Source organism: Seriola aureovittata, chromosome 2, assembly GCF_021018895.1.
Source record: "Seriola aureovittata isolate HTS-2021-v1 ecotype China chromosome 2, ASM2101889v1, whole genome shotgun sequence".
NCBI classification, from domain to species: domain Eukaryota; kingdom Metazoa; phylum Chordata; class Actinopteri; order Carangiformes; family Carangidae; genus Seriola; species Seriola aureovittata.
This window is the reverse complement of record NC_079365.1, coordinates 9,251,354-9,323,442: the sequence shown is the minus strand read 5'-3', so window position 1 is coordinate 9,323,442 and position 72,089 is coordinate 9,251,354. Positions and strand designations below refer to the sequence as shown.

At 41.6% G+C, this 72,089-nt stretch overlaps 2 protein-coding genes across 2 annotated transcripts in view; both read right to left on the bottom strand.

Moving 5' to 3' along the window:
* Positions 1-21,144, bottom strand: part of prickle2b (prickle homolog 2b) — an 89,224-nt gene extending 68,080 nt beyond the window's left edge. Inside the window, exons 1-2 of the mRNA XM_056391071.1 lie at positions 20,949-21,144; positions 20,378-20,463 (exon numbers count right to left, since the gene is read on the bottom strand). Coding sequence (XP_056247046.1) covers positions 20,378-20,463; positions 20,949-20,990 — 128 coding nt within the window. The 5' untranslated portion in view covers positions 20,991-21,144. The remainder of the gene's footprint in view (positions 1-20,377; positions 20,464-20,948) is intronic.
* Positions 21,145-27,413: 6,269 nt separating this feature from the next.
* On the bottom strand, positions 27,414-71,548 carry LOC130178648 (A disintegrin and metalloproteinase with thrombospondin motifs 9-like). The gene is made up of 40 exons (XM_056391059.1): positions 71,239-71,548; positions 70,509-70,912; positions 68,628-68,790; positions 66,507-66,844; positions 65,737-65,820; positions 65,503-65,627; positions 65,211-65,251; positions 64,986-65,091; positions 64,106-64,252; positions 63,278-63,419; positions 62,427-62,531; positions 61,210-61,355; positions 60,665-60,846; positions 60,383-60,519; positions 59,331-59,448; positions 59,024-59,119; positions 57,768-57,934; positions 57,413-57,542; positions 56,222-56,348; positions 55,891-56,101; positions 55,605-55,769; positions 54,669-54,830; positions 53,594-53,713; positions 51,688-51,795; positions 51,439-51,606; positions 49,235-49,480; positions 47,529-47,690; positions 47,076-47,252; positions 41,767-41,937; positions 39,448-39,624; positions 36,401-36,571; positions 35,980-36,174; positions 35,282-35,411; positions 34,760-34,854; positions 34,058-34,152; positions 33,768-33,901; positions 33,242-33,333; positions 32,331-32,435; positions 30,965-31,073; positions 27,414-30,002 (listed from the first exon to the last, which is right to left on the bottom strand). The coding sequence occupies exons 1-39, from the start codon at positions 71,333-71,335 to the stop codon at positions 30,984-30,986; spliced, it is 5,829 nt and encodes a 1,942-aa protein (XP_056247034.1). The 5' UTR covers positions 71,336-71,548; the 3' UTR covers positions 27,414-30,002; positions 30,965-30,983.
* Positions 71,549-72,089: the final 541 nt, after the last annotated feature.

Sequence of the window (72,089 nt, the reverse complement as noted above, 5' to 3'; positions counted from 1 at the left end):
GACCTCAATCTTAAGCCCCTCTGATTGAACTTGGCAAAAGCTTTTTAGACGGATGGCTCTCATTATCCATGACTGGACCATATACCTGGACAATGAGACAGTGTAAAAATGTTACCAACTCTTCAAAAATAATACTGTGAATCATTTTTATTTGTACAAAGTGCAGTAGACAGAAAAAAACCTGCAGGTCAAACCAGTATTTGGTGTGACCACCCTTTGCCTATTGAACGGCACTAGTTCTTAAGAGAACTCTTAAGTATACTTGTGCACAGTTTTTCAAGGTACTTGGCAGGTAGGTTGTTCCAAGCATATTGTAGCTCTTCTGTGGATTTAAGCTGTCTCAGTGTCTTCTGTCTCTTCGTGCAATCCCAGACTGACTCCACGATATTGAGGTCAGGGCTATATGGGGGCCACACCATCTGTTGCAGGACTCCGAGTTCCTCTCGTATCTGAAGATAGTTCTTTACGACTCTGGCTTTATATCAGGTGTTGTTGCAGAATGAATTTTCGGGCTGATCAGGGGACTCTCTGATGGTATTGCATGATAGATAAGAATCTAAACATCTAAGGTGCATAAAACTTGTGCACAATGCTGAATATATACAGAAGAATGACAAATTTAATGAAAAACAAATAGAAAGAATTAAGCATAGTATTTGGGCTGCAATGCTCCCTGCACCATTCTTCCATTTTGTGTTTTGGTGACGATGTTAAAGACGACTGTCCGACATGTCGCTCCAAAATGTACCACAGTGTTCAACTCGATTGGGATCCACTGAAAGTCAAAGTTGTAGCATATGACTGACACCATTTTCCTTCTCAAACCATTTTGCACTCCACTCGCTCTCTCCCTCCATGCCCCACTTTTAACTCTCCTGTGCCCTGCTAGGGAGGCACACCTCATAGTTTGAAACTTCTGGCTTAGCTCTAAGTCTGGAAACAGGGGGAAACAACCTGCCAGGATCTGTCCAAAAGTAACAGAAAGATTTTTTTTGAGTCTCTGCTGATTGCAACCTCATACTGAGGATAAGACTCCAGGAAGTAACCGTGCCAGGCCATTAAATAGTCACGTAACCCCCGTCAAAACCATGACAAAGCTATTTTTACACTTTGGTTTTAGTACAGATTAAATAAGTCATAATGTGTTAATTTGTGTGTTTTAGAGGTGCTCGTAGGTTGACTTTATTACCTTCGAAGAGAGCCAGGCTAGCTGTTTGCCAGTTTTTAGTCTTTATACTATTCTAACTTTGTTGGTGGAAGCTTTATATTTACTGTCAAAAGATGAGAGTGGTATCAATCTTCTCGTCAAACTCCTGGTAAGAATAATAAGCATATTTCCAAAGATGTGAAAACCATACAGTTCTTCTTTAATTTGCATGTTATTGAGAATATATCCAGTACAATTACAGAGTCCCAACTGATGCCAGGCTGCCAGAACTGTTGACTCCTTCTGTTGGTCAAAACTGTTTATATTCCACAAATGCAGCAACATTCATTGAGCTTTAACTCTTCTACACAGACAGATGTGATCTTCTCCCATTCTCCTCTTGTTTGAATGGAAGTCAATGGAACACAAAAGTGTTTAGAAGCTCAGTCAACATATGACCAAACAGTAGGAATGGTTGTTTTTCTATTTAATAAACTTAGGTCAAACCCTGAGGAACAAGTTATTTTTCTTTGCCAATTGCTCGTTATTTCTCCACACTGGTTTTTCAGATCCACCATGTCCTGATTTTCAGTCAGCTTCCTGAATTGTAATGGCTTAGACACTAGTGCTGACTCAATGAATGAAAGCATTCTGAAATATGATCATGATGGATGCCCACTTAGCTAGTGGACCCGAAAACTACCGAACCCCCTCTGCCAGGCTAACCTCTGGACTAAAATAAGTCCCACATGTGCACCTTTGGCAGGAGCATGACCCTATTAACCCTAAACGAGGCCTATGCTGGGCCTTGCTAATGACAACCTCCACCCTCCCTCGTCTGGTCCATGATGGCTGACTGACAGTCATGGGCTGCACACACAAACAAATACACCACGTTATTGAGCATGGAAACACACACACACACACACACACACACACACACACACACACACACACACACACACACACACACACACACACACACACACACACACACACACACACACACACACACACACACACACACACACACACACACACACACACACGACCTGTGGAAGCTGGTTGTGCGCCAGTAAGGAGGAGGTCAAACAACAGATGGCAGCCAGAGGATTAATACAACTCTGTCACAGTCAACTTCTAGTCAAACATCAGAAAGAAAGTCATACACTGTTGTACAATTAACACTGTGTTATGGAAGTTGTCAGTGCTTTTACTGCACTTTCTAATATTGCTTAGTTTAATCTGCAACACCCATATTGAGATTCACTGACTTATATTGGTTTCACCTTCAGTAGCTTGGTAAGGTACTCAGTTCCTTCTAGTTCTACCTCAGTGGTTCACACACTGGGCGTCGGGGGCTCCAAAGGGTTGAGAGGATGAATTTGAGGGGTCACAAGATAAATATGAAAGACATTTTTTTTTATTCAATGTGACGTTTTCTCAATATTTTTTTTTTTTTTTTTTTTTTTTTTTTAAATTGTGAAATAATATTCATATGATACTATTAATACAGTTTGGGCCAAATCTCCATATGAAATAATCAGAGAAGAGATCTCTTATGCAACGAGAGGCCACGATTAGACATTGCTTTGACTGAAAGGACTGAAACTGCCAAAACCAAAAATAAACAAATGACTCAATAAATAGATTAATATGCAGTTAAATGCACCAACACTGCAACACTACTAAAAATAATACAGACATTAATTAAGTTACAAAATGTAACATATACTGATATTTAAACTATATTAAAAAGAAATTAAAATGCCACGATGAACTCAAAGTTACGGGCTAAATAATGGACATGAGCGGCACAGCACACCTGTCTGACTGATGTTTACACGTAGTCAGCACCAGCCCACACACAGATAAAAGAATCAGTTACATTTATCAGAGTCACAAAGCCATCTAAGAAAGGAATCTGATGTGGCAGATGTTCTAATAAACCCCACATCTCAGGTATTGTGCAACCATAAAGGGTGTTGACAAGAAAGCTGAGCACTATTAAAAATAAGCCAGTGGGGCAGTGCTGTGTCAGTGACAGTAAAAACACCAGGTTATGAAACGGACACTTCCAAGCAACAGCAGGGTGCGGAGCTTCTTACAACATAAGTGATGCTCGACATGAGCTCGTGTAGGCATTGATGTTTCTTCTTTGTTGTGCAACACGGACTATAAACATTTAAGGCCAAGCACGCTCACGCTCCCACAGACATGCCAAGTCCATCGAGCGCTCTGTGGATTCTTCGCAGCTGTCGGCCAGTATCATCACAGTCACTTCCACAGAGATTTGTGAAGCTCGATGCCGATCGACATCATGATTCTGTCCCTTCTGCAGAGAATTTCCAGTCCAGTCCTCAGACAGACCTCTCAGGATTAGATGTCTATTTGTGAAGCCATTTGCACGGGTAAGGCTCACTCCTCGTCTCTAGGTCTCTGTCAGGCAGTTGGCGGAGCACAGATCCACACACACACACACACACACACACACACACACACACATATATTTTATCACTTTCTTCTCATTATAACCTGCTGGAGCTCACAGGGGTCCCACATCATCAGGCAGGCAGCCACTGAGGCAACACCAAATTACTGGTGTGTGTTGGTGTGTGTGTGTGTGTGTGTGTGTGTGTGTGCGTTTCAGCAAAAGTCAAATGTAGGTCTACTGCGGCCTATTGTGTTTGGGAAACAGACCCATCCACTCTCCCTTCTGTTGTCCCACATCATTAATCAGACCAGACAGAGGATAGTCTCCATGCTAATAATATGCACCACTAGCTCCAAAGCTAACCCAATGAGGACAATGACTTTGCCCTACTCAGTCGACAGATAGAATAAGATTATGTTTAGATACACACACACACAAATAACAAACATGTAGACGCACAACTACTGAATCTAGGCACTACTGCATTTGGCATTTAGTATATCCTGCTTTCACGGTCAAGTTTCAGTAAGAGTTTTAGTAGTTGATGTAGTTTATAAAGATGAGACTGGATTTATTCTGCATTTTTCTGGTTGTCAACAAAAACACAAAAATCCACAATGTGTTCTTCCCTATCTTTGACTGTGGCACTCAGCCCCAACACTGTTCATTTAAATATTTTAAAAAAGGCTCACAAATCTTTAGTTTTATACTTTCAAAAAAGACAAAGTAATTTCCTCAAAAAGCTGGGCATTGTAGTTTTCAGCAAATGTTACTCAAACAGGAGTAAATAGAGCAATTGACACTGACTACTTTCTTCTGCAGAGTAATACATATTTGGTACAATGATAAATATTTACAGTAGAGTTCACTGTGTAGCAAACACAACAGCATACAAATCAAGGCAAGCACACACACACACACACACACACACACGCACACACACACACACACAGGCTCCGATCAACCATTCTCCTTGCGCTCGAGATTCATTATTCAGGGGCCTGGAGCACAGCTTGTCTGAGTTAGAGCATCTGCGATTCAGCCCTGAATCCCCTTCAGACTGTCTAACGTACCTTCACCTTAACACACTCACACGGAGACATGAGCAGCTTACCTACAGAGACAACGACAGTGAGGGGTGAAACCCAGAGAAGCAGCGTGCAATTTAACTGTAAGAAATTTGACAATATAGCAGAGTGAAGACTCTTTCGGTGGCCAGTCGGCATGTCCACACATCGACACACAAATACACAGAGGGAGGAGCCAGTGAGTGATGATGAAGATGATTTTTTTCCTCCTGTCTTGCTAATCAGGATGCAGAAAATAACAAGGTCAGTGTGTCATGTCAGGATACACAAAAGGGTATTAAAAGAGCAAACACAGACACTCGGAGTCCCACTGCTCCCCGTCACATCTCACATTGGAGATTGGAACATGAGATTTGGGCTGAACACCATCTGACAATGAAACATAAACTGAGGCACGCTTTCTGGCTCAAGTGTCAAGCTATTAAATATTACAGGATCTGCGGAGGCTATTCTTCATATGACGCCTGGCACGGGCAGGCACGCGTGGCAGCGTACACAAACACACACAGGTGCACATGGTCTTTGCGTGGGCTACACCTGCCTCGGGACATTCCTTAGTTAAACAAAGAGTCTCCAGCATTTAACACCTGCTGTCACACACACACATACAAACACATACCTGTCACCCCCCACATGTCATTCATACAGACTCCGCATCACACCTGTGTGGGGATGCTAATATCAATTTAGAAAGCAGAAGCAGGGGGAGAGTGAGGGACGCACACACACTATGTCAACAATCTCTATCCGGCTCCATTGTCTTTGCAAGATTTTTACTATCATGTGTCAATCCTGAACCTGACTGGCTGGAAACAGGATCAGGAAAGTAAAGGGGCGTCATTACACACGGCCGTGACAGATGCGGATCAAACGCCGGCTTATGAAGAGCTACGAAGATGAAAACGGCCTTAAAACACATTAGAAGATAAACAAACAAAGCCGAGAGTCTCATAAGCCAACCAGATGGGAGTTAAAATGTGCCATAAAAAAATATACAGGCCTGAACTCAGGCAGTGTGAGCTCTGTGTTCCCACATGACAGGAAACAGGACTTTCCATACACTGCGGGTTATCCAATCTGTCTTCCTCCTGTTTCATCACCAGAGCTGCAGGCAAACAATTTACATTTCACTTCGACTGTGCTCTCACAGCGTTCATTATATGTCAATTAGTTCCTGCTCCGCGAAGACATTAAAGCAGCTGTAATGAGGAAGAAGAGGTTTGGTTTTAACAGATAAATAAATAAACACATAGATAAATAAAAGGGCAGACGGGAATGGTCTCGTCAGAATCAAACGAGAAACAAATTACACCCCAAGACCACTTATAAATATTGGAGTCTTTGATCTCCACACCAAATGAGCGTTTCGGTCTGTGGGGGAAATGATGAGAGAGCGTGTGCGTGTGTGTGCGTGTGCACGTGTGTGCGTGTGTGTGTGAGGCTGGCTGTGTACGCCCCAGGCCACATTATTTCACAGAGGGGGTTGAATGAGGCAAAGCTACGCACACTGTTAAGGAATGCAGAGATACACAGCACAGATCACTAGCCTCCCTGACTAAGCAAGTCCAGTCAGCTTTACTGGCCTAAACTGCTGACTCTCTGTTAGAGCAAATGTGGACTGATGATCACCACCACTAGAGAGAAGTGGCTCCTAAAGCACAAAGTTGTTGCTGGGCCTGTATTCACCCCCCTTCACACAAACCACTAGATCTCTGTGCACCATGTGCGTGCACTGAACATCATAAATAAGTAACGTAATTAATAATAATGTCAAACTGATTTCTTCATTTATTTTTAATAGTTCTGAGGGGGCAAGTTGGAGCCAGAGTTATGCTATTGTTGGAAGTATGACAACTTGTGTATCTTGTCTGCAGCTTGTGTAGGATATTGGGAGAACATCACGCCTGTCTGTCTGCGCTCTGGTTAGTCCGACATGAGCCCTGTGGTGTGGGAAAACCCCAGGGCAGAGGATTAGACGGGAGAAAGGGGGATTTGCTGGTTAAAAGCTGACCTCTGACATGCATACAACGGCCTTTTGATTCAACAGATCAGCTCACTCTGCTTTCTACCTCTGGACTGTGCAGTCACGCTGTCATCGAAGGGAAGTCCCACTTACTGTCATGGCTGGACAGGATAACACGGGCTTACTTGTGGCTTTGTTACGTGACAGAATACCAAGGAGACAGTTGTCGTCCTGGGACGCTGCCGAAAGAACAGACAGTGTGATCGCACATTACTGGCATTACAGCAGCCCTTGAGAATAATGTGTGACATAGTCACACTGTTCATGCGAATCATTTTATGATGCACTGCTGAAAGTCAAAGGTGGGACTGCTGGCCCTGATTTTGATTACATTTCCAGGTACACATTTGACTTTTTTTAAAAACCTAACCTACTAGGCCATATATGTTCCCAGTGTCGGGTATCATTGTCATAGTCAAAGCTATATCGAGCTCTTTCAACATCAATTTCAAGAATTGTTGTGGTGTGTCCGCTAGCTCTGACTACAAGCATATCAGGTTGAGAAATAAATCACAGAGGGGGTTTACAAAGAAAGGCTACCTTGCTGGTGAGTTACTCTGTTCTCTGGTTTCACAAGATTTTCAAACTTTACAAATGGAGGGCATACCTCCACGGCTCAAGCACTCTTAAGAGCCATGCTACTCAGTGAAGAATAAATCAGGGACATTTCTTTACATATGTATCAAAGTGCTGCACTCCACCAAGGTCTGGTTTTGATTCTTTTGATGCTTGTGTCTGCTTTATGTTTCACAAGGGGAAGTTAATCAAATGTCACTGGCAAAAATGCAAACTATTTGGTATCTAGCAAACAACAAGATCCTGCTGATTAGAGTATGTATTTGACTAAAGACCAAAATAAATTAAACTGGAAACAAATGAGCACTTTGTTTGGAACTGATAACTTTAAATACGTTAGACATCTGTATCAAATCCAGGAGATGGTCTTAGTCTCATGTACAACACTGTGATTTATTTGTGCTAAAACAACTGAATGGTGATCTGATTTTGATACTCAGCCTAATTAAATTTGACACTTTTCATCAGGAAGAAAAAGTGCAGTGTTTCCCACAGAATTGTATTCTTAGTGAGGGTCAAAAAGCTTTTGAAACAACCCTCACATCATGGAAAACTAAAATATTTTAGTGAACCATGGCCAATAACAACCACAGAAACAATGCAATTTTAATTTTCTTTGGGTATCTGATCTATCATACGGCCCTTATCTTATCTGTAATACTGACCACAAGGAGAGAGAAAAACACTGTGCAAAGTCTGACGTCAAGTGAGCAACACCGACCTCTTTGTTTCTTTTTTTTCGTTTTTTCTCTTTCTCCCCTATGTGTTCATTCTGTCTATCCTCATTTGCTCTGCTGCTATTGTCATACTGATAGTGCAGTACTTGTCTGGCCTGTTGTCAAGGCAGCAGGCAAACTTACAGCACTCTCATTGCCTTGGCAACCGGTCAACCTGCACAAATAAACTTGGCCAGATGAGTGATAAAGAAAGATGGAGAAGACGGTGAGAGAGGGAAAACTGAATACAACATTCAAATATGCAGAGCTCTAAGTAGTTTAAGCTGCAGCAACAGAGACACGGTTTTGTAAAATAAGGGTGATGATGGCTTAAATCTGATCGCTGAGGTAACTGTCATTACTGGCTCCCATTTCCATCCATCTTAATCCAAATGACTCAATGTCTGTGCCTGTGAACCGTGCCCACGCTGTGTCTTCGCAACACACAGGCCATAGAAGTACTCGTCAAGGTACTTCACATCCTCGTGTCTCAACTGGCTACAGCATGCTCCAAGGATCTAAAATGTGTTGTGTTTAAATCCAACCTGGGATGTTAGTTACATGTTTATCTCTCTTTTTATTCTGAACTGTATAGTAGTGCAGAAAGAACATTTTTAAAAAGTTTTAAAATGTAGAGCATGTTAAAACTACAGCTAGACAGACACCGGCTAATATCGGCCGATATATCAGTATCTACATATATGTTGGCTGATAAGAAAATAGAAATTGCAGTAGATGAATGCCAAAGAGATAGGTTTGTTTAATATTTAGGCATTATGGCTCTATAAATAGCAATGTTGATCCAAGTGACTTTGGACATTCCTCAACTTTTCCACTTGGGCCAATTTTTTTTGGCAAATGTTTCAGCTGAAATCTGGTACAGATATTCACGGTCCCCGGGGGATGAATCCTACTGACCCTGGTGATCCCCTGTCTGATCCTACAGCTCTTCCACCAAGTTAAGTTTTCACTTAAAATCTACTTGATGAATTTTGATTTTCTTCAGAGATTCAGAAATCCTAGATGGCATATACCAATGATTTCAGTAATCCAGACTTTTCCTATAAAGATACCACAAGGATCCTCAGAAAGGCACCAGCACCACAAACACAGCCGGGAAGTCACGTTCAGTGACTCAAATTACCTGAGGTGACGCCTAGCAGACAGCTAGCGGATAGACACCAAGCAGCTAGCCAACTCAAAGTGGCCACCACCCTCAATTATGCATGACTTTAAGGCTCAATGAAATTTAAATGGGTAAGTTATATAAATGTTCACCCATTGTACAGCTGTAATGTAGGAGAAAATCAGCTATAGATATAGTTTAGCACAGGAGTCTATGAGGAATGACTCATTTTTGGAGCCATGTGGCCATTCAAGGAACTGCAGTTTTTGGCACTTCTGTGTTGGCTTCAGTCTTCAACCCTGGAGGTTACCACTTGCTGTAAACTCTTCAGTTTCATTCAACTCATCAAAATGTGGTTGTTATACACCCTCAACTTAAAATCTCAAATATCAACACTGATACTTTCCTATAAAAAAATCCAGAAATGGTCGGGCTATGACAGGAGCCATAAAGGAGCAGCTTGTTATCTTAGAAATGATTTGAACTGTTTCAGAACACCTGAACATCGCCGAGCACAGCCACAACCATTAAAATGAATAGTAATCCTCTTGTTTGGTTGTATGCATTTGTTCTGACCTAAAGACTCAGTGAAGCAATGTGTTACTTCAGGCCTCTGTCAGAGGAAGCTGGCCATGCTTCAGAGCTTTTTTTCATCTCCTGCTTCCTGTCCCCCTCCACTCTCGCTGCTGCACCCAGATCAGTTGAGAGATACCTGTACAGCCTGGCACTGAGAGTCAGCCATACTCTCTCATCCGTGAAATACAGCCTTCACTTAAGAGCCTCTCCGCTGTTGATACTTACACAAACACACACACACATACACACACACTTGTAGATTCAGGCTTGACTCATGCAGAACTGTGAGCAGAACCAAGACGACACCTCACCCACACCTCAGATGACGACAAGTCACACAGACAGACAGACAGACAGACAGGAGGAAGACAGAAAGAGATGGAGAGAGACAGGAGGAATATACAAGGGTCAAAGCTGTCATGATATGTTGCTATAGTCTTGATATTTTAAAATTCAATACACACATTTAGCATTTTGTTTTCCACCAAACACACTTTTCAAAATGAGGTATCACAACGTAACATCTATACAGCAAATAAGCCTTGTGTTTTCTCCTCACTGCTGTTTGATGGAGTGGCTGTCTGGACCCTTCCTTCAATATTAGACAGCAGCAGTCAATTCTCCCAGGTCAATGTGCTACTTAAGCCAACCAATAATCAGCAGGCTGGCTGAATCAATAAACCAATCAAATAATTTAACACTGCAGAGTCATCAACCTCTTCTTTTGCAGTTTGGACAAATGAGGCTTTGGGTTCCACTGGGATTTTGAGTCTGTAATGAAAATAGGGCACATCATTAAAGTAATGGGACAGTGAAATAGTGACTGTCAACATCTCCCTAACTTACATGTATGAGATTAACCTAATAACCAAAGTGATGATTTCTTTCCAGTGTCATACAGTACTGGAGGTCTGAGGATTTTCAGATCTAAAAACTGTTCATCAGTTGTGCGTGAGCCCATGATACAAGGATGACAAGCAAGATGACACGCTACTTTGCTGTTGTACGATGGTGACCTCTACTGGCAGCTCCTGACATAGAATACGGCACCCTTTTCCCCAAAATCACCACCACTGAGAAATTCTTCCAAACACATGAAAACCTTGATGTTGGTACAGCTCTGATCAAGGATTTTCTCCTACACACACACGCTCACACACACACACACACAGACACACACACAGGATGGGAACAGGTGGCTGGACAGAGAGAACAAGGGGGGATAAAATAAGAGGAGGAGAGAATCAAAGAGATCTTTGAAGTGGTGCACTGCTTAAACCTCACTGCGCTGGGCTCTTTAAAATGGTTAGATGAGGAGATGCATGGATGGATGGAGGCAGCGAGGAAGGAGGGGGGGCAGGGATGAAGGTTTAGTGAGCAGAGATGGACGCGGGGATACAGAGCGAATATTAGAATGAGAATGAATGAGTTCAGGTTTATGAGGGCGCGAAGCATAAAGGAAACTCAAGTGGCATTAAGAGTGAAAAAGTGCAACTGTTTTAAAAAAGCAAACAAGAAATATTTCCTGAACTTCATCCATTAATCACCCTTTAATTTTTCTATAGCTGAATTGATTTGTCAGTTAACTGACAGCCAGAGAATTCATCACTACCAATTCTGATAACTGATCAATCATCTTAGTCTTGTTTATCACTGTAATTGATATAAAAAACTGAATCTGTAGGAATTGAGGACCTCAGGTTTTCTGACATTTTATACACTAACCACTCTTAATCAATAATGAAAATAACCGTTAGTAGCAGCCCCACATCCATCTCCTTCAATTCGACACCTCCACCAACAGACAAGCATGCAACATCTCCAGAGCTAGGCCAAACCCCCTTGTTCATAAAGCCCCTGAGGAAATCAGAGTTTGATGTGAGAGAGGCTTTAATGATTCCAAGACAAATCTAATCCACTAAGTGTTTTCAAGCAACCCAGGATTTGGTCTGCAGCTGTTTGGCTGCTGAGAGCTTGTGCACCTAGTGGGCGACCGCGGAGCTCACACGACAGGACGTGAACGAGAGCTCTCTGAATGAGAATGAAGGTGAGCAGGTGTGTGTGCTCTAACAAAAAGATGAAAACTGCTTCGGCCAAGTGATAATGTGTTTTACACCTTCCTTAGTCACTGTGTGTATGTGGGTTGACAGAGATAGAAAAAGAGGAGGTAAAGGGGGGTTGTGTGTGTTACCACTGATTGCAACATATGCTTTAGGGAACATAAAGTAAATAAAAGCCTGAACTATAGAATTGATCAAAGACGTGCTTTTGTTCAAAGCACAAAGAGCAAAATTCATTTTGTAACTTTACAGGGCATGGAGTAACCTAACCGGAGAAACGGCCATGATGACATGAATTAACTCTCTAACCGGGGTGGGCGGGTTGGAATTGTAGGCCAGAGCACTGTAAATGTTAACTTGCTGGGCGTATGACAGCGGTGAGCCTGCCTCTCTTTATTTTCAGTGACAGTTCAAAGGCAGCTTAGCACGCTAAGCCTTCATTAAGGCATGGATCAGCAGCAGGGCAAAAAATCGGGGTGAATTAGCTTCGCTAGCGCACAAGTCACGGAGAATTACAGAGGTTTGCTAATGTGAGGACGGGTGAAATCTAGCTACAAGTGGTATAAAGCTACAAGCATGCTATGATAGTTCACAGCAAGAGCCAAGCACGCCACAGTTGTGCAAAACAGTTGGCGTGATTTAGATAATTTTTACACTTAATTTCAGTTATGTTGTATTGTGCTTTGATGCAGTTACATGTATGTCAGCAACGCTCTTTTTCCCTCTCTGCCTCTTCCACCATTACTAATACCTCTCATCCATGCTGAAAGTGGCCAACATGCACAGAAACAGTTAGTCAAGCATGAAAGAAAACACCACATTAAATGATGGTTTGACCAATGATTAACCTGAATACATACTTTTATGAGGTTTGAATGGTTTTAAATAAGTGAGACATAATGGACTGATTTCATACACAGACAGTATCCCCATGAATGACAATATGTTAAAACGCACGCATACCATCGTCTCTGAGGGACTAAAAGGACTTTTCTGATGCCTATCGCTCTTAATCCAAATGCATGAGCACCTGTTAGAGATGACCTTGATGGAAGAAGCTGAAAAAATACTGAAGATGGGGATCAGAGTAAAGCTACTGGCTTTATTACAGAGGCTGCCAGAAAACATTACACTGACTTGCACAGCTGCTCTATACAATAAATCTCTATTAAGTGTATGTGGGGTTTTGTTACAGCCTAAGTACAGTGATGCATTTTGTTCAGATAAATGAGAAAAGATTTTTCTTTTTTTGATTAGGGATCATAATGTGGATGGTTATTTTTATCAGTTGGCTTCATAGCTTAAGAGCAGGATGCTCAGTATGGTTTATCCGTTCCTACACTGGAAAATCTGTAAAATGTCTCTGGGCCGTTATGTGCGCTCATTTACTATGGCAGTGTAGCTTTTTATTTACTTACTTATTTAACATTTCTCCTTTCCTCTTTCAAAAACTGTACCCTATAGTGATGGTTGAGATGTTACCATCAAAAATCAAATGACATCAAATTAAATTTCTGGTCTCCTGAGGGGCAGCTGATCTGGGACCTGGGAATAACTGGGGAACCTTGTTGCTATTTGTGTCAAAGTTGGAAATGTTTGCCTCCTGCTGTCTTCAGCTCCCTTCAAACAGCTTGTATGGGTCATTTACTTTCTTAATTTGATAAATCAGAATTTAATTTGATTTATTAATTTAGAGTTATTTTTTGTAAACAAGATGCTGGGAGAGGAGATTATTCAAAATCTATGGGATCTGGGAGGGAAAAGCAGTTGGACTGGAGAATCAGAGTAGGCTTAACATAATAAAAAAAAACCTGCTTATAAGAAAGTTAATGTGATGATAACATTCCTGACGCTTCACTGGAAATGCCAAGTCTCCTCTCTTCAACACTGACTAAAAATCTGGTATCTATAGATGGGATAAGTCATAAGTACAAACTGGAGGTGATACTGGAGGCAAATACAAAAACACAACAGCTAAAAAACACAACTGTCAGAGTCCAAAAGACACCACTAATTATACTGCTGTGCCAACACAGTGACCGTTAAATAGCTCAGCATGAATAGCACTAAAAAATAGTCACAGTGGTAAGGGTGAACTCAACAACAGCCAACAGCAACCACATTACAATACTGTCTTCTATTTAGTTTCACCCGAGGGTTAAATGAATGATAAACCTAGTCAATAATCCTACATTATGCTGCTGTGTGGAGTCCATAGGCTGTCAAACATGTCATACAATACTAATGATACAGGAGCTACAGCAAGTTACAAAAGCAATTACAAGCATTGAGCACTAAAGCAACCCAACCCCTCAGCGGCTCTCCTGTTACACATCCAGAACCCACCTGGTGGATGAGATGACACCACCTGCTGCCGCACCTTATAGCTCACTTCTTACACATCCATCTTTCTTTAAAACATTAAGTTGACACCATTACTCTGTTGGCAAATGCACTACACACACACACACACACACACACACACACACACACACACACACACACATTTAAGCAAATATATCAGGATACACAAACAGAAACACAGTCACACACATGGACGCTCTCTTTGTCTCTGGCTCCAGCATCTGCATCATACAAGCATAATTACAAGCTGCATCTACACCAGATGAGACGGATCATTTCCTCTCTCCTGATAGAGTGTACAAACACACAGCCAGCCAATAAAACATTCGGAACAATGCAGCTCTATCGCATCAAATCAAACAGAAGAGGCAAAAAATATAATGCCTGAAAAAGCAATAAATTGGGTTGTTATCATTGTTTGAGCATGCATTCAGAATGTCTAATAAAATGATACCTAGGAATCACAGTGTATTCTCTTGCTAAAGGCGCTGGAAAAAATTTGTCAAAATTAGAACAGATGTGTGGATTGTGTGCTTGCTTTCCAAAAGTGTTTTTTTTTTTTTTTTTTTTTTTTTTTTTTTTTTTAAACCTGTGCTCATTATTAAAACCCCCACATGGAGAGAGGAAATGAAGAATACTACAGGAATTCAGCTGTGATCTTTTCTCTATCTGTGTACTCTGTGTACCTCTGTGTGTGTTTTTGTGTCACATCAGTCTCTCTCTCTGGAATTTTGATGCCGGGATTTCATTGGAATTCAGCAGCTGACCGACAGGTCCCTCAGGATCTCAGCCGGCCTCAGTGCGCACACCATCTTTGTTGCCGTGACCGCCATGCGTAATCCTCACAGAGTCCGAATCATTACAGTCAAATCAAATACCGTGTTTGGTGTATTTATCCCTGGGTAGTATGGGGTGATTCGGGTAGAATGAGATGAGGGAAAAACAAGGAGAAATAGCAGATGAGAAGATGAGGAAGAGACAAAGAGCTGGAGAAAAGGTGAGGGGAAAACAACAGTATGAAATGAGAGACATGGGAAGGGACAAGTTCAGCCCAACACTGTCTGAGAACCCAAAGGTCAAACTATGATTTATTTCAGGGGCTTCAGAGCTCCCTCGGTTAGCATTATCTGTGAACATCACTCATATATCACATGGCCCCGAGGCCCTGTCAAAATATAATCCTTTCAAAACAAATCTCCTCTAAATGATGAAGACAAACCACACCATTTACACAATAAAAAGCCCAACTTAAGAAGTCATTTGCCTACTGACCTATATGAGTGCTACCACAGCTGCTTTCTGCACCAAAATGAGCCCTGGGGAGGGAGAAGACAGCAGGACAGGGAGTGTTTTCATCCTTGGAAACTGTCGAGCAAGGAGGCTTTACCATCTCCATGCCAATACCCAGACACGGCTTTAGTGATAAATCTGCTAAAGTCTCTATTGTGTTACACTGACCACCAATGGTTTCTTCTTTCTTTCTCCCCCCTCACCTCAAGTCTCCTTTTTTTCTGCCGAAATAGCCAGCTCCCATTCATATGCCTGGTCGCCCTGACAGTTTTATTTGCCAGGCCGTCTTGTTAACACAGTGAATAGCGGGGCCTGCTTCTGTTATGCAGATCAGACTGGGTTACCGAGGGGACAGACGTCAGGAAGCCATTCAAGGCCGGGTTAAAACTCAACCTAAATCCCTCTTGTTCTACTGCAAGCAACCATCCTCCTTTTTTCCTCCTTTTCTACCCCCTCACCACTGCTGCTTTTCGCCAGCTAAAGTTTCAGCTAAGGCCCTGTTGCATACAAGTACCAGCTTTGTCCAGCTCTGGCAAAACCTGAACTAAACCTGCTGCCTTAAATGAAGTTTTATGTTGCGCTCTTGGCCAGAGGAAATGAAGAAATAGTAAATGCCAACACCTCATGGCATAAATCCTCTTTTCTAGTCTGATTCATGTCTGAACTGATCTAACCCCACACAACAGGTCAAGTGTAACCTTTAAAGCACAGCTCTAAAAACACACATGCATCATGAAGAGGAGGGTCACATGATCAGGATCAGATAGCACATTCACACTCAGGGCACATGTTAATAAGCGTGGTAATGAGTCTCATTAGCACAAAGAAAATCAATCAAGCCAAAGGCAAGTATTAATAATTCAGAAGGAGCATGTTGTGCAAGGAGAGTCTCTACTCCTATACCTAACCTGCCAACAGCAGTCAGCTCAGCTTACTGGGTTACACACAAGCAGCCAGGTAAGAGAGACTCTTCTTTCATCCATCGCTTTTCTACCCACATCAAGGTCACACAGGCAACAGGGTGAGGAGAGCGAGCAATTTCCACCTCAGATGAGCTGAGAGAAGAATGGTGTCCTACCAGCCTTTCAGCCAAGCCAGTCATGCTAGCCACATTTCTGAACCATGAACTGGTTTCTCTCAATTTAAAGAAGCAGCCACTCTATAGGAAATTTCTGTCACACAGGATGTGACGAAACACCATGTATAGACTAATTATTTCAGCTTCTGTAATCTGTAATCACGTTATATGGTCAGAAGCAGTGTTTTGCATGATTGCGCTAAATGTTTGTTAAACATTGAATGAGAATGTGAAGAGAGTTAACAGCGCTCGTGCACCAGAAGGTGGCAGTAACGCGCCAAAAAGCTGTTTGCTAACTGCCAAAAGACATCCGAAGAAGAACTGTGTTTTACGGCGGCACTCAAAGATTTACAGCACCTGGCATGGCCAACTTTTTTTTCCTTCTTCTTTCATAAAGCAGGACAACTCAAAAGTTATGCCAAGTCAGAAGTTACACCATTGGTTGGCCGGCCGAGTATTGGAGTTTCCCCATCGGTCGTTGTGCCTTCTAAATGATTTGGCACAAACAGTTTCTATTACGTCATCAGGAGAGCGTTTAAAAGGCAGTGCTGCCAGAGTAGAGCCTTTATCGCTAGATTTCCCAACTTTTCAGACACCTGTAATGACCTTTTTTGTCAGAAAAGCATTTAGTGACTTTTTAGACGAACCTTAGCTACTTTCCGTAGAAGACAGTCGCCAGCACTGCCCCGCGACCACAAGGTTGTGCTTTACTCCACGCAGGCACACCTCTCTATGCTGACTGCACTGCAGCTGACGTGAATAAGCTTCTACTTTTCTCTCTCAGAGCATATTTTGTAAGTAAATTTAGCTGAAATCTCAGCACAGCAATTGTCTTTAACTCATGTGCATGGTGATTTTATGAGACAACATCTCGATTATAAAAGATTTTAGGAATGCAGAGCAGCAGTTAGAAAATGGCTTGGAAGTGACTGCTGGTTAACATGTAGTCTTAAGGGGCCATGTTCCAGTCAATATTTCATACTTGTTGCAAACACTAGGCAGAATGCAAACAAAACGTGGCCCACCATATACTAGGTTTGGACCTAGTCTTGTATTTTAATATTTGCAGACACTGGGTTTATCGTTCGCATTTGAGTCAGACAAAATTCTTGAGGGTAATGTTTTGGTAGGCCTGGGTGATTTTAAATACCCAGCACTAGACTGGCTCCTCTGTTCACTCTGAATGGGAAATGCTTCAACACACTTAGTCAACTTACTATAAAAGATCAGCCTGAGACACCCCCTGAAGCTTAGCTTATTGGAAACATCTTATAGAGACGTAATATGGAAGAAGAGAGGAGAAAAAAAACAGTGCTATTCAGCTGCAGAATATTTAGAGAATCATCAATATTTCAGTGAATTCTGAGACAAGCACATGTAAAAAGTGTGGAGAATGGTACTGTGTGTAGTGTAGCCTAGGCCCATTCACTGTAACATATGCATTCTCACGAGAGCTCAACTCTCCTAGCTGTGACTCTGACAAACAACACGTCTACGTACTTGCATGAACTACATGAGAGAGAAAAAATATATATGGTGTTCTGAAATGAATACATTTAAAAAATAAAAAATAAAAAAAAAAAAATCACACAATGCAATCCAAAGTAAAAACAAATATGCTAACAGAGGAATTTCTTTACAAGAAAATTAATCACAGGGCCCCAAGATTATTAAAGTGGTAAGAGAAAACCTATTATAGGCTATTTCTGTTACACAAAATTATGTTGTTTTTTTTTTCCATAGAATTTTCTTTAATTTCTGCTTTTTCTTGTAAATGCTTGATAAGGTCTGTCCCTTCAAATAATACAATCCGGGAAAGGAAAATGAAGCTTCGGTTGAGCTCATGTCCACATTTAATCTGTGGTAAGGGGACAAACGTAGACTCTGATCGCTTTTAAGGGGTCACACAAGAAAAAGGCAGAGACTAAGAGTGTACAGTCACGCTAGCAGCTCTGTGAGGCTGAGCTACATGCTAACTCTAACAGTGTGACATACGCACGCAATGACAAGCCAGCAGGTATAATGTTTACCATGTTCACCATCTTTGTTTAGTATGTTGGGATGCTAACAGTTGCTAATTAGCATCACTTGGGAGTATTCCATGGCAACTCATCCAAATCTCAAATCTCCAAGGACAAAAGATCATTTGTGCCTGGTAGAGTGCAGATGAGTTTAAGAACACAGCAATCCACATGCACCATATAACAGTGTATATGTGTTTAAACCATGAAACCAAATATATTTGAAACTGTTGTTTTGCTTTGGCAACAGCAAACAAACAGCATCTGGTATGTGGAGACAGTACGTAGGGAGCACCTGCCCCTTCATCTCCCTATCGCTAACCTCAAGGTCACTTCAAGTCCACCACATTCCACAACACTCATTACTGGCATACCTTTTAAAATTAGCATGAAAACTCTTTTATTTTTGCCTGAGAAAGATGCAGGAAATTCTCTGTGAAATTGGCAAGTTTTCTCTTTAGCAACAAAGACTGGCTGGAGCAATAAAACAGGCTTTGGCCTCCACACACAAAGTCGGGCTCCTTTACTCGGTGTCCACTGACGATGTTTTATTCCAGTTTGTTGGACAGGAAAAAGTTGACTTTTTATTGTGAGACTGCAAAGACGGGTAATTAAAGGCTGCATTCCTGAGCAGGCGGTTGCCCCTGCACTAGTTTACTTTACAGCAAAGGAGGCTGGATGGTCTTTACGGTACAGACCCTCCCCTTCTATTGTGGATCCCTATCAGAAGAGAAAAGTGCATTGGCTGCCATGTTAACTTTGAATAAGCTGGCTCCAGCCTGGTGGACTCTTCTTTTGCCAAAATACTGGAGTTTTATGTGTTTTCTATTTATGAGAAGAAAAAGAAAAAAAAAAACACTTTTAGAAATAATTGTTGAGTACTGCAGAGTGAAGTCATGCCCTTACAGATGGTGCAGGTGTTAATAAAACAAATTAACTGAATTAAACTGTTACATTTTCCTCACACTGTTAAGTTTAATGGAGGCTTTAATTTCGGACCTTTCCTCCCCAACCAATCCTCTATGGACCGATTCAAGCAGCTTATTGTGTTGCACAATTACAGTGTCGGATTTGTAATCAGTGCATAACGTGGCTTGAGGGTTTTGTTGTTTCCACAAACTGAGCTTCAGCAGCCACTATGCAGTAAAGAGACAGTGGTGTAGATCACAACATCTCCATTAAGTCAGTACTGCTAATAGAGTGATAGGTGGCCATAAGAATCAGCTGACACTAATAAACTAACAGTGTTCAGTGCTTTCCTTATATGCGATGTCTTGTGTATTGCATTCCTCAAACAGAGTTGCACGCATTAGTCACACTCTTTCCCACACTAACCCAAACCACCTGTACTTCATAGCAGGAACACTTCTTTTTTTACAATACACGGCTTGTTTCAAAGAATAAGCAATTTTACATCCTCCCACTTGTGACAGAGCGACTGTGGAAGCTGCAGGCGTGAATCCTCCCTGCTGTATGAAGGGTCTTTACAGTAAAAACTATTATCTTAGAGCACACAGGGGCAGAACAATGGTTCCTTCACAGTAATGTGCATGGCTGATTCTATTCAACTTACCAAGGCTCTGAAAGCTTTCCTTCTCAATGCTCCTCTACTTGAAGAAGGAACCTTAGACTTTATATTGTATATCACAATGCTGAGTGGTTACTTTGCCAAATTTCTAGTGGTTTAATCAGCTGGTTACATGCCACTGTAACAGGGCAGCAAATAATAAATGGTTTCACCTCTGAAAATAAGCATCAGACCACAAATAGTGACTGTTATGCTATCTATGGGATGGAGACATCTGCACATGTGAGGGGAAAGCAGCTGTGTAGGGAATCAATGAGAGTTCGCTCGATGGAGTGAAGCGATGCTGTTACCTCCATTTGTGAAGGGCGAAGCCTGGACACTGCTCTCCACAGGTGATGCAGGGCTGTCCTCTCTGTGGCTCATCCGCAGGGTTCAGCTTGGGAAAAAACACAAACAGAAGATGATGTGTCACAGCCTGCAGCTGCAGATACAGTAGTTTTTTCCCCCCATTCAGACAGACACTGCCTGGAGCTCTAAATGTCAGAGTATCGGTGGCTAACTGGGGGCTTCCTGTGTGTTACTTCACCTACTGCAAAACTTGTTGTTACTGCATGGTTTTCAAAGCAACACAACAATGTGCCAATTTCACACATATTTTAAATGGAGGTCTTCATGTAAGTTGTAAAGCCTGAAACAGAGAAAACATATCTGTCATCTCCCTGGCTGTGTTGTTAATGAGGCATGTGGCGGTGCGTTATCATAACAGAGTAGATGTAACATGATGCTCTTAGCAACAGGGGAAAAAATCTTGACAACACATGAGAATATGTCGCGTGCGTATTGTTTAATTAAACCGCAAAAACAAGTGGAGACACGCGCTTTGGAAACCACCACACCTACAACTTTGTCTTGCCTACCTACCGATCTGGTGGAATTTCTCCTCTTGGAGCTGCGACTGAACATGACAGGCTGATCCCGGGACAGAAAAAGGCACAGTAGTCTATTACCGACACAAATGGCGCACAGACGAAACTGGAGATGAGTGAGTGTTTGTTGAAAAAAAAAAATCCCTCACGACTTTTCCAAACACATGGAGCCGTGGGTGCAGTCCTACCCTATTAACCTCCTTCATTAATGAATGGAGCTGCGCTTTCCGGATCGCAGCTCCACCCTGTTTCCTCACAGCCAATGGAAGAGCAGGAAAAATACTTTTAGAAAAGGAAAAACTATAATTATGCTTGGACGAAACCAGTGATGCGGTGGTAAATGACGGTGTGGATGAGTCCTGACGTCCAGTCTGAGAACACCTGAAGGCAAAGAACAGACCCTGTAATCATTGTGGAAATAAATGTTTTATGCTGCTATTCTCCCTCAGACACCCCGCCTTCGTTTAACTTGATCCACTTTCGTAATTTTCCACTGTGAATGTGCTAAAGGTTCACAGCTTTTTGAAAATGTCAATGCACTAGAAAATAAAACACTTGAGTCACAACACAACATGATACAACCTTGACTCTGCAGGGACAAGAGAAAGCTCTTTCTGTCTGTTCCCACTTTTAACTCAGAGACATCAGTTCAGAGGAGATTAATTCTTCACCTCTGTCCATCTCAGCAGAAACATCTGCCATGTGCCCCGTGTGAAACTGTTTTTCTTCCCTGTGGTCTGACTGTTGATTCTCTCCAGAAAGTGCATGCTGTTTATCAGAGGAGAGAAGGCTTTTGAGCATCACTGGCACAACCTCAGTGTGACAGTGCTCTGACTCACAGGCACATTTCACTAAAACGTTCTTATACCATATTATTACTGGTAGAAAGACATTTCGCTCAAGGCTTTCTTCTATACCCATTATGCAGCTCTATCAGTCTCTCTAAAGTTCAGGCATTCACAACGCTGTCGGATGGTTATTGTGCACTAATGTGGATGGTATTTGAGATTTCTCTCAGTTGGACACAGGCTGTTTTCTTTTTCTCTCCTGTTTCAAATGGAAGTGGCTCTTCGTTTGTATGGATGGTGACCCACACCTCTGAAACATGGAACGTGAAGGTTTCTGAGTAAGGAGGAGTTTGAGTTGTGCTGGGTGGCTCCAAAGAATAAGTGTAGTTAAACAGTACCTTCCATCTATTCTGCAAAGACACTGCTGTGATTTCTGTATGTTTCAGAAAAACAAAACGAAACAAAAATAATCAAAAAAAGAAAAGAACAGTGTTGGTTGAGGGTTGAAATCAGAAATTCTTCTTCGTTGAAATTAAGTTAATGCACCTCAGTAGTTTTCATTGCATTATGATTAAATGAATAGTTTCTAATCCAGAAGTCTGGTGGTTATATAGTAGAGGGATGGATGGATCCATTACGTCATATTTGAAATCATACATCAGTCAGTCACTGTTATATGAATGGGTCTGTTTCACATCACAGTTAATGTTTGATTGATGAAGCAGTCAACGAGAATCCATTATTTCATAATTCAAAGGATGAGGCTGGTGCTCTTATAGATCTAATTTACTGCCAAAAACCCAAGAAAAGATCTAAATCTACAACGAATCGATCCTAAATAGACCACCCCTCTGTCCCACAGAGCTCCGGTGTTGTCCAGAAACTATTACAATCACATCAGTGAGCCACACTGACACTTTCCTCTTACACCATCAATATGGCCACTACAGTTCATTTCGAGTCCCACAACTTTCTACAATTAATATTCACTAGAGTATTAATGGCAATGTGTATCAATGCATGGCTGAAAATAGTCCCCAACAAATTTCTGCCTGTTTGAGTGATATTAGCCAAAAGCGGTGACTCAGCCATTTTGAAAAAATAATGAAACTACATATTTGTGTCCTATTTTAAGATTTATATCTTCAGTAGGAACTGATGGGAGCCACAGACAGTGTAGGGAAGTCAGAAAACAATAAAAAATGTAATTAAAATGTTGTATTTCATAGAATTTGTTCACAGTAAGAAATGTACAGAACAATGCAAACCAGCTATTTAAAATATTTTTCAAAGTGTTGGCCACAAAAATAATTGGCAAATACTGAAAATCATCATTATTATCAGTAGTATGAATATTAGTAGTAGAAGTGGTGGTTGTTGTTGTAGTATTGGCACTTGTAATAATAGTATAGTTTCAAAAACTTACACCAGTCAATCCAGGTAAGCATGGATTAAAATAAATTCCAGTGCGGTTTTCTGAAGTCTTTTCTACTCTCTTTTCTAAAGAGTTGTCACAGACATGAGATTTTTCTTTGCTCTTTCACCTTCGATCATCTTGTGTGTAAGAAAATAGACAGGCAGCAGAGCAGGTGTTGCTGTGTCAGGACAAAATGATCCTGCACTTTACTGAATAGAGAAAAAAAACAGTCTGTCTCTGCTTTGCCTCAAGGACACACTGGTAACCTTGAGACACTCAAGTTGCAAAGAGGGGGGGGGGGGGGGGGGGAGCATTTTTGTCACACATCAGCGCTCTGTACAGAAAAACAGTCCCAATCCCTTTCCACACTCAGATAAACACAAACTGTATCTGGGCATCCAAACTGTTTGTGTGTGCATGCGGGCCTGAGGCTTACTTACTACTAAGCCTCAGTTCAAAGTCAACCAAGATTACCTTGAGGAATGATGATGATAATGATGGTAGGGGGAGCTGACCCTAGGGACGCATGACTTTAAAACTCCCCTCATTAAGTCTTAAGTTAAGTGTCTAAACACTGTTGGCAGAATCAAACATAGCTTGCATGCTATTTCAAGGAGCAATGCAAAAAATAGTTGGAAGCCATGAAAAGCTCCTTTTTTGGTTGTAGAGTGGCAACGTGGTTCAGTGAGTGTTGGTGTAATGAGCTGATGTTAGGCTTTTTTTTACTGCAGCCATTGTGGAAAAAAATGTCTTCATTAAAGCTTGATCCAGGATTTTTAATGCTGTGCATTTTACGTCGCATTATCTCAAATATCTTGCCAGTGAACTTTAGACCTGCAGAAGTCTGTCAGGGCTGATTTGGGTTCAATGAGCAGTTGCTTGCAAAGTGGAGGACATGACGTTCAGAAGTGTTGGGAACGTCTAGTACGGCCTGAAGCCTACAGCTGCTTAGGTCACTGGTGTAATCCCTCTGGGAAAGTCTCAGAGTAACCTGCATACTGTACTCACTCTAATACTGATATGAGGTACACAGAGAGGTAGACCCCAGTTGATTTGTTTAAGTATGTGCTTGTGTTTGTTTATGGTATTTATCACAAAAAAATCATATTCATCATTTTCCTCACAATGGAAAAATCTGATATCCCCTGTATCAGTTTGCAGAGCTATTGTTTGTAGAAGTGGTGTCAAATACTCCTGTTCTCTGTCCCCACCCACCTCTCTCTGTGAACCTCTTGCACCATTAGAGCAGTTGCTTCATAACCCCCCCCCCCCCCCCCCCCCCCACCATCACTCACTAATAACAGCACCTATGTGCTCTCTACCAGGGACACTTAGCAGTGTGCTTGTAGACCTCACTGAGAGTGCAGGTAAAGTGTTGGCAGTGGTTGGTGCTGCAGATCACTGTTGAGGACCCAGACAACCAGAGTAAAAACTGCAGGCCCAGGAAGAATACCAACGAGGATGCTGCTTTGATTTCACTGCAGCAGCTTGAGGCAAAACACTTTCCCTGCACTGCTCCCGTAAAAAAACATAAATCTGCTCATTTAGCCAGCGCTACAGACTGAGTGGATGTTGGTGAGAGATCCTTCTGTCATATATTAGACATATTTATACATTTATACATGTGCCCAAATATTTCAAACTCTAAATAAGTGCCTGTGTATAGAAGTAAATAAAGACCATAAGGATTTGAATCTCACAACCAGCTGAATATCAAAGTACTATCAAATAATGACCAGATACAATAATTACCATTTCATAATAATAATAATAAAATCATATGAAATTGGGATTTCATAACAAGAAAACTGTCTTACAAGATTCTGTAATTGTAATTTAAGTATTGATTTCCTAATTACAAAGTAAGGTGTTTTTTTATTTGAAGTCATTGTGCCTCTGTAATGTTGAAATTAGTATTTTAGTATTTAACTTTTTGAAAACCACCTGTCTAATTTTTTGTGAATGCACTCTTTGAAATTTTTGTTTTGAAATTAATTTTTTTTAATGTAATATTTGTGTGTTTTTAAGGATTAAAAAATTACCCACAGTTCAAAAGCTATTTTAAAATTGCAGAAGTTCAATTCCAATGTAAAAACAATAAATCAAGTAAAAAAAATTTTTTAAAAATCCTCACCTTGCTTGGTCAAATTCAGACACGAGAAATCAAGATGTAAAATTAAGATCTGAACATCTGGGATAACAAGGATAATTAATCAAGTTTGATGGGTCTTAAGTACAGTAAAGTAGAAATGTCACACTGAAGTGGTTTGTAAGATTCAAATGTTTATGGTCATCATGTGCTTCCATAACTCAAAAGTATGTGCACAGAATTATACTTGCACAGATGAACAAATAAAGGGGAATCGTTCATGCACTGAGGGACAAACTGATTGATTCAAATTAAAATAGAATTTTAAAGTCTCGAGCTCAGACACTTTCCTCTGAGGTGTCATGTATAGCTGTGATATGTTTCTATCACCTAGCCAGCCTGTGTGCATGCGCTAATGACTGGTGTCACACACACACACACACACACACACACACACACACACACACTTGCACGCCATAACAACTCCTGTTGCCGAAGGCTCTGTGTGGGTGGACACACCCATTATACATGTGAAAATACACATTAAAGGTGCGAAGGTCCATCTGATACATTGATTACTTACATATGATTACTTCTCCACAAGTGACTGTGGCATATATCTCCTGTAATGGATAACAAGACATGACTGCAATAGTTCACATGCAGAATCAGCCTGGATTCTGCTTTGATCAGATATGCTGCTGGAAAACCTGGAGTGTGAGGGGTAGATAAAGTCTCACAGCTAGAAGTGACTTGTCTTTGTTATGTTAAACCCACATTCAGCATGCTTGGATGAATTCATCATAACTTTCAAGAGCGATCCAACTATTTATGAGCAGCACAGCAGATGTCTTTAGGTTACATATTGGCTACATTTGCTCAGGAAAGAAGATTTCCCTCTACAAGTCTGTCAATTCTTTTCCAGGACTATCTGATGTAATACAAACCTGCTGACACGCTGCTGTCATCTGTCTACTCTGTAGAGGAGATACCTCACAGCTTTCTTGTGAGTGCGAGAATGAAAAAGTAAAAGAGAGTTCTTCTACAAACTGACCCCTGGGATGTTTGCAAATCTACTTCTGAATCACGTTCTTAAGTTTAGACAAGCTCTCTGGAGCTGTTGAAAGCTCCTGCCTCGCCAGCCCTCCTTCCCTCTCTTTCCTTTTCACACTTGTGCTTATCCCCCGGATAACAGCCACTCTTTAAACGGCAGCTTACTCAAACTGTTGACAGACATTTGAGGAGTCGGTCCTTAAGTGACTTGTCGGATCCTATTGCTGTACGGTTCACCTGAGATTACAAAACACAACGCTAAATACAGATCATGTAAGCTCGTGTATGTTAGTCAGCGCTACTGAAATGCGTAGTCATTTAGATGCATAGTCATTTCCAAGGTTTGGAACAAGTTCATAGATCTGCCACTGATAACGATCATTCCCTGCTTTTTCTTTTCTGCTGAAATCAGCTCAGCAGTGAATTATATTTGTTTAGGAGGACCAGTGCTGACACCTGGTAGATGGCCTGATAATTCACCATTATGAGCACAGACAGAGACTATATTAGTTCCATAAAACACATCTGTCAGGTCACAAGGCAGACTGTTATGATAGTGGAAGATGTGTTGTTATAATTAAAGGGCCAGTGTGTAGGATTTAGGGGGATGTATTGGCAGAAATACAGGAATACAGAATACAATAGTCCTAATTATGTTTTTATTAGTGTGTAATCACCTGAAACTCAGAATTGTTGGCTTTAGCTTAGAATGAGCCCTTCATATCTTCTACAGAGCCCAACATGTCGCATCGCCATGTTTTCTACAGTAGTAGTGAGAGCGGACAAACCAAACACTCACACAGCTCTAGAGAGGGCCTTTTGCATTTTTATGTAAACTGAAGGCCACCATAGGTTCCTCTTACACACTTGGAAAGGAAAGCGTTTTCAGTTGGTCATGATCTAAAACCTCTCCACCTGATGCCACTAAATCCTACACACTGGTCCTTTAAGTGGAGGCAATATGAAGCGATGATTTTATGGTTTGAACATTAACCAGACTATCATGTTTTTACAGCTGGTATTACAGTTGATACCGTAAATCAAGGATAAAATGGGGTTAAAATTATATGTTAGTGTGATAAGCAGACAGGTGAGCATGGCATGTGTCAGGTATTTTATTATCAGATTCTTATCAGATCTCATACATACATCATGCATTTCATATGGCAGCACCAAAATCTGCTTATACAATTTCTGCAGATTTGACATAGATATAAATAAATGTATTCACAAAACAGGAAATGTGTCACCAGACGGTTCATTTTATGGCAATACTGCATGGAAATTCATAGTCTTTTATGGTCAAAGCCTATGTTAAATAAATATTGCATATAAAATAAAGCATATGTAAAGACACTTCACAAAGATAAACTTCAATAATACATGGTCAGTTACCTGATTAACATGTGGCAAATATGTAAAATAAGATCAATACACTTAAATATCATAATAATCCCTTCACTTGCTGTGTGACACCTGAGAACACTGTGGACTGAACTATATTCTGACATTCACAATGAGTGAAGTGCATTTTTCATTTGTGTCCATCAGTAAGACACAAAATGTTTTCTTCCCCATGCTTTTAGAAATCTTTTCATACTTGTTTAGTTGCAGATTAAAACTGTGTGATTTTCCCTTTGGCTGAAGTCTGCACATCATCACATAAAGCGCTGAAATAGCACCATACAAAACAGCTTATAAAAGCAAACATGGGTTCTTAATCAGTTGTACATATAGTATGTACCCTAAATACTGACTGTGCTCCTAAAGGCTTAACAAATGTAAAGAATAATTTTGTCTTGCATCTAGTATTTCTCCATTCTTCACGTTTCTTTAAAAAAAAAAACAAGATAAAAAACAACTCACAAAACTGCGTAACAGTGGTTAAAGAGATGCAAAATCATACATTTACACAAAATAAAAAGTACCCTGATATTGTCACAAAGAACAAGAATATTATTATGTACAGTTTGGACAGACTCTTAAAAACAACGATGAAGAGAAGAACGTGAGGTACAAGAGGCAGGGGTTACGGGCAGCATCTGGACAGAAACCACGCTGCGGGGGCTCTGAGCTCAGCAGCTTGAGAGGTGTCTCCAGGGCCGGACCAGTGCATTATATCTCCAGAGTATCTGCTGGAATTTTACTGGCCTGAGGTGAAGTCTCTGTTTTCCGAATTCTTTCAAGTTGGTCCAGATAAGATAACCTGTCTGCTCGGTAAAAGCTAAAAGGCTAATGGCTCTCCCTGGTCACTGCACACTACCTGAGAGATATACAGAGGAATTTGGGTCTCTCAGATGTCTGGCAGCATAATCTCTCCGGTTCCTGTAACCTACAACCTTCTCCCTGTGAGCCAGTGATGTGTGTGTGTGTGTGTGCGCGTGTGTGTGTGTGTGTGTGTGTGTGTGTGTGTGTGTGTGTGTGTGTGTGTGTGTATTTGTTTGTTGTGCCTCAGTAATTTTGTGTATGGGTAAACTTCCTCCTTAAATCTGGGCTGTAAATTCCAAACCCACAACCCAGTCTTGGCATAAACATATTTAGACTGATACGATGCTGATATGTGCATCAAATTTTACCGAAAATACTGTTCAGAGTGCCAAAACTATTTCACCTTATAATTTCTACTAACTTAAATGAAAGTACTTCAAATTACAGTATCAATATGGGTATATACCAATGCAGGTGTGGTTGCCATGGAGGCAACACCTGGCTTTTTCCTGCAGTGTGTGTTTTTGTGGCAGCTGACCCTAGTACACCGCAGTTAATGAGCATGTACGACGGTTCACAAGCCTGCACTCTCTCCTCTCCCATCCAGCTGGACGAGGATCTGCAGCTGCAGTTAGCAGCTGGAGAGATGCAGATGGAGCAGCCTGCATAAAACACATTGGGTTTTTCACTGTGATCGGCTACAAATACATCACCTCAGAAGTAAACTGACATTAGAAGTGTTCACGTGGCACTGGTCACTGTAGGAGCTGAATTCCACAGCTGGATTGAAAGGCTGGATGAATTAACAGCAACAGTTGCCCAGAGCTTATGAAAGCCCACTTGTGACTGCAAGGATCTCTGGATTGGTATCGTATGACTAATTATACATTCAAAGTAATAAAAAATAGCACTTCACTGAATGCAAAAAAGTATTTTAAAAGAGCTGCTTAATAGAACACAGTGTAGTACAGGAAGTAGTACAGAAGTCTTGCCTGAAGTGATGATTAAAAATAAAAAAAAGGACCCACTGATTGGAGACACCTCACTGCATATGAACAATAAGACTGCCGGCCATCAAAGCTATAACACTGCTGGATTAAACACAATTTACGGAACCGGTTTCAAGAAGGAACATACGGCTGTAACACACGCACTGTGGTGTAACAACAGAATAAATGGCAAATATCCAAAATGGAAGGCACTTTCTGGCAAAAAAAAAAAAAATCTGATAAATGGCAACTGTGCGGTGTTCGCTATTGACAACAAAACAGTTAAATTACATTATAATACAAAAATAAATGGAGAGTACAATAAATAAGACATTTTTACCCTGATATGTACAGTACTTACACCAGCTTAATTTACATTATACACACACGGGAGTAAAAGAGGTCATGTGAAGGATGGATTTGAGCTGTTTGGCTGCAGCACCAAAGAGGAGGGATGAGTGGACACGATGAGCACCTGGAGAAGGCTGCCGAGATGATTGGAAATCTGAAAAAAGACAACACTAGGTCAGTCAATATTTAAAACCTGGTCAGTAATAATATGATAGGATATAATACCTGATATTCAGTTGACTGCTGTCTTTGGGAAAGATTTTTAACCATATCTTACACCCAGCTAGGTAACACCCAGTTTTGTCAGTTTCAGACCAACACAGTTGACATTTTCCCCTCTAGGGCTCATGGTGCTCATCTGAGCACCCATGAGCATGTTGCTCTTAAAATGAGGTGTGGTCAGGCGCCATGTTGGTGCTTCGCTATCTTGAGGCAGTGGAAAGTGATTCCACGAATGACCAACAAAAACCTGGTCTGAACTCAATGGCGCAGTATTTCAATGTTATTGAAGGGCACATTATCAAGATGCTAACCCATTATGCGCCTACATTGGCGAGTGCACAAAGTGCGTACACTCTGCCTGTTACTCGCAAGCAGAGTGTGCTGAAAATGTGCTTCAGATGTTTGGATAAGTCAAGAGGAACTTTACAATACAAACATAAATGAGGCTCTGCAGAGAGGTGTTTATCATTACTATCTGGTGAATTCACCACTGTGTTTCCCATCCATCACCTAAACTTAATTTGTCCCACAACAGTTTCATAATTTACCAAAAATGTATTTACATGTCTATGTATAATAAAGTGTTCGACTGATGTAAAATCTGCATTCTTTGTAGAATGAAAATAAAAGCCTGATTTATTCCCATCTTTACAAACAGTACTGGTGAAAAATATCCTTTATGTGCATTTAAAAACATTAAAAGCAAATACTAACATTTAGTTGTTAGGTTTTGTTTACGTCTGAAAAAGGCTTCATTAGTTACAGCAGGTTCCAGTCACATGTTTTGAATTGCGGTGTTGGGGCTAAACCCTTGTCGTTATTTGAACAGATTGTGCCTTTTTTTTAACTGAAAGTGAAGTATTCTTTATCGTATATTTAGAATGGATCACCAACCTGTTGGATGGTATCAGGTCTATTCCAGTGTTACAGACAGACTGGAGCCAGAGGACGGAGTACATTTACCACAGTAGCCCCCGCATATTCCTGACACTCTGCTACCATCCTGTGGACACAAGAGGAATTACAAGAGTTACATACAATTGTGCAGTTTTGGCCACTATGAACATTGGTTGTAATAGTTATAAAGATTTTGCATGTGAGAGTATATTTTGTCAGGATCACAGCTGTACTTGATTTTTTTGTTATTTTGTTATTGTTTTCTGATGAAGAAACCTTTTTTGAAGCATTTTTTTCTCCTGTGACTAATCTGAACTGTCAGTGTGAAACTCGTCAGTTTAAAGGATCCGTAAAGAAAAAAAGCATCGACAAGCATCACAGCACTGGGTTATACCACTTCAAGTACTCGTGTACTTTGAAAGGTATCTGCGTCAGGGAGGTTTTGGCACCACTGGACTTAGCTTTTCCTTTTTAAAAAGGCACACAAAGACCGAGGACCACCAGGCAGGTTATCGTCGCTCTCAGCAACAAGCAGAGAAATACAAGCTAATTAATCACTAGCACTTAACTGGCACAATTTGCATGCAGCATAATGGACAGCTTCATTCAAACATCTAGAAACAAAAAGGAAATTGCATCAGACGAGCGCACCAAAAGCACTATCCCACGACATGAAAGCCACAGTGTGCAGTGAGTGGTTTGTCTGATTTCCTCTGGAGTGCTCTCCCCATCCCACTGTCACAACCTGGCTTCATTTAAACTGCCTGGAGTGCCCAGAATGGGCCGCCTGGCTATGGATATCAGACTGTGAACACTTTTTGGCATCTTCTCTGCCTCCTGTTTTCGCCTTGCCAAAAAGCACTCTCAAGCTTGATCTCCATTTCAAAAGCAGAGAGTGGGTAAAGGGAGGGGGCACTTGAGAGAGCAGCTGCCCAATAAAGGTCCTTTCTCAGCAAGTTTATGAGGAGAAGTGGAGCTGGGAATACAGAACCCACTTGGGACTGTGCCCAATCGGAGCTCTGGAGCCAAGAGGACATGCAGAGAGGAGAAAGAGTGGAAGGAGGGATGAATATAAGAGTAACAGGACAGAATTGAGAAGATGAAGCAGCAGCAAAAAGAGACAAACGGGTATAACAGAAGAGCACTATAGAAAAGAGTTGCATTACCATTAATCTCAATATCACTTTGAATTAGTTAACTATCTAGGTGCCCAGTACCTTGCCAAACAACTTCATAGATTAGTGATGAAGTAATCATTCTTTCATGTTTTCGAAATCAATATTTGTAAGACCACAGAGCCAAAGTTTGCTGTTACTTTTTTGAGTGTTTTCCCCCGGATGTATATGTCATGAGCTGCTAGTACCTGTGATTTTCGTACATCAGCCACTGCATAGTTGCCCTGAGAGATCCACGAGGTGTCCTCAGCCACCTTGAGACCTGTTCCTGAGAGGTTGATCCTGAACCGGCCCTGAGAGAAGAGGGAGAGAGACAGAGAGAAGCAATATGAATAAGTAATCACAGAGAAATGTATTTAAAGATGTATCAGAAATGACAGTCAATGAAGTCAGTGCTTTGATAAAGAGTGTAAGTGTCTGATTCACTGGCAGAGAGAAGGACATGAAGCATTAAAGGATCTGAAGGTGGGAATAAAGTCATTTAAAATATTTCCTTCAATGGGTTTTCAAAGCACAGTAAGAGCAAAATGATTTACAGGCAGTTAGAGATTAACACAAAATTATTAATTGCAAATAACAACATTTATTAATGAGGATGCTCTTTAAGAGTGTTTATCAAGAATACAAACACAGTAAATATATTTGAAATACTGAGAATAATGTTGAGTCGTTTGTGATTGCACTGTCAGTTTCGTTTAACTATTAGCTTGGTGGAATTAGCTGTGTGAGTAGCACATAGACCATACATGTCAAAGAATACACGGGACTGGCCTAGGTGCTAGATGTTTCAATAATTATTCTTTTTTATCAATGAAAGTAAAGAGGAAGCAAAGTGTGGTATTTTGGGAAACTGACATGGCACATATTCAAACTAGAGACATTAACTGGCTCTAAAGGGATGGCTGGTAAAACAGGAAGTACATCTGTTCCAAGGGCCTGGCATTGTGCATCTCCGCTCAGTGACATGTCTTACTAGGACACTGAACTGAGGCAACATTAATGTTATCAGTTACACTTGTCCCTTTCCTGCTATGACAAGTCAGCAGTCTGCTATGAAAAAGGTTATTGTCATAAAATGAACAGCTGTTGTCGTTCTCACCTGTGGACAATTGGCGGCGCTGTAGCAGTCTCCAGCTGTGGCGAATGGAACGCTTTTGCCTTCACGAGTGAAAGCAAACTCCCAGTCTGTAGCTAATAAGATAAAGCAACAAACTCATCAAGTATGACACGGCAACCAGTCTTGAAAATTTGCATCTTGAGATTTGTTGCTATAAAACCAAGGAGGAACTTGCACAAGGGATAGCTTATATCTGCCGAAATGACCAAGTCCTATGTCAGTTAACCTCCACTAAATCTGGCCTTAGTTTTAGGGTCATTCTAATGGTAATATCAGTATAATTCCATCTACTTAGAGCAGTTTCACCTAATCCCCTCAAGCCTTGTAATTGTGTGCTGCTTAAATAAACCTTGAAGACATCTTGATCCCATTAACCCTCATGAGCACGGACATAATTAAATGGCAAAGGAAGTTCTTATTGGAGAGTAATGTAAAGTTAACATTGGCACAGGATACTATTGCATGTGTGTGTCATCTGCTGTCTGCATGTGTATGCATGGCCACTTACTGATGATGTTCATCTTGCTGATGTCCAGACGGACTTTGGAGAAGGTGGTGATGCCAGCAGTAGTGTAGTCTCTCCGACAGTCACAGTCTTCTTTTCTGGAGCCATTGGCTGGGCACTGGGTGGGGTCATTTAGCCTGGGAAACACACACATACACACATACAGGATACCTTAGCTCAACTTTGCACTTCCATGGAATTTCTTCATTTACAGACAACAGTCGCTGCCAAGAGTCACTTGGATTTTTGCGATCAAACAGGCTGTTCTCATTGTTATCCTGTAAGCTGTTTACCTGAAGCCAAAGATCTCAGAAAAATTCTCCCCTTCTCCCATCATCAAGGTGATGTACTCCTTTGGACTCTCTGTTTGCATTCCTGCACAGTAGACCTGAGGAGTAAAGGGCAGAGGATGAGTAACAGGGGAAGTAGAGGTGAGAGAACAGACGAAGGAGGAGTGGGGAAGCGCAGGTGACGGAAATGGATAGAGGTTAGAAAAAATGGCAAAAGTAGAGAGGAAGGTACATTAGGAGAGGAGGAGCAATAATGGTGATGAGGAGGTGAGGAAAGATGTTATGATGGCAATTACAAGCCCCAGAAAACACAGATGTTGGTGCATAAATCCCTAAAAATGACCTGAGCTGGCCAGTTCGTCAAAGTCGTTTTAACAGCAGTCAAAGAATTTCCACTGACTGTGCTTTATGAGATGTGCTACATCTGTTTGCAACCTTGTACACCAAGCCACAGTGCCAATAGTCTGCCTCGACACGGTCGAGTAGAGATGAATTTTAAGCACTTTGTACTGTATCGCAGACACACACAGTCACACAAACACCGCAGCAAAACACTCTGTGTATCTAAGTCATTTCAAGTGTCAAGAGAGAAGACGTGAAGATCTTTTCAATTGTCCCTCTCCACTGATCGATGAAATCTCTTATGGCTTCATAAACTGTGCTTTGTGAGGTAAGAAGATCATATAAAAGATCATATAATCTTACCGTGAGTGCTTTTCCCTGAATATTGAGGATGTGTTCGCTGTCTGAGAGGGGGCCATTCGTGCTCTGGACCTCCTGACAGCTGGAAGGCAAATGGCCTTGAAGATACAAAAAAAGTAGAAATAAGTACACTAGTGTGTTAAGAAAAGATTTAACACAGAAGAGGCACTCAGACTGTACACACACACACACACACACACACACACACACACACACACACATGCACACACAAATTTCAGCAGTTAAGTCAAGTGTGGCAAATCGCTGCGTCGAATCAAAGAAAACGAAAAGCCACTCACTCTTTGATGTCCCATCCTACCGTAGGGAAGTAAATACACTGGGCAGTAAATCTTTGATGTTTGCCTAGGATCATAAATATTTCACTAAAGGCCGAATCTCAGAGATGACTGGATCAAGTCGAGCAATATCTAATGCTGGAATTTGAGATGCATTCAGTTGGCCTGCGTGTAACCCTGGTAGCCTTGACTTGTGTTACAGAGCAGCGGTTTTCTCATTCGTACTCACAGCTTGGATTTCTGCAGACTTCTCTGGCTTCTGGCTTGGCGTCGAGAGAACACCTACTGGTTTCTTGGCCATCTGCTGACACACACTGCACCGACCTCTCCATTACTCCGTCATCACAGCTCGCTGAACACTGGAGGGGAGGAGGAGAACCGTGACAGTGTGAAAATAAAACTTGTGGATGACAGTCTGTCAGCACTTTTCCTCTTCAAAGTGGCCATTTCAAGAAATTCTACATCCATGTACTTTTTTGTCATTTCAAGAATCATTTGGTTTTGAAGCAGGTTTAAACCAAACATACAGTGATTTTAATGTCAGGCTTCATTTACACAAAACCATGAAACCTCGTGTAAAGAAGCTGTGTGTTAATAAATTAAAGTTGTGCCTCATTAGAGATTGATGTATTCATTTAAGCAATAATACTGTTCACTAGTTTACTATATTTTACCAATGTAAATTTGGTTAATGATGAAAAAATTTTTTAATCTTTTAGTTAGTCTCAAAAACTGGAGAACATTAGTGAAGTTTGCATTTATTAAGACTACAATCAGTTTTTGATAAATCACAACTCAAAGGGTTTTCTTTTTTTAGGAAGTTTACACAGTTTATTTTAGGAAACTGAGACTACAAACATACATGTCCCATCTTGATGAAATTCTGATAAATGACTGGACAACATTTAGAAACACAGACTCACTCACCGGTCCCCAGATTCCAACCCTCCACTCCTGTGGCACCGGGCACGGGTCCAGATTACAAGGCATGTAGCTCTCAGGAGGGGTGCCGGGGCAGTTAGACAAAGACTGATGGCCGTACTCATAGTTGTCATTCTCCACATGCACCTCGCTGCAAGAGATCAGACGCTGGCGGTAGCCCTGGCCACAGCTGGCTGAGCACTGGAGGACAGAATAAATCACTGGCATGAAAGGTATTCACAGGAAACATGGGTGATTTCTGTCATTTCCGCCTCACTGGATTCAAAGATGGTGATTTGCATCAATCGTTCTTTTGAAGAATAAAGTGTTGTCTTTTCAATGCAAACTGACGTTTTACAATAAAGATCTCAAAGCCTTTAGAGGAACTGCGCCAGGTAGACAAGCACACGGCTGCTTTGGCTCTCACCTCAGTCCATTCCCCTGTGATCCAGATGAATTCACAGGTGTGGGTGTTGCAGCTCTCTATGTCTGGAGGTCTGATCTGATTCACACAGTACATCTCATGGACCTCCTGCTGATTGTGGTCCACACACTGTAAGGCTCGTCGTCTGTGGCCCGATCCACATGACTTACTACACTGTAGTGGAGACAAGACAGAGACTGGTGATTTACAAAGATGCTAAATCATAGAGTGGTATCAAGAGAAACATGGTTCTTTTGATTAAAGTGGACCCAATTATTTATGTACATATGTAGCTGCATGTGCAACAAAGATGTTTCAGTTCAAGCAAACCAGGGATTCTTCATAATCATTCATAAAAAGTATCAGTGCATTGGAACAGCATCTGAGATTTGTGTCGTCTTGTTAAAGTAGGACCTTCGTCCTGAGCTGAGGACATGGCCAAGTCCTGACAAGGGATTAAACAATGGCAGTGTGTCTGCTGAAAGGTCAGAGCGGAAATTCACCATCAGAGAGCAACTGCCTTAAATCTCAGCATCAAGTCCCCCAGAAGACAAAAATATCACTAATAAGATTACTTTTAATTAATTAATGAGCTATTCTCCTAGTGCCAGACACCCACCATCTTGTTGTTTTATTGATAAAAGGCTAGACCAAAAATACATTTGTTACACAGAGCTCCTTGGGGAAGGGGTCCAACAACCTGGGCCCTAGACTAATATCTCTCTCACTGAAAAGAGCAGAATTTATCCATAAGGACAAAATAATTCTCATTAAAAAATGAGAATCACCCATGTCAGATCTGTTTTAAACCGAGAATGGACAGGTTGGAAAGTAGTTAACCCATTTAGAGAGTTTCTCTGGTGTCACCTTGCCACTGCACATTTCTACATGAGAAATTAAAAAAGAGGCAAAGAAACACCATGAAAATGTTGTTCTATTGTTTTATCAGTGAGCTCCAGTGTTCTTTAAAGCAAACCAGGTTTTTATTTAAATGGATAGTAACATTACATGTCTGCCTTTTAGGTAGGAAGATTAGAGACAGTTATTTTAACTTAGCTTAGCATAAAGATGGGAAGCAGGGGGCAACAGCTAGGCTGTGACTGCACCACAGCAAAAGATTGTTACAGCATGTGACCTGCAAAACCACAGCTGTTTGTTTTCATATTTGTATTTGTAAATAAACAAGCAACAACACACACATAATTATTGAACTTTAGAGGTGCTGGTACGCTAGCTGTTTCCTCCCTGGTTCCAGCCTTTATGCTAAGATAAACTAACTGCCTCCAGGACGAAGCTTTATATTAACAAGTATGAGAGTGATATTGATCTTCTGAGCTAACTGTGGATACAAGTGTGAATGAACATATTTTCAAAAAAGTTGAACTATGCCTTTAAAAGGTTTAGAGTAAGGATTCAGGACTTTGCCAGGCTCCTGGGTCACTGAATCCACCTGTTTTATGTTTTATTTTTAAATCTTATTGCTATGAAAATGGTGCCCTAAGACAAAGCAATGACAACAATGTCTACTACGTATATCCAGGTCCATGAAGTAACTCAACTATTACAACATTCAGGTCTCTAGTATAATACATGCTCTAAGCATTTCAGGAGGGCCTTAGTGAGGCTTTCACTTGTGTCAGAAACACTCGGTTTGTTACGACTACAGCTGATTCCAGCTGGTCTTCATCACTCTTTATGCACTGAACACTGTCAAACAACTGAAATACCTGGAACTGCTGTTATTAGCTGTGCTGTGCTGCTGTACAGTAGAGGAATGAACTTACACTGCGTAACGACAACTCAAGTTTCAGTATGTTTTTGTACTGATAGTAGACGAAGCTATAGGTAAAAATACTGGTAACTGGTAGGTTGTAAGTGCATCAAACCCATAGGCATGTTAATTCCTGCCAGGTGAACTGCTGTAATTACCTCCAGCTGTTAATTCGGACACCCAGGCAGGGAGCTCCAAACACTTCTCCAGTCTAATTAGAGTCTTCTTTCAGAAAAGACATTTCATGCTGATCAGTGACCCAGATTCAACATCACTCGAACACAGTCAAGAACAAACTCCTGCTGCAGCTGCCTGTTCTAATAATCCCGACTCTCAACGAGGATCTGTAGCCTCTGGCCTACAGAAAATTGCTGAATATTATTCTGCAGGAATGCATCCACTAAATATAGCCTAGGTATGACTGCAACCTTGTATTAAGCAACGAGACTCTTTCACTTTAAGCACTCTCAAATTATGATCCTTTTTACTCCTCATATACATAAACAACAATTTTAAGTCCTCAAAAATGTGGTTCCTTGTTAATTTCTCAGTAACATTAAATATCCTTGACTAAGAAGGCAAACAATCAAACCTAAGGTAATGTCAGTAAGAGCTTAAAATAAAAGACTAAAAGCTAATCTGCTCCATTAGGACTTCTTGTGTATCCTTTGATCGTATTTGACTGACATTTGACTGGAAACATATCCTGATTGGTGTAGGAACATACATAAATTATCAAATAATACAGAACCATCTCTAAATCACTATGAAAAATAACTAAAACAGGTCCAACTTTGGTATAAAATAGTGTGTGCTCATGTTGGACCACATCCCTCATAAAAAGAAGCTGACTGAGAAAATGGTTTTTCAGGGCCTTTAATCTGGCTTTTAAGTAGCAACATGTTGAGTAGGCTCGTTAATGTTTAGATAATTAGCAGTCATTCCTCACAGGTGCGCATTACTTTACATTTACTGCTTCCAAAGAGCCAGTTATTGAATCAGCATTAGGACCAGAATTATCCATTTTTTCCAACAAGGCTTCGGCTTAGTTAGGAAAAAAAAAAAGAAAGAAAAGAAAATGCCTGATCATCTGATTTTCATCAGGGGCATGCACCACCTCGCCTCCTCTCCTCCCCTCTGGCCTCCTGACAGCAATGCCTCCGACTGAGGCATCAACTCACTTGACCAGAAATGACAGAGAGAGCAAACTCATCCCTCGCCCGGTTCAGACAGACTTGTCTCGGCACACTGTTAACTGCTCTGAGCTTCCTCAGCTTACCGTCTGCCAGTCTCCTTCTTTCCACCGGTACCGGGAGGGACAGTCAGCGACACGGCAGCTTTGGCTGGACGCCGGTCTCGAGCGCTGGGAGCAGCCGGTCTCCAGCGAGCTCCGTCGGTCTCCAACCTGGCAGAACACCTCCCGTTGCTGGACGCCGTCGCCACATGAAGCTGAACACTGAAAGCAGGACAGGTACAAGTTTATTCTGAATAACAGTTTATTCAAAATTTATTCAAAATTTATTACACGTTTAATTCCCCTGTATTACTGTATATTAAACCAGATAGTCACCGTTATATTCCTGTAATATTGTAACCCTGGCGAACATGCCTCGTGAGGGATGATAACGTTATTTCTACTTTGTGAGCTATCTATTTAAACAGCTATTTTATATTTATGTGGTGTGAAGATTCACATTAACATGTATTTAATAGAATATACTTAACTAACATTTGTTTTATTCTACTGTAATTTATTCTGACTATTGATTTACTGATTTACTTTATGCTCACTTTTATCCAGCTATTGCTGAATAAGATGCTTTATGTAAGTGTAATTGTATTTAAAATGTTTATGTTTCATTGTTCTTTCATTGTAGTAACAGGCTTCTTAAAGTGGCTTTTCACAACTTTTTGATGAAATAATGAATAACTTAAATGCACATTATTAAGGAACTGCAACCAAGGCTCTGTGTTCTTATTCAACTTTGATATTAAGTTAAATATTTATATTGTTATTCACTGAAAAGTGAAGAAATAAGAAGCTGGAGCCTAGAAAGTAGGTGGATTTATCAGTCTGTGTTGCAGTGGCGTTTTTTAATAAAAGTGTGTCTGTTGTAATACAGAACACATTTCTAAAGAGAACACAGTCAACGAGAGAGGGAGGAAGAATCTGTTTCGTCTTCTCATAGTTCAGTTCAGCTAGTAGTCTAACCCATGACGGAAATAATCACGATATAAACTACGTTTGCATGTTTACCTCTTAGTTTAGAACAAATGTTTTACTGCTTTTGAGAATTATATTTTGAAGTAACTTATTTGTGTCTTTTGGTCTTTTCAAACAGATGCTGTTGATGATTGCTGGTGATCTCCATAACAAGCAAATAACATGATACATACATAATAATGGTAAATGTATATAGATTTGAAGCCTGTGTTTGTGTGTGTACGTGAGCATGAGGAAGACCACCGTCATACAGAAACAGCTCATGTTTTTTCAGGGTTTAAAGAGCAGGAAATGATAAACATATGCAGATGATCGAGCAGTGGTGAGATCACATGACTGGAATGGAACCATACCTTGAGATTTCAACCTGAATCTATATCAATCTGTTAGATGAATTTAAAACATGTCCTTTAATGTGTGATTCAATGCAACATATTTTACTGTATATTATCTGTGCTGACATCTTAGCAGTTGAACCGCTATAGGCAGCCTGTTGCACCATGGGTAATCATGCTGTACTTGGCTAAGAGCCTCGTCTGGAGTCGAAGTTTCTCCTGGCGTGTGTCCCAATACACAGCTGTTTAGATCAAACACACATCCTCTCTGACGTATGGAGCACATACGTGGCTCCGTGCTCGGACTGTTGGCCCGTGATGTGAATTCAGAGAAAGAGAACATGAGAAAAGAAAGAGAAAAAAACAGGGACATAGCGAGTAAAATGAGGTTAAGAAAAATGGAATAAACACAAGGCAGGCTCTCCAGCTGCCCAGGTGCACTTTGTGAGTGGCAAAGATGACGTTAGTGAATTGGCTCTTTAGTAGGGCTTTCAAAGACAAGACCAACATGTGGTTTCCATTGGGGAGGCAGAAGATAAAGGGAAAAAAGTGAAGGACTAAAGGAGGGCTTGAAAGAAAAAGCAGAGGAAAAGAGCAACAGGGAGAGGAAGGATAAAAGGGACAGAGAGGAGAGAAAAGTCATGGCCAGAAAAAGAGAAAATATAGAGATGAGAAGGGTAGATTTACAATGGCTGGACCTCAGATCAAAGAGGGGTGCATGTCCCTCCTGTTGTCTTACTTAATGTACTGTGGTGTCAGAGTCCCAGCGTTAAAACTCAGACCTCCGTTTGCAGCTGCCCCAGGCCTGTGCTGCAACCCACCAAGTGATGTGTAAAAGCACCCTGCCTTAGTTAGTGGCCTGGCGTGGTGCATAAATACAGTCAGGTTTAGCTGCAGATGTTTTCACACATATGCACGTACTTGCCTGCAAGCTGATAAGCATTAAAGTGGAATGAGAGAAAAAAACAGGCTACAAGTCTGGCAGCGTGAGAACAAGAGTGGTAGAGGAGTGTTTTATAGCAGGGTCAGAGAGTCCTACCTCTCCCCAGTTGCCAGTCTTCCACTTGGGGCATCGTACACCTCGGCAGCGCCTCTGCTTGCTGGGTTTGGGGGACAGGTGCTGGCAGTTATCCTCCGGGACCGGACGGCCTGACCCGGTCACACAGTTCACCTTACGGGACTTGAACCCTCTTCCACAGGAGGCCGAGCACTACGAGATGTCAGAGGAAACAAGGGGTTAAATGGAAAGGTATGTTTTGTGGAAAAACTGTAAACCAATGAAATTCAGTGGGTGGATGTTTTTTTTTCCAGCATTTTTCAAGTCAAACAGCATTAATGAGATTAATAATGCACATGTTTTGTTAAATGTCAGGCTTAATTGAATCTACATGAAAAAAAAAAGATAACAGCACAGCTGCAATTGAAAACAAGTTAGGTATGTTGATCATTTTGTGGCTCAGACTCAAAAGCAAAAAAAGAGAAAGAACCCAAAAAGAAATGCAGGCAAATAGAACTAGTTCCACGTGGGTAGCTAGACCAATGGCAAAGCGTGCCCCATCACCCCGGCGGCATTTTGAATCACCTCCGGGTTCACCGAGTCACCGAAAGTCTAACTCAATGTGACAGGCACAGACATACACACACACACACACACACACACACACACACACACACACACACACACACACACACACACACACACAGCAGCATTACAGGAGGGAGTGGAGAGGGGCTGGACTGTGCTCGGATAATCAAAGGGGGCGTTGCATGTGGGGATGGATGGGAAGCGACAGGCTCAGAGTTGAACGAGTACGTGGCCCAGCATGTGGTGCTGTCCTGACCAGCAAGGGACTGTACTGGACAGGAACATGCTGTGACCTCTCACCTCATTCAGGGAGGAGGAAAGGTGGGGGGGCTAATGAAAGGAGGAGCTAATAAAATGCTTATTCCCCTTTTCAAATCCAGGCACCCTTCACATTTTAGTTTGTTTTGTTATCCACTAGATTTATTGAAATTAAATATTAATATTGTGTTTTCAGTGGTCTGTTCATTTATTCAACAAATAAAGACAAAAAATTATGATTGAGTTTTGTTTTTTGCTAAAAAAATAAAGACAATGACACATTATGAGTTTGGGTGATTCTTGTGTGGATATTGTTGTGCTTTCATTTGAATAAAAATGACAATGACTGTGTTTCTTATATGCCTTTACTATGAAAAGTGGGATTGCACACTGATAAATCACAGAACATGAGTGGCACACTGACTTAATGGTTGTAATAAGTCACTCCTAATGACAAAATATCAAATGCCACCACTGACTGACCACAGAGATAACAGTTTTGATGTTATTGCCTGGCATGAAGACAATATACAGTAACACATTTGTTTTAGATCAACTGTGGAGAGTGACCGTCTCATCACAGGGGAAACTGAACTTCCCAGTCAAGGTTTCAGATAATTAAAGGAAAACATTTACAGTCTGAGGCAGTCTTCTGTTCAAATGTCAGGTAACTCCTCAAAAGGTTTATATATGTTTTTACAAGGGCTTTCCTGCTGTTGAATTGTGCTGACATGCCCTCAGAATACCTTGGGAATCAGTACAAGTGGGCCAAATTAAAACACCATGTGTTTTATCAGTACATGAACCCCCACCCCTATGCAGGGTTCATTAACTCTGCCGTTCTCTGGGATTCTGTAATTATCCAGAGCTGTGCACTAATACAAACATTACTGCTTGCACACACTTAACCTTAAAATTTCTGACTTCATCATGTCATGAAAAGTCAGCATAATTTTATTGGCATCGAATGACGCTACATGCCATGCTGACAATGTCAATCACCAATCTGATCAGATTGAAATTGATTCGAAACCCAGTTTGGAGGATGATTGCACTCCTTGGAGTTTCGGACACAAAAAGGCATAATTCAAACACAACTTTATTTACGACAATCCAGAGAGGCAAAGTTTTGGTGTGCACTATGTGAAATTAACCCCTCCTCTAAATATGCCACTTTCCATTGTCAGCGCAGTGTTTGGGAATCCTATTGAAATCCTCTTTTTTGTTTTGTTTTTTCATCCCTAGATCACAGGCAATTTCCCAGAAGTCTGTCTGTGCTGATGGGATGAACCAGGAAGGGGCCCCTCCCCAGATCAAACGGGACCCTTGACCCGCCAATACACCACTGCATTGTCTTGCTGAAAGCCCCCCTTATTCGTGTCACTGTCACTGGCCCCTACATTGGTACACTGTCATCAACTCGCATTAGACCAGAGTAGAGGGGCCTGACAGAAAGGGGCAAAGGGTGCTGGCAACTTCATAGCCAAGCACGCGTCAACCGGGCGTCCCAGAAAAAGCCGCCGGGGTAGGCATTAAGAGTGAATGAACACAGTAAATGAGATGGGAGGTATACTGAGGCATTGTCACCCAGGACAAAGATATACCTTGATGGAAAGAGCTTTGAACTCCTGACATAGACGGTAAAAGCAGGGTCGCTCAAAGAGGTCAGCAGAGGCCCTGACCACATAAAATAACAAGGATATTGCTCAGTGATTTGTGCATTTTCATTCAGGAAAAACAGCCCATTGAAAAGACTGGCGGGGAGGAATGCGTTATAAGCTATTTGCCAGGCATCTCTTTTTTTTTTTAAATCTTTCAGCCAAAGTCAAAGTTAAAACACGAAATAATACAGGACATTTCCTCTTCCTCAAACACACTGTAATTACCACAAAGCTGGAGCTGGTAATCTTGAGTTAAACATTTCACTATAGGATGAATGCTGTTAAAGGTCGGTGCTTGTTATCTCAGTTTCTGACCTTTTTGGACAACCAGATGCCAGTTTTTTTTTTCTTCCTTTTTCTTAGTTTGCTGTGACAGTGGCCTGCTCACTGCATGTGATAAAAATGTTTTGTTCAAATAAGAATGAAAAAAGCCTTTGATGGTACCTCTACTTCACTTTAATCGTTACCTTTTCTGGAAATGAACAGAAATCCAACAAATCCATAAAAAAATTAAATATTGACATAACATTATAATGAAGTAACAATAAATACAAGTAATTACATAAATATACAGAAATCTTCTTGAAACACAGACTAATACTGCCATTTGTGAATAAGAGACATACAATATTCTTATTTCAAGAGCCTGTTGATATGGTGTTTGTGCTGTACTGCTATTTGCATCAAGAGGTTGACCACAAGGAGTTAAACTGCTAAGACTGAAAAATGAAACTAATAATGGGATGTGCTGTGTTAATACCGTGTCCTACTTTCACTGATTTGATTGTATGCTGCCTTACAGTCACACATGTGGGAGTCATTACAAGCGATAGCTCTCATTAGTAAATGATGTGTGGTAAAAATGTACTCACTGCTGTGTTAACAGGCCCTTAAAATAAGGTGTGATGTCAGTACAGACATTTATGACCAGGAAGAGTCAACTGGGTGGGCTGCAGCCAAAAGTTGCCCCTAACCACAGATTCTGGATCAGTTTTTACTGTCCTCAAAAGAATGGTAAGCAACAAGGTGGGAGATGACTTACACCCTGGATCTGTGTTTAGGGCCATCAACTGCACTGGATAGCCTCAACAACTCATGCTTAATCTTAGCCAGCCAAAATCCCTCCAGTGCAAGGGAGAGAAAGATACGGCAGGGGGGCAATCATAACAGAGACTGAGGTAGACACATTAGGTTGGCTCAGAGTAAGAGCTCTGGATACAAAACACTATTAACTTCCCCTGTGGTCACAGGTGTCACGTGTTCAAAATACGACATTTTAACAGCCCATTCTCTTAAAGGTCAAGCAAGTTGTTTGATGGACATTCAAAGACAATTCAACATTGTTTCAACACTTTGCATTTAGCTGATCAATCTGATCAATCCACTAACTGCTCATGGAAAGAAATAAAACATACAGAAAAGGCAGCATCAAAAAGCAATGTGCCACAATAAACACCTAACCGACCAAAAAATGTGATGGTTTATTTTTGATATTTATATCTTATATCTCCCTTGTTTGGCCAAAGCACCACTGTAGTGTAGGTTATCATAGTTTAATGGCTAGTTGAGTTGTGTTTTGTTCCAAGTGAGGTATTGTTGAGCATAGCATATTTAGCAACTCCAAGTACTTACTGTACAAAGCAAACATTAACTAACACAATATAAATACACTCATATCAAGCACCTTTGGAGCAGAGAGCTTTAAACCTATTGTTTTGGCCACACTAAAGAAATCTGGGTCAAAACCCTCTGCCAAACTGGAATACAATGGCTATTAGTTCTAATTACCACAAACTCTGTGAGACACTTTATTTTACAGTGCTAGTACAGCTGCTGTTTGTTGGTGTTTACTACTGATACTGGACGTTTCGAGAACTTTTGAGTCAGCATTTTCATGCTTCAATATCAATGTCATTTTGGGGCAACACCGCTGTTCAATCTGATCATAACAGAGGGTAAATGCATAAACTGTAAAATAAAGTGTCTAAATAAAATTAGTAACTTCTCTATAAAACCACATGTGCCTTGAGACAAATTGAATTCTTAATACAATAGCCATTTCAAAGATGTATATAGTACAAAGATGTATATATAGTACACAGCCCAAATACAGTCCTATGTAAGTTGGTGCTTTTAATGTTCATAACAGAACACCAAACTATAATATGTAGCACCTCATATTTGGAGATTATGGGCCATTCTTTGGATAATAAAAGAACAAGGCATCGTACTGTATATTCCTGATATACAAAAACATTCATCAGCATTTGCATATGAACAACGATTGGCTAAATGTGCGAATACAAAGAGCTAAGACACAAAATAAATCACTTTTTAAAGTTAATGCTATATACAAAAGATAAAAAGGAAAAAATATCTTAATAAATTATCTTTAAAAACAATATTTTACAAAACTAACTTTGATTGTGATACAAAGTGATCCTGAATTTTTCAAATACTAGTACAAGGCTCATCAACAGTTTTATGGTAACTAGGACTGACAAAAAATGTTCTTATGGTCACAGCTGTCACTGAAGCATTTTGTAATGTTGTACTTTTTTTTTGGCATATTGCAAGTGAGCGTATCTTTGCCATTTAAGTGCAACAGAAATTAACTTTCCAAATGTCTTGAGGAAACGTTGACCAATCGCGGGCACCAGAGAGGGCGCAGGAAGTGGAGGGGGTTAAAAGTAAAAGTAGAGAAGCAGGGTGTAATTTCTCCAGTGCAAAAGCACTATAGTCATCCAGCCCCTTTAAGACTGCTTATGAAAGAGTAAGACTACAGGTATTTGAAAAAAATGTGAGGTTGAAAAACAAGATATAGAGTATTTTTTATGAGCGTACCGAGCTCCATGGGTCTGTGCTCCAGTGGGGACTAGACGGGCATGGCTGAGTATTGCACTGCTCACGATCTGGTGGCTTGTCATGGATCTCGCAGCTCAGATCATTGAAACGCTCGCCGTTTGGACGCTGACACACCACCAACCTCGTCTTTATCCCACCTCCACATGGCTTGGTGCACTGAAGACAGCAAGAGAGGTTGTGTTTTACAGATGGGTATGAGAAAAGGTTTTCGAGTGTGAGGGAAAAAACGAGGGCCATTTTTTCACATAAAAATAGATGTGTGAGTCTTAGCTGATTTCTAATGCATTTTCAAATCTCAACACTGAATAAATTCTGCATCTGTCAAAGTAATTATTCAAACACAAATAAGTTTTCTCCCTAAGATAAACAAGTATCTTTCTAGGGCACTCAAGAGCCATGGTAAACCGTAATCTCATGTGGTGTCTGTCTTACCTCGCCCCAGTTGCCATAGATCCACTGTGGACATGGCCCTGACTCACAGGATCGTTGCTCATTGGGCCGGCTGCGATCCTCACAGCTGTTGGCAGGGTAGCCGTTCTCATCCTGGCACACTACTACACGCCGCTGGAAACCTCCTGCACATGTGCTGGAGCACTGTTGTAACAGAGAGAGAAGAGTGTGCACTGTCAAATAGTTGGTTCTCACAAACAGATTCTCAGTGTATAGGTGTAAATGAGTCCCAGAGGGACAGACTGTATATTATTTCGATTTCTATCTAGACATGGTGACCTGTAAACACACACCAATGTAAAACCCCTGGCAGCAAAGTAATAAATTGTAGTATCTTTTTGTAAATGGAAAAATCAGTGGTTGGCTAAATACACACAGTACACATTTTTAAAAATAAATGTGCTGTACACAGTATATAACACGTGCAAACAGGACACAATAAAAAATTCAGACAACAATAGTTAAGAAACAACTCATGTCTGCTGCTATATTAAAATACGTATCCTCAGGACAGAGGAAGGAAGAGTCGTCAGAAATAGCTTTGATTACTTCCCAGAATTATTTAAAGGTCAAAGTTATTTTTGGGCAAACACTATCACTAACCCAATTTTTAAAAACAGCTTAACAATACACAGAAAGAGATCCACGCCTGTGGCTCTATCGTCATACTTTCCTGCGGATTACATCACAAAGGCCTTGTCTTAAAGAGGTTACAGTTCATGGAGAACTGAGCCTCACTTAATGCACGTCTAAGTCTGCATCAGGTTGCTGGACTTTGCAATTAACATTAATGCTTCAACTACGCCAAGCTCCAGCAACAGAGGGAACGTAGAGAATACTTGGTAACTTGAGGATAATTTCAGTTAGGACACCTTGAAGAAATAGTTTACAACATTTTGGGAACTATGCATATTCACTCCATGCTGTGAGCTAGATGAAGATGAAGCACCACTCTCATGTTTGTAGAGTAAATACAAAGCTACAGTCAGAGGCTGGTTAGCTTAGCTTCGCACAAAGACTGGAAACAGGGCAAACAGGAAGCCTGTTTGAAGGTCACAGGGACCTCTAAAGCTCACTAATTAACGTTATTGTTAATGCTATCCCATGTTTGTTTAATCTGTTATCAAAATGAACCAAGTACTGGTTGTGGCTTCATATTTACCATCCAGACAAGACTGTGGTATCAATCTTCTTAATCTATCACCTAACAAAAAAGAACTATATTTCCCAATGTGTCTTTTTACTTTTCCTTTAATCAGTTGGTTCAATACAGACAGTGACTGTATGAAATGTTGTGCACTGCAGTCTGACTTCACTAGGGCAGAGCATCGCTATAGTGCTCTTTTTTTAACATTACAGTACGTACAGTATTACAGTAAGTTACTACAGTTAGCTCACAAAAAAAGAAAACTGACATAGTACTATTGTGCCCGTGACAACAACAGACTATATGAATAGTTCAGGATAAGGACAAGTAGTTTCTTAATGGTAGGTTCACTACAAAAACGACCATCTCAGTGCTGCTTCAGCTCAGCAGCTGTCTAATTTTCCGTCTTGCTAAGATTTTCTCTGGCCTTCAAATGTTTGATCTGAGGCTTTAGCTGCACAAGACTTCAAATGTCAGGCCCCAGAGAAATGTTTGTTGACCAGCATGATGTGATGCTGCTGTGTGTAGTAAGATGACTAACCGCGCCCCAGGGTCCAGTCCGCCATTGGTGTGATTGGCTACGGGGCAGGTTGTTCCTGGCGCTGGCGTTTGGTGAGGACGGCAAAGGTCGGGACTCACTGGAGCGGGACGGGCATTGAGACATAGCACAGTCCTGCTCTGTGGTAGGACGATCGTCTGGGTCACACTCACTAGCATTCACTTCTTGGTCACTGATGACGCACAGTACCTGCCGTGTCGTCTTCCCCTGGCCACAGGTAACTGAGCACTGAAAACACACACACAGAGGGGATAAAGACATTAGATGTCAGTTTGATGCATGCAAATACATATCTGCATGTAAACAAAGATTCCTTTTATCCTTTTCTTCCATATATCATCTTTATCTGTTTATTCCTTTCTTTCTTATTTGTCTCCAGGTATTGAAGGACCTCACAAAAGAAACTCGCTCCCAGTTTTGTGACCTGTTCTTTACTGCCTCAGACCTGAAGGTGTTGATCATATTTACAGTTGTTTGACACTCAATTGAAAAATCCTCCCACAGATTTCTGAGGGCCAAAACCAGAGGCAACCATCAGAACTATGTTAACAACAAACAGATGTAGATCTGATGCCACTTAAATCGTAACACTCCACTCCTCAGCTCATCTTTAAAAACGGCCCAGAAATTTTACAGACAAAAACAATGACAAGCCACATCCTAACCAAGCTCCTAGACCAACTGAAAGCAAGTTTGACTTGGTGTTGAGGATGCCGAAACAGTTTTTATTCCATTTAAACATGGTCTGCAGCAAATTGCACTCCTTAAATGTCCCAAGTACAAACCTTTCTTTTTAGGAAAATAACACAAGGCAGACCTTCCACTAAGCGCTAACTTCTTCAACTTCTCCCTTGCAGAGTCCACGCTTTGTCTTGCATAAGGTGATCTATTATACTTATGCAACAGCTGTCTTCTCTAAAACCTCGCCTGGGATTACACTGTCCAGAGGTTTACACTGCTCTGTCACAATGTTATGGATTTCACATCATTATAGATACTTTAAGAAGGTTTTACATATATAAAGTCAGTGCATATGATGTGGCACCAAATGAAGCTGTTGGATAACATATTGTAGGCTCTACAGACCCTGAGAATAGTAACAAAAATCTTTCATATTAGAGTGTTCTTCCACTGCAAGATAAAAAAAAAAACTATAAAAACTATAAAACTAAATCGAGTATGTGTGTATGTGTGTGTGTTTGTGGCTGGGATAGGCCTCTGAAATCTTTTTTGGCCTTGGGATGAACTATTTCCTTTTCGGGGGTCAATGAGTGTCTTTGGCTTGGTGGTATATGCGTGGGTGTGTATGCATGTGTGTGTATATGTGTGTATGGTGACCAGACCTGCAGTCTGGCTGTACTGTATCACCAGGACTCTGATGAGAAACATCTGTAAACAAGACTGGAGCCCCTCACTGCACCCCCTTGCATCTCCCAGCTCCAGAAACTTGTGCCTCACTCCAATTCTGTCTCTCTTTCTCCCTCTCTCTCTTTCTCCCTCTCTCTCTCTCTCTCACACACACAGAAAACACACACACACATGTTGGTTGGTATTTTTGTAGTTGTGAGGACTCTCGTTGACATAATGCATTCTCTAATTCCTTACCCTAACCTAAACCTAATTCTAACCTTAACCCTAGAGCCAAGTCTTAACCTTCAAGTTGTGTGGCCCGGCCTGAATGTCTTCACTATGTTGAAATGTCCTCACAGCAATGATTTCAAACAAACACTTGTCAACACAACCATAGAAAGACATGTACTGCTTCTCTAGCCTTATTCCAGCCCACCTCCAGACCTTGCCTTCCAGCTGCCACCCTGTCTCCACATCCCTCCTCACACAAACATCTACATCGTGTGTGCAGACACTATTTGTCTGCGTAGGCGAAAAATGATGAAGAGTATAATGAAATAAATAAACCTTGCCAAAAGAAAAACATCTGGATAGTAATACTGATGACACAATTTTGGTTAATCAACGGTGGTATCAGTATAATGAGATGCAGGTCTGAGGGGAAATGATTAATGATTCAACAGATAACTCTTCTCCAAATTTCCATTTATTTGAAACTGTTCTCTACAACATTGCCTGAGCTTAGATACATTCAACTTTTGTAATTTTGAGATCATTTCGACAACGGTCAGATACAGCTCAATAAATGATAATGATGATGATGATGGTTTTCTTACCACTGTCCATTCCAGCACTTTCCATTGTCCACAGGCCACTGCTGAGCACACTTCTCTGGCAGGGGGCTTTGGTAGGTGGGCGCACGCTGACTCCTCCGCTACACCACCCTGGTTGTCACGGCAACTCACATAGCGCATCCGTGTCCCTTTGCCGCAGCTGGCAGTACACTGTTGTGCAGACGAGAAAGGTCAAGAAGCTGGAAACCAATAAAAAGACAAATGGATTGAAGATATGACAGGACAACCAACCTGGGTCCAGGAACCAAACCGCCACTGGGTTTTGTGGCCCTGGTGGGAGGGGACTTTGGTTCCTGGGGGAACAGGGTGGCTGCTGGGACACTGAGCCAGTTCACAGTCCTGTGGAAGGGAGGACACAAACACCCGTTCATGCAGTGATTAACAAAATGAATATACTGTAACAACATCTGTCCCTGACCACAAAATACCATGAATATCAGAGATAGCTCCTCTGACATGGGACAGTCATTAACAACTTAAACTATATTCCTTCAGCTCTACGTTTGAGAGCAGTTGTGTTTCCCATCAACCCTTTCCCCCCACCTTACCAAAACAACATTAACAGGGTCCGCCCCGTCAGTTCAAACTATGGATTGTGGCAGTAAGCCACTCAGCATAAAGCCCTGATCCCTGTCATAACAGGTCATAGTGGAGTGGTATTCAGGGCTCCAATGCCCATGCTGGCGTGGTTGTAAACTCCACCCCTAATCCACCCCCTTGTCCCTCACCTTCCGCCCTTTCCTCCCCCCCCCCTCCCCCCATGCCCTCTGGTGCCCTCTGACCCCCAGTCCCTAGGAATGAAAGGCCTTAATCAGGTTGCACAGGATCTGAGCAGGCTCCACATTCCACACTCCTCTACCTACCAGAAACAAATAGGCCTCATAGCAGTGCTTAAAGTAGCTCTGTGCACACATCATGTCAGTCATATTTTAAATGTTTAAATTGACAAAATGAGACAGATTATGTGATGATCCTGAGAGTTTGTGTGTAAGCGTGCTGCTTGAGAGCTTTTCTAATTATACAATAGGCCCAAGCAGTGTCCAGAACTGTTCAGCCTTTCTCCAATCTGTCAGAGGATGTCAAAGCATCTTTTGCCTCCACCTCCCTTCTCCTTGTACTCAGGCAGACCTCCATCCATCTATCTGTCCCTCTTTTTCTAAGCGTTGCCTGGTGGCTGGTGGTGGTGGGACAGGCGGCCTGGTGGCCCACTTCATGGCTGGCTGGTTAGAATCACAACGAGGTGGGGCGACTGCTTCAGGGTCACTGGCTCTGCCGGCCCAGGCACCGGAATTAAGAGCCGCTTCGACTAGAGGGGGGCCTCATCCTGAGTCTGCATGCTCAGCCCTCTGAAATGGGTTTACGCCCCATGCTGACTAAACAAAACTCTCATTCAGCTCAAAATAGGTTTCTTTGGTTTTTCTGTGCCTCTTTGTGTTTGTGTCGAACACTTAGCAGATGCAGAAACAGATTTAGACGACACAAACAATTGCACACGTAAACCAGAGCGAGCGAAACATCGCACTTTCTCATTCTGCATTACCAGTGGATGGAGGAGACACGACCAAATATTTGAAACTGTAGCATGACTTTTCAATTAACCTGCTTTAAACATTAGTAATTAGTAATTGGAAGAACATCCATAAAATGCAAGTTGTGACATTTCTCTGAATTATGATTTGTTTTTCTGTAGTTCAGTAAGAACTCGTCTTATAAGACTAAATACTTATAAGACAAACATGACTTCTGCCTGACTTGAAGTGTCTATTAATGAAGATAGAGCATTCTGAGGAATAACTCTGTAAGGTCATCCAGTAATGTTTGGGCTTTGAGGGATCCTTTCTGAGAGTTGCATGTCTCTATGTGAGGATGATGAGGCCAGTGTAACCTTCCCCTCTGTCTTTCGCTCTAGTCCAGACTAGATCAGACAGCATAGCTTTATTGAGACCAGGTGGAAATGAAATGTGTGTGTTTATCTGTGTCTGTTTTGAGTGTCAGTGTGTGCATGAATGTGGATGAATTAATTTGAGACTAAACCTTGGAACAACTGCTGCTCTTGAAGCGATAAAGAGAAAGTAAAACAAAGATGTTACAGAGAGGGAGAAAAGATGTAAAGGAAGGAAGATAGAGGCCTCCTTACCTGGGTGTCGGTGGGTCGGGTGGCAGCGTTACATTCGGTGTCATCCATGACAGCACCATAAGAGCCAACCACACACTTCACCGCTCGCATCTGGTAGCCTGGCCCACACGAGGTAGTGCACTAGGTTCAAAGAGGGGGAAAAAAGGAGTGGTGGGGGAACATTAGCAACAGTGAGCCAAAGATCAACTGAGAAAAAGGCATGGCAGTGAAGCAAAAAACAGACAGCTCATCTGAGCCAACAAAGCAAACCCCAAACACAAAATAAATCAAAAACCTGTAACCCAGGCTTTACCCCTCCATTCCCCTGGCAAACATCTGAATTTCCAAGTTTCAAGCAGGTAAGAGTTTCAAAAATCAAATTCATGAGGAGCCCTTGCTCATATACATTGCATTGTCCTTTATTCCACTGTAGCCAAGTCAGAGGGTACTACCCTGCGTTCTCTTCTGCCTCATTGCTTCCACTGAAACAGGGTCAAACTTGTGTGGCGGCAACTTCAACTACCATTTGACCACGCTTCATTAAACAACTTCAAATATACCTTAACATGCGCACATCCTCTGGTGGGGGGCACAAAAATGTCTCGCATTTTTGGGTGGCTGTTCAGTTCTCTGTGCATACACACAAATGAGGCTAAGCATGCACACACACACACACAGACACACAGACACCATGTCCTGTATGCATAAACCTATACAAAGATTTGTAGAAGAACACGCCTACCCAGCTCATCCAAAGTTTTTTTTTTTTTTTTTTTGCAGAATGTGCTCAGTGTCTAAACAGGCAAATGAAAAAAAATGAGGAGCTTAGCTTATCTGTGTCCTCCCTTCTGTTTACATCTTGGGAGAATTCATCAGAGAAGTACCTCATCCCATCAACATGCAGTACATGGGACAGTGGTCTTAGACTTTTGGGCCTAACTGTATATATACACAAACTTTCTTTTTTGAAACAGTGATATGCTGTCTCACTTCTTCTGGAATATAAACTGATTATTTAAGATTATTCAATATAGTCTACATCACAACGCTGTACAAGGGGTACAATAGTGTCTCTGTATACAGGGAGGTGACTCACCTGTCCCCAGGGTCCGACCTGCCAAGAGGCACACTCCTGCTGCTGGCACGTCTGCACAGACTCAGGTTTAGATGAGCCACAAAAGTGATCGTCTAGATGGTCCTCACCAAACTGACACCAGGTCTGACGGTGCTTGTAGCCTTTCCCACAAGTCACGAGGCACTGTAAATATTTAAGGTTTTATACATTATGTATACAGTATATTACATGAACACTAGTATCAGCCATGGAGCCTGCTGGAATATAAGTTTACAACAGATGAAGATCATTTGGTGTTGTGCAAAGCAGAATATGCACATTTCAAAACCAACGGTGATTGTAAGGGACCGAAAAATAGGGCAAGTGTGTTTATTTATGTGTGAGCACAGTGTACACAGTGTGTATACAGTAAAGTGTAGACGTCTGTATTTAGCTGCACCACATGGGAGATTTAAAATATTCCTGGAATGCAGCCCAAAGCTTTTCAAGCTCCTTGCTCTACAATGTGTAACCTGTACAACAGTTAAATACCATCTTACCCTGCAATCACCAATTTCCCAACATTCACTGCAGTGAAAGGAGGGGAGTAACTCTCCCACAGCTGAGACACGCACAATCAACTCTGGGATTTTACATTTGACCCAGATCATTGCTGGCTTAAAACTACAGTATTTACACTAGAGTCTGTGTCTCTTGATTCTGAGTTCACCAGGCTACATATACACCAGTGTTTATGTGTTTATACTCACAGATAAATGTATATGCACAAGCTTTATGTAACCATATGTCTTAACGCAGATGACATAATCATGTTTTTTTCCATTGTATATGATTTTAAAGTGGAAACATTTTAATGTAAACATTCAGTCCCTCAACCTATCCACTTACATGTGACCAATAGCTATCAGACGGGTCTTCCTCTAAGGGCACAGAGAATAAAACAAGAACCGAACTGACCTCAGACCAGTCACCAGTCTTCCATTGTGGACAGAGGAATTCATTGCAGGGTTGGACGGTCAGCTTGTCCCTTTGACTGCATTTGCTCTCATCACCGCCAGTCTCAGCTGCCTTTCGACACACTGCCCCTCGACGGCGGGTGCCCCCACCACAGCTCTTGGAGCACTGCAGTACAAATGTTTGAACATCAGCAAGTGTCAACACATATACACAACCCATGATCAACTTTGACAAACATGTGGGTTATGCTCGCACACAGAGCCAACGCTTCTTACAACAATCGTACCTCTGACCAAGGAGAGTACTCCCAGCCACCTGGGTTACAGTCTCCATGGCAACCTTCCTTGTCATCAGGTTTGCGCTGACCACTACAGTAGCGGTCATCAACCTTCTGGGTCTTGCCATCTGCACGACTGATTTTGGCACAGTATATTTCCAGGGTACGATACCCCAGACCGCACTGAGCTGTGCACTCACTCTTACGGGCCACGTGCCACCTGCATGAAGGTGATAAATACTAGTAAATTTTTGTCACTATTTTAAAATCACCAAGTGAAGAAAGACTTGTTGAATGGTTCATACAGGGACTAAAGGTTGGTTAAATTGGTAATACAAACCTGAGTTCACATTCAGTGTTGCAGGGCTCAGTGATCACAGCAGGTCTGGCTGTGCCATGACACCTCTGGTCTGACACCACCACCCTGTCCGACTCTCTGCTACAGAGAATTTTACGCTTTCGCTCTCCTGGGAAGACACAATGATGTAGGTTTGGATAGGTTTGTCTCACTTAAGCACTTCTTAAGAACAATATATCAAACAAAACTGCAATCTTCACCATTTCATTTTTTTTATTTATTTTTTTTTTAATTGTTGTATATTTCTGCTTTTAAATAAAGAAAACTGACTTCCCTCCCTTTGCATGTTTCTCTTTGAGAAGATATTTACTAGGAAGTACACAGAAATTCATGACTAGAGTTACAAAATCTAGGGTTTCACAATTTCATCCTCAACTCCACTAGCTTCCACTGCCTAACCCTAGTTTCTGTAAGATCCTGTAAGTAGTTACCTGACTCAGCATGGCTTGCTCAAGCACAGTATAGATCACCATAGCATTGCTATGAATACTAACAGCTAAGTGTGTGTATGCTTCACCATGGCTCTTATGTTGACATCTCTGCACTGAATCACAGTGCACCTACTGTACTGTAGGGGAGAGAGATTTAAACCTCATGTGGCTCCAGGAAATAGATTCTCTATCAGTACCTCAAGTTATTAAGTTTTGCAGCTCACTGCTGTGAGAGCTTAGTGTGTCCCAGGCTGGCAGAAAAGCCATATAAATCAGAGAATCAAAGGTGCTGAGGGAATTACATGTTAGCTGTTTATCCTGCTGTATGAACTCGTTGGTTTCTCTTTGGAATTTACTGTTGGTTGTTCAAGCAGGGCAGTGTCAAAAAGTGGGGAAAGAAATTCTCAAACAAAGTGTTTGAGTCAAAACACATAAGAGGTTTTCGAGTTTACCTGCAATCCGCCCCTGCACACCCACATACTCCGACATATCCACAGTCATGCCAAAGAAGGTAATCTGCCACAGCATACTATGAAGTTCAACTTTAATCACTTGTTCCAAACCTATATGTCTAACATGGGTTTGTCAAGTTTAGCCAGACAATCTGCTCTCCCTTATGCGTCTGGCTCATGGTTCCCATGTCTCCTCTCTCTGTTCCTTCTCTTCCCTACCCTCACCACTCCATTTATCATCGACCACTCCCATCACCTCACCCTGCCAACCCCATGTGCCTCCCCCTCACCTTGGCACAGACGGCTGCACTCCTGCCAGGGCCCATAGGCATCCCAGAAGAACTGCTGAGGTTTGTCCTCTATAGGGATATTGAAGGAGTACCTGACATCTGGGTTGTAAAGGTTCCCCACAGATAGCACCTGGAGAAAATTTAGGCAATGTGAATGGGTTATAACAAAGTAAGAGGGTTTTTTACATCACAGATTGTCCATATCCTCCAAAGAAGAATGTAAGTTCCTACATTCAAAATAGTAATTATAGTTAACTCTTAAGTCTCATACTGTAAGTTTCACTCGTGCCACTGCCTTAAGCTAGTCAAGCGTTGCATTTCCTGCATGGCATACTAAGCCACCGTGATGCTTTACCTGGACAATGATCTCCTCTTCGATACGGTCAGTACAGTTGATCCTCTCAATGACATGGTCAGAGCCACTGTACTCGATGACGGCATTTCCTACTTTGATTTCCCTTTTGAACATGCTGACCACAAACTCTCCATTAAGCAGGAACTCTCCACGGCTATTTGATATGGCTGCAGGGAGACAGAAAACAACAGTCACTTACGGTGCCTGATCCCACCAGAACAGAGGACCAGAATGAGCGCTATTTGATGTAAGATCAAACTGTCTTTGCTTAATTGGTACAAAACTTCCAACTGCAGAAAAAAAGTGAAAGGTTTTGTGAAAATGGCTGTTCTTATAATCCTAAGCCACTAACTAGCTAACATAAACAAAACAATAATTTGTTGTCGCATGTGACAGGGCAGCTTGACAACACTGTGGCTAAAATAAGGCACGTGCAGAAGGCACCGGTAAAGCCTTATTGGGGTAAAATAATCCTCTGTTCCTGGAGAAGTCCCATCCAGGGGCATCCTGTTCTGTTCAACAGCCAGTCTGCTGCACTCATTCACCCTAATGCGATTATGGAGCTAATTTCCTGCCTTTACTTTCCTCGCCATTTCACACATTGCACTAATATGAGCGTGGAGAGCGGCCCTCATTCCGGCAAAACCGTCCCCAGTTTGGGCCTCTAATGACTCTGCCCGTACACAAATACATACAAATACACACACACACACACACACACACACACACACACACAATAAAGGATGACAACTGAGAAACCATGTTGAGAAGTTTGCATAGTGACACATAATCAAGCAAACAACAACATGCAGAAAGAAAAAACTGAAGAAAAACAACAACATGCAGACGCACACTTGTTGACCTTGATGGAATGGTACCCAGAGGGCTATCTGAGCTCAAGTATTGGCATGCTCACGGTAACAAGACATGTACACTAATAGCTGACAAAGCAGCCATATCCAGGATGACAGACAGGTATATTGTATAGTTCAGAAAGGTGCACATTCACAGAGCCAAAGAAAACACACCTTCTGGATACACACACAATATACAAAAGCTTATAAACTACCTGACCTTGCTGGAATGGTACCCACAGGCCTAATTCTGGCACACTAAATGCCAACAGCTCTGCAGTATGTGACTTTATACTAAGGTTTGAACACTGTCATTCACACAGACAGGCAGGGAGAGCTCAAACATGCAGGTCAAAGAAGAGGCATTTTCAACAGAGCAAAACAAAATGTTGGACTTCTTACCGAGGTAGTTGTCATCCTCCGGTTTCCCTGAGTAGCTGTGTTGACGCACATCTATATTTGTAGCACCACTGGGTATTCGCACTACTTCATTATAGCCTGCAAATGGCATGAGAAGTGTGTTTAAATCGTTAACATACCCGAGCTGTGTACCTACACTAACAAGAGAGCTTCACTGTCACTGCTTTTTATTCTGACAACTAAGCACAGGCAAAAATGTGTTGAAGCTATATAACATTTGCTGAGAGTGAAATGACATAATATATAATGTCAATTATTATATAATATAATAAAAGAGGCTGTAGCTTACCATAGCGGACAATGTTGAAGGTGCCTGCCACAGTTTTGCAGGAAGAATTGTCACCTCCGCACACGCCACATTTGTCTCTCCTGGCTTTAGAGTTTAATACATGGTCACAGCCCGCTTGCTGCTCAGTAAAGAGGTAGGAAGGAAGAGGTAGATAAAAGAAAATGACAGCAGTAATGTAAGTAGTAGTAGTAGGAAAGGAACAAATTGAAGAAAAGTGGAAGAGAAGATGAAAAGCAAGAAAGAACATGGGATGGATGATAAAGGTGAAAAAGAGGAGAGGGATAAAATGCAAATGAAATTATATAACAATGCAGTAGCAGGCTGCAAAAACAGGCATCTCAGACTGATCTTTCAAAATAAAATAAAAGATTTTCTTCAGCTAACACTTTTTAATTCCAGTTTCTAGGCAAAAGTTCAGCACTGCAATATTAACATTAACATGTGACAAAATGGTCTTCGACATGGCCATGACTTCTTTATTTCTTGATGATATATTGATCAAGAAGGAAAAAAATCAAACCCACTGACCCTTAAAATAGTTACATAATAACTTACAGTTACAGCCATGTCGATAACATAAATCTAAATAAATCTCCCTCAAAAAACCACACCAGAAATGGCATGAGTTATTCTGCTTGTAATTGGTTGTAGCGCTAGACATTTTTGATTTTCTACCAAGGATGAAGAGCTTAACTTTAGCGCAGCAGCACAGATCAAAATCCACTTGCCAACGCTAGAAGGGAAACTTACTAAACCACAATCTAACCAAAACACTGTGTGTGGTTCAAATTGTACACAGAGCAACCCACTGCTCCTTTCAAGAAGCATATTGATGTGTATGGTGTGTTAGTAATCAAGCTTTCAAACCAAATCTGTCACAGGGGTGAAGGATATAAACACAGTCTGGTTTGGCAAAGCATTGAATTGCTTTCTGAAAATATTTGCTGTAAGGATAAAGAACAGATTATATCCGCTCTAAAGTTTTAGCTGCACATATGATTTTGAACAACGTAGCCAAATGTTCTGAAGTTAATAAGCATTAGAATGCTCACCCTGCACAGGCCCTGGACACAGATGTCGTTGGTATCAGGTCCACACGGCGTGCCATCAATGACCCTGTCCCTGAGCTGATAGTAGGCCGTGCTGCCTGCCACCCTGCAGAACAGCTTACACCTGTCTTTCATCAAGACTGACAGAGGAGGGAAGAGTGAGACAAATACTTAATACCAATAGAAATCAACACAAAGCGTATGATATGTCTATTAATCATGAGTGAGAAGGGGCTGACAGAAGCAGCTAGCTCAGCGCCAGAGACTAAAAAAAGAGATTCTCACTTCCGCTGTACTTGGGCACCCAGCGAACATTAGGAGGTAGACCGTTGATGTTGAAGTGCCTGCCATCAAAAGCAGCACACTGCTCCTCCCTGAAGTCCTTCTTCTGCTTGGAGCAGGGCTCAGAGTTACAGGAACGAAACTTCATCCGGCGACCAACACAATACATTCCTCCATTCCTGGGCCTGGGTGTGGAATCAAAGAAGTGAGCGGACAATCATAGGTCTAATTTAGTAAATTTTTTAAGTGGATGCTTTAGCGAGCCTTTTTCCACTTCCGCCTACTTATAGAGATTCATTTTCATCACGCCCCATTCTTTTCTATCTGTCCATTAAACCAGGAAGAAAGGCAGCATTCAAGAAGACTCAGTGATCTCTGTATTTACCAGGAAACAACCATCAGAGCCATCTGAGAGCCCATCTTGATGAACACTAGCTATGGAAAGAATTCCCTTAAGGATGATTGATCTATGGAACATTGACTTTGGCAGTTAATATGGAGACAAGGTCGACTAGGCATGCATAACTACAAAGAGAGGGACTGCTCACACGGGTCGGTTGCATTCGCGCACAGCGATCTTGATGCCCCCACCGCATGTCCGCGAACAGGTACCAAAAGGGCTCCAGACTCCCCATGCCCCCTCCACAGGTGTGGCATCATGCTCTTTGGCTATACACAGGCCATGTTTGCAGTGCTGCAATGGGAGAGTAAGGGAAAAGAGAGAAGATAGATGAATGAAGGGAGCAAGAATATGAGCAGAGGGAGAGATTGAGCGAGTGAAAGACAGAAAAATGAAAGAGTAAGACAGAGAAAAAGGCAAAAAAAGGCACAGGAACAGACAGACTGAGCACATGAAATCTTATCCATAAAACTGGCAACACATCTATCTGCTCTCCCGTGCTTTGATGCTAATCTGGGAGAAATTATACAGTGAAGCAAATGGAAAAAACAGTAACTGAAACAGACATTTCATGGCTGGGTCTGGCTGGACAGGAGACAAGAAAACGTCACACACAAAGTCAATAAATACATCTCAGCTCATAACAGGAGGATAACCTTACACCGTTCAACAAACAGATTTCAGCTTAACTGTTTTCAGTGTGGTGCATTCTGGTATGGCATGAGATGAGAGGTTGGTGTAAACACAAAAAGGTTCCGACATGTGTGTATCTTTGGACTTTGTCGCTTTCATGTCCGCTCAGCCTTAGTGGCAGGAAGCGAGGGGTTAGTGAGAAAGTCCTAATTAAAAGCTGCACTAAGAAAGTCGCCTAGAAAGCAACTATCATTCACAACTTCACACCACCTACTTACACACCAGCCATATGCAATTACAAAAGTTTACACGTGTGTCAATAGCAAGCTGATATTTGGCAAACTTTAGAAACTTGTTTTCTTTTGTCATCTTGCTCTTTAAGTTGGGACGCCTGTGAACAATTTTATGGTCATGAGTCACTGGAAATGTTGAAAGATCAACATAAGGAATTGCAGTGAGGATTGTCAGATCGTAACACAGAACCATATGAGTATTAAACCATAATGTAACGGCTAAAAATGTGGCATCCCCAAGAAGTATTGAAACACTTCACAAGCTTTTCACATTCATCCCAGACTTTTGCTCTAATAAAATGCAATTCAGTTACTTCTTGCTTCTGACACTTTTTTATTGTCAAAAAAATGTCTTTCTCCTTTGACTTTTTACTTCCCAGTTCTCCTAAAAACAACATGTCTGTCTAAGCATCTGTCTTCACTTCCACATGACACTTACCTTTCCTGGGGAGCAGTCAGTGCCATCTGCCCATGGCATGTGCTGGGTCCTGCAACCCTGCTGGGCACCCTCTGGACTGGTGCACCACAGCCTCCGACACTGAGTCTAATAAACACACAAACACAAACACACACACACACACACCACACACACACACACACACACACATCCACACACACGTGCGTGCACGCGCACACACACACACACACAGATATTCAAATTCAGAGATATACACATTAGTGGGCAGGGGTAAACACCACCTCAAGTGTTAACGCTTAGATCCCAGATTTTAAAAAAAAAGCCAGGGCACATGTCACGTTAAATAACACTGTAGATATGAACAAGTTGGCAGAGATTCCAATTTATCACACATTATCAAACATTAGACTCCATACACTAAAATTGCTGTATCAGCCGTCTCATGTGCCAGGTGTTTCTCAGCCGTCGCTCGCATGCCCTTTCAGTCTGGCTGACGTTTGCCAAGAAAACAATTTCACAGTGCCACGTGTCACACATATTTTGGAAACACATCTGCACTGTTCCTTTAAAATTCAAGATAAATATAGAGCAGCTCAATGGTGTAATGTGATTATTCAGGCCTGATTACATCTTTAAGCGTATTCAGGCTTTAAAGAATCATTACTGAATTAATGAATTTAAAGCTGCTGAGATATCATGTCTTTCATATTCATTACATTTACTATCAGTATGTTGCTCATACAGCAAGTGACTTCAAAAGCTTCAGACTCAGCTGAGGACCTCTGCAGCACATGATCATAACACAAAAGGCTTCCCTCAGAGACCCACACATGCAACATGACAGCTTAGCTTCGTACAGCGACTCCACTTACCATATAAGGGCACACCTGTGTTCCCGGCCCAAATATCAATTCACACTGTTTATTGACATTGTATATCCGTCCAGGCAGCTGCTGCGAGAGACTGTATGGCCTAGAAACTGGCTCGTCGAGCAAGCATTCACCATATCCTGTGCTATTAAGAAATAAAAATAAAATGACTTAAAGAAAAAGGAGAAAAACAAGAGACACAGACAGAAAACACACTCAGTACAGCCGGTGAGGTCAACTTTCTGTACATATCTAGAACCCCTACTGTACAGACTGCTTACACTGTGTCTTGACAGGTTTCTGTTTATATTCAGTCAGCTATATGTAGTAAGTGGTGCTGATGTCAAGAGTTGGGCGATAAAGGGAAAACTTTGAAAAGTGGAGGGTATGGAAAGGGGTTTTGGAAAGTTTCCAGATTTTATCTTTCCTACAGAAGTTGTTCCCTGGTTTTTCTCAATGAGTTGAGGAGCCTTTGGGAAAGAAGAGACTAGAGGCTGCAACAGCCCTGAGAAATGATGACAGTTTATTTGCATTATGACTTAAAACTTCAGCTGTTGCCCTTAAAAGTGGACAAACTGCATACAATACGCATGTGTTTGTGTGTTTATGGAAACATACTTGTGATAGCTCTACAACACAGCAGCGTTAAAGGATATTTGGCCGGAGCTTTTAAGGTCATGTTTACTTGATCTTACTAGTTAGCATATCATATTTCATTCTGGGCTGTTAGAGTTGTTCAGTGATGTCTCCATAACAGTAGAAAATTATCATCTACATGATCTAATGTCCATGCATTTTTGGAACAATGCTGAAGAAAAGAGTATGACATACTCGAGGAACTCTGTGATGTACTTCCTGCTACACTTGGACCACATCCAAGGGTTTGTGTTGTAGTTAAGTGTGGGAGCCATCACGTGTTGCTGAATCTTAACGCCATCCTCCTTACACTTGTTACTGTCATCATGAGGCATGTTGAACCTAGAAAACAGAAAAATGCTTTTCTTTACTTTTTCTCATAATAATTCTGTTAACTGTCATTTATCAGACAAAAATTCATGGGTTAGTAAAACCACTGTTCAGGGGAGAAACAAAAGCCAGTATTGTGGATACAATCCAGATTGGTGGTGGACAGGTACACCACCACAGTGCCCAAAACTGCCCAGCTCCCCCCTGACAGGTATCATATAACACTGAGCTCTGGGGCTTAGCAGTCGTCAAGCATGTTGTCATCACTTGGTGTGGATAAACATGGAATTCAACTGTTTAGTGTTTAGAGAGTTAGAGATGAGAGTTGTTAGAGATGATGAGGGCTGACCCCCCCACAAGTCTGGTTGGCTCAGGACTTTGGACAATGCAGAGTTTGCTGAAGGTCAGGGGTCAACAAACAGTGGTTTTGCTTAAATTAAGAGAATTGAATTACAGACTCTTTTCTCACAAAATGAAAGGAAGGCAAAATAATGAGAGATGTGATCAGATACAAACGAAAGCCTCAGAAATTACTGAGAAAAAAAAGAAGGAATGTACAACTGAAGTTGTGTGTGGTCCAAATACGCCAGATACCTTGATCTCCATGTGCTGGTGAGGTATTTTTGGATTCTTAGAAAGACTTTTGAAGCTCTACCAATGTCTTGGTGAAGCCAACACTTTCACTGAGGAGGAGTGATGACAGTGCTTGAGGTAAACAATCAGTGGAGATATATGCTGTACTTACACATGGCCAAGTTCATGGGCAATAGTGAACGCAGTGCTGAGTCCATTGTCCTCACTGATGCTGCAGCTCCTGTATGGATCACACACCGTGCCCAACTCTGCAAGTCCTAAATAACAACAGGCCCATTTCAGTTTTCCTGATTAACATAATCATTTTCCATCAGAATCTTTATTATCATCAACACGTCACGTCACAACACATTTTTCTAAAAAAAATCCCACTTACCTAAGGTGTCACACTTATCCCTTGCTCTGCAGATGTCCTGCCTGTGGTGAAGAAACAGATAATGGGTCATGGTCAATCGCACTAAACAAAAGAAGACTTTGGGCTATATTCTCCTTATTTAGGTTAGTTTTAAAATAGTAGTTCCACTCATCAGGCATCTGGACCCCATTTGATCAAAGTCTTTGATGCCACTGATTCTCAAAGAAATTCTATATTCATTACAGTGTTGTTTGGTTCACTGGATATTTAGAAGACCTGAGATAAGGAAAACATCTTGATATTTTTCTTGCACCTGGTGATGAGGATTGCAGTGTCGTGATGGGAATGGTGGTTATCATCCAGGATGTTCTGACTCTGCTGCCAAATGCAGAAGTTCTTTAAAGTGGTCTGTGCATTAAATGAAATGACTGGACCATCCTAAGAAACATACAAAAAGAAGTAATAATAGGGGTCATTTAATTGATAAGTATGTACATTACTTACTTGTTGGTAAGCATGGAGATTAAAGAAAATGTAGTATTCTTACCAGCTCGTTGTTTATTATGACTAACTTCACAATCACAATGTTAATCAGGTTGCCAATGCTGGGGTCCTTGTATATGGAAGACACCTGAATAAAGGTAACAAAACACAACCTCAAACCTCTGAATGAAAACATTTTGAAGACTAGTTTTAATGTTATATAGTACAGAGATACAGATACATATATATTCTTTAACTTAACCCAGCTGAAATGTGACTGACTCTATCATGGACTACCTTCCTGCAGTTTCAAGCAAGTACCCGGGAATTTGGTTGATTGGAGGATCAAGTTGATAATGGCCTAAGCCCCTGCCGAGAAGACAGCCTTTGCCAAGAACAGAATATAGGTCATCTCAGTCTCCCCCTGAGGACTGTCGGCCCCAGACGCCTGCGGAAGCTGGTATTTGAAGTGGCCGAGAGTATGCGGCCTATGTGACATACCTGAGCTTATTTTTTAACATTCATCAAAGCTGTCAGACAGGCTCTCCCTCAAGCTGCCCTCTCTTCCCCTTGGCCGTTTGAAAGTGGTGTTTACCCCTGCCCTAGGCTGCCCTTTTCCCTCCCATGGCCCACCTCCAAAGACTCCCTAACTAACTTGCAGCATGAACTGCAAAGCGGGACAGGTACATACATTTAGCGCACCAATGTGCACATACGCAGCTACTCACTGTTCATGTGTGTGCAGGAATAAAGACATAGACACTTCCAAATACCTCCACCAACCAAACAATCTCTACTAGCAGCAATGAAGCCATTTGACAGAGCAGAACTTACTATGGACATTAATGTGAGTATGTAGTGCTGTAGATTGCTGCCATGATGCTCCACCATTTTGCTGTCGGCCACCAGCATGACTTCAACAAAGCGCGGGTAGGAGAGGAAGCGTTTTGATCTCCTGTGAGGTCCTGAGTCACCACTGCTATCATTTGATGGTCTAGCGCTAGCACTGCTGCTCTCTGATCTGAGTAAAACATTGCTGGCAAGGCCAGAACTCAATGACTCCACGTCACTGAATATACCAGCACTGACCACAGGGGCTGTATTGGACACAGTGGTCACCCCAGCTGCTGGCCTTCTCTTCAGCTTGTGCCTCTTATGTCTCTGTTTGTGTCCTAGAAAGAGAAGCCAGAGGGAATGAAGCATTTGTAAATATATAGAAAGATGCAGAGCTGAAGGGAAATACATTCACTCAGAAAAACAGACAAGGTATAAATCAGTGTTTGTCATGAGGAACGTGTTTACAGTTTGGCTAAAGTTGTGGTTTATGTCTCTAAATATGGAGATGCATGAGGTGAATTGGCTTTCTGAAAGTGGGTATTGTTAATATGTTGTTGCCTCCTTCTCCCTTTTGTTTATTGTTGCTCAAAGAGTGGGTTGACAAATGTACATGGCCTGGAGTGCCTTGTTTCTCTCTCCCTCCTCTCTCAGAAGAGGGGAGAGAAGAGGGCAAAGAGTTCAGGCTAGGTAAACCTGGCACCCAGCCATAAAAAAATGGAGCACACATACCAAAAGAAGGCAGCACAAGAACTGGGCAGAAAAACTTCTCAACACTGAGGGGAATTAAGTCTGATTTTAATCATGACATGGCAACAAAACTGCTGAATACCAGTCCTTTTTTTGTTTTCTCAGCACACGCAGGTCACCCTTTCTGGACCACCAGCAATGCACCAGTGTTTTCTTAGTTTTGATTATTTGACAGTTTCAAGTTGGCATCACTTTGCTATTATGCTATTTACACAGCATGTTCATGGCAGTGGGTCTACCCAACTTTCTTATCAAAGAGGGAGAGGAAGTACAAGAGTCAACAGGAAGTTCCGCCAGTAAACTGAGATGGGACGATACAAGGGTGAACTTCCAAATGATTTTTCCTGTGTGTGTGTGTGTGTGTGTGTGTGTGTGTGTGTGTGTGTGTGTGTGTGTGTGTGTGTGTGTGTGTGTGTGTGTGTGTGTGTGAGAGAGTTGGAAAGCTTCCTCACACACTCAGCTGAAGGTGCTGGCCTGTGCAGGCTATGACATGATGTGTGAGGCAAGATAGTTTCACACCAGTCTTTCACTTTAATTCAGTCATTCCATTTCTATTTGTAGCTTACTCATGGGGAAAATGTCCAAATTACATGATGCCATTTTACAATAAACAGTACAGAACAACTGCATGGTTAACTGTAATATATTATTTTTCAACTATTACTTTTTCTTTTAAGATCTCCTCATTGTTTTGTCTCAATTTCTATGACTTTACAGTAAAGAATACAGCTCTGCAGAGACATTTTCTTCTTTTTAATCTCTGTCTTACAAAATTTAGCTCAATATCCATACACACTCAGATAAGCTGCAAATGATTCTACAGTACCATGCTACAATTACTGTAATAGCTCAATAAGCCCAGTCACTATTACATAATCTGTTCCTGTTGTAACTGATAGTGGAGACTTTTGGGTGATGCAATGATTACGCCTGCTCACGTCTGTGGGAACCAATTTAAAGGTCACCTAAGGCATGCACATACAGATGCACGAGGAGCAAACTCTCTACTCTCATGTATCCCATGAAAACACTCAACCACTTACACGCACATGAACCAACCATATATATATTGTTTTACACAGATAGCCCCTTGGAGGTGTGTTGAGAAGCAGCAGTGTGCTGGTTAGGTAGAAAGAGGACACTGGGTGCGGGCTGAGGCTGATGTCAGCTGACTGGGGAGAGCACCTCAGTGATGACTCGACACTGGTTACACATACAGCACCTTTGTATGTTTGTGTTTGCAAGCTTGTGTGTAGACGCATCAAAGTTACATCTATGTATGTTTTTGTTCTATATGTGCATGTATATGTGTAAGGACCCTGTCTGTGTAAATTGCATGCAGGCATACCAATATCATATAACACACCATACCTGAAGTGTCACAAGCTGAGTTCTCCCCAGATGATTGTTTCTTGGGTTCACTCTTCCTGTAAACAATATGAGGTTTTGTGTGTTCCTCTTCATAGTGTTCTCCTTGATAGCTATGTAGGGGCTCCACAAAATACTCCCCTTCTGGAGACCTGAAAGTGCCAAGCTGGATAGCAGAGAAAAATGCATAGCAGTTAGCCTTCATCCATCCATCTATTTTCTGTAAATGCTTATTTCAATTGAGGAATCAACATAAACAAACGTGGAGAGAACTTGCAAAAACCCACACAGACAGGACCAGGGGGAATATATAGTTCAGAGATCTCCACTCCAATGAAATGTATGTTTTACTAAAAAAAAATATTTATAGCAAGCAACAGTGAAATGTGCCATTACAGAAAAGAGCAATGCTGAAACCCAAGGGATTTCATAAAAAGGTTAAATGAGTGAATTTGCATGCATAAAAGAATGGTCCCAAAACGGGAGGAAAAGGATAACAGGGAGACCTGTGATGCCTATCAGGAAAAACAGTGAGACTGCATGTTCTTGGCAAGCATGCTGAAAGCCTTATTATATGCATTTCGCATGGCACGTTTAGTGTGAACGGCTAATTTGGAGGTCTGTGATGTTCCAGATAAGGTACATGACAAGCCAAGCACATTTTGCTCATCAGCTGTGGAGAACCGTCATGGCAGCCCTGGGGGCTGATACAAGTTTGGCAAAATTATATCCTTCACAAATCATATTCACAATCTCTGATAATACAGTGGGACAAAAATGACAATTAGAAAAACATTATAACTTGCTACATGTGCAACACTGTGCAGCACGATGGATGTTCTTCAGCAAGTGGGCTCAAGATGAAGCTTCCTGCTTACATTCCCTTGAGCAAGACACTATTCCTACTTGGCTAAGACCTGCACTTTGGTTGACCTATAGGGAGTTGGCAAGGCAAAAGAAAACTTCACATTCTCTTAGGTTGTACAGAAATAAAATGCAAATGTTGCCACCAACAACACTGCCTGTCTGAGCATAACTGTTCCCTCAGAGCTCTTGAATAAATAATAAGATATGGTTCATAAATGTGAGCTCAGCTTCCTAAACCATTGGCTTTAAAGCATTTTAATTTGATTTGTCATTTGGTAAGAAATTGGCTCTTAACTCATAACTGTCAATTCATTGTGGTTGCTATGTATAAACTCAGAGTGCGCTTCTGCTCCACTCTAAAACTCATGCTTCAGCAACCCAGGGAGTGGGGCCAATTCGTGATGACGTCAGTACCACCCGTACTCCCGCTGTACTAGCGTGCGTAAAGACGTAACCAACTACCGGGAGACCAGAGAGAGGCATGGAAGTAAGATGTAGTGCTCATTAAACTTGACTGTAGGCAATGGACTTGGGATCCTCACAAATCAACACAGTTGCTCACTACTTGGAGATTTAGATCTTTAGTATCTGAAAGTGCCCCACATCAGGATCCTACCACAAATACAAACTTTAACAATGCATGCAGTCTCAGATAGTTTTCGTAAATTGTTTTGAAAATCAGATTCACCTAACTGTGTCTAAAATATTAGTAGGCTATAACTTTTTATTCTAGGACGGGTGCAGTTCTGTAGACATGCTTAAAGGTGCAATTATGTGCAACTGTTTAAGTTTGATATTTGCATGATCAATAGAAAAACAGGTGGCGCGCAAGTTTGCAAAACTTATAAAAAAACAAACAAACAAAGAAATTTTTTTTTTTTTTGAGGCAATGGGAAGGCAGACCTTCAAACCTTGTGTAAGCAATAATGGCCCCTAAATACCCATGGTGGAAAAGTAAAACACCCGGTCGTAAAGTCATCACATGCATGGCTGGTCTAACCGTGCGTAAAAACTCACCAGTCCGGAGCACAAACTGATGACCGCGGCGTGTTCTGCTTGTGCATTTACATGTCCTTTATAGAAGCAGTGCCTTAACTCCGTGTCCTCCTCCTCCTCCTCCTCCACCGCCCCATCTGTTGCAAAATCCGTTATGTTATCTCCTCGGGGTACTCCAAGTATTGTCACAGTGTAGAAAGGTGCGATAAATCCCGAATCCAGCGTGAGGTTGAGGTGATAGTTCTGTCCGAAAGCAGATATCCTGTAGTGGATATTTGGCGAGGCCCAGTGATCCGTAGTGTTGCCGGTGCTCTCGTCCAAACTTCGTCTTTTCCTCTTGAAGTGCACACTGGTTGGAAACTTGTCACCGGCTTCATTCACTCGCACCGGTGTTACAATCTCATAAGCGCCGATCTCCTCTTTTACTGGGGAATAAAAGCAGAATAATAATCATAATAATAATGATAATGCAGTTAAGGTTTAAGTAGCAGTCCAATGGCATTGGTACAAATCAAAGAGCCCAGATGTGTTAATCGAAAGATTATGATGTAGATAACAATGTCTGCTTTCTTGAAAAACAGCATTTTTACAGCATTGCAAGGAAATGATAGTCAGTGAACTTTAGGAATCTAGAAAGCGCTGCAAGTCATGTGCTTGGCTGAATTCAAAACTCATTCATTCTGTGCCCTCCGTGTTACAAAATAACTCCATGAGGGAAAAATGCGAGGGTTGTCAGAGCGGCATACCTTACCTGTGCTTGAATTCAGAAGCAATCTCCCTGTAGATGCGACTACATTCAAGAAATCAGGGAATAGTAGGAACCCCAAGCCCCAGAAGAGCACATGCATGATTGTCCACGTTCAGAGGAGTGCGGCAGCCTGCAGTCCTGTAGTAATACTGTATTCCTCCGGTCACTCCGGGCTTTCCGCCTCCGGTCCGCCTGCCTCATCCAATTTTATTATCCTCGACTCTTGAGTAGATGGTCTCTGGGCGGTGAGGTACACTGCTGGGACATGAGCGCTTCGCGGAGTCCCTGGCGAACATGCATACTGCTGCTCAAACAGTCAACTGCGATGGGCTTCGCTGTGCACCAGCTCTCTCCCCAACTAGGGGCGGGATCAGCCAGGCAAGGTACACTTGTGCTACAGTGAAGCCACTCCCGTTATATACTGTAGTGACAAGGGTGGTCACATACGTCCACTGTGGAGGACATGATATGATCTGTGACTAAGTTAACACTCATGAACCCCAATAACTGACTTCATGAAGTACATTGATATATGGGGTGATTTACAGGCATTGTTGTGCAATTTGACATCTTGCCTACTTTCAAAAGGTTTGGGTTACTCAAGTTTTCGAGGGGTGGGCAGTTTCAGTTTGGTGACCATGACAGTGAGGTGGGACCCATATAGGAAATGCCTGCCCTGGGGCCACAAGCGAGATAATGTGGGCATGGCTGTATACTTAGAAGTTCACAGGATCACAGAGTGACAAAATGCAAACTGGCATGCTGCGAAGCCATATACATTAGTGATTTGAGGTCTTAAGTAGCTGCTGTAAAAGGTATTGTGTTGGGATAATGGTAATGATTTTATGAGCTAT

Excerpts from the sequence above, each read along its gene's own strand:
- LOC130178648 (XM_056391059.1), bottom strand. The coding sequence starts at position 71,335 with ATGCATGTGCTCTTCTGGGGCTTGGGGTTCCTACTATTCCCTGATTTC. Across the intron at positions 65,628-65,736 it reads TCATAATAAACAACGAGCTG|GATGGTCCAGTCATTTCATT; the intron begins GTAAGAATACTA and ends TATGTTTCTTAG. Across the intron at positions 31,074-32,330 it reads CTGATGTACGAAAATCACAG|GATGGTAGCAGAGTGTCAGG; the intron begins GTACTAGCAGCT and ends TTGTGTCCACAG.